At 43.8% G+C, this 72,089-nt stretch overlaps 1 protein-coding gene and 1 long non-coding RNA gene across 3 annotated transcripts; one reads left to right on the top strand and one right to left on the bottom strand.

Moving 5' to 3' along the window:
* Positions 1-25,303: 25,303 nt before the first annotated feature.
* Positions 25,304-51,724, top strand: SPRY4 (sprouty RTK signaling antagonist 4). The gene is made up of 2 exons (XM_060765192.2): positions 25,304-25,573; positions 46,854-51,724. The coding sequence occupies exon 2, from the start codon at positions 46,903-46,905 to the stop codon at positions 47,809-47,811; it is 909 nt and encodes a 302-aa protein (XP_060621175.2). The 5' UTR covers positions 25,304-25,573; positions 46,854-46,902; the 3' UTR covers positions 47,812-51,724.
* Positions 28,970-47,278, bottom strand: LOC132768854 (uncharacterized). Of its 2 annotated transcripts, none has more exons than XR_009630764.2 (4): positions 47,158-47,278; positions 40,662-40,773; positions 34,727-34,851; positions 28,970-29,055 (listed from the first exon to the last, which is right to left on the bottom strand). It is a non-coding gene; the product is annotated as an uncharacterized lncRNA (long non-coding RNA). The 2 variants fall into 2 exon arrangements; XR_010909183.1 differs by lacking the exon at positions 28,970-29,055 and adding an exon at positions 30,904-30,991.
* Positions 51,725-72,089: the final 20,365 nt, after the last annotated feature.

Here is a 72,089-nt window from a genome sequence, read left to right as displayed (position 1 = left end):
TGAGCTTGGAAGCTAAGCAGGGTCAGCTTGTATGGGAGACTGCTACATATACCATAGATTGTGTTCTAAGGGAAGGAACTGACAGAATCAACTCTGAGCAATCTCTGTCTAAGAAGGTCCAATTAAATCCATGGAGTAACTATAGGTCAATAGATTATTTGAAGGCACATACGGTATTTACAGACACATACTACTTTACACCAGTGATTCTCAACCTGGGGTCCCCAGATGTTTTTCACCTTCAACTCCCAGAAACTCTAACAACTGGTAAACTGGCTGGGATTTCTGGGAGTTGTAGGCCAAAAACATCTGGGGACCCCAGGTTGAGAACCACTGCTTTAGACAGCCTGCCTGTGTGGAGTGACAATTTGGACTGATTAGTTCAGCAGGTAAAACATGCATATCTGTGCCAGAGATGCTTCAAAAATATGTCCTTCATCACCTCAATGGGCAGTTTTGATGTCTTTGGATTAAAATTCCCAAACTGTCCTAGCCAGCATAGCCAAGGTCCAGTTTTTTGGGATATTCTAGTAACTGTAGTTCACAAATGACTTCTTAAAACTCTGCTTCTCCCAAGCAAATCTTTAGTGCTGCACTTTCTATACAAATCAGCACTAGCTTTCACAGTTTGTTGTCATAAGTGCCTGACCAGCCTCCCAAATGCCACTTTCAAAATTAACTTGGGCCAAACAGATAGTGTCTCTGTCTGTCTGTCTGTCTGTCTGTCTGTCTGTCTGTCAGATCATGGGTGAGTCACACACTCTCGGCCCCAGAAAACCCCATGATAGATTTGCTTCAGGGTTGCAGTAAGTCAGAAAAGGCTTGAAGACACAAAACAAGAAAAAGGATAAATAATTATATAACATAAAAATGAACAATCTGTCTGAGACAGAGGCAATGACAACTGTGGTTTGAGAAAGGCACTGGGATAGAACAATTCCCCCTCCCACTGTATTTTCCCCGCCTTCCTTTATTCAAGGATTCAAGCATTAGGAGAAGCTGGTAATACCTCAAAGTAACACTTCGTGACAGGAAGGACATAAATTACCAATTAACGCCCACTGCCTAAGGCCCTTTCTTTACCTAGTGATGACTGATAGAAACAGCTGTGCTCAAGTGATAAAATGCAGGTCTTCTTTTTCCAGTTGAGGCAAGACTGGGATCTCATCTACACCCTCTCATTCATCCCTGGTGAATGCCAACACCTGTACAGGCCACTCTCTCTTTCTTGTGCTATCCTTCAATAGCTTTGCTTATGCTTACTAGCACAGGGAAAATGAGCACCAGTGCCACAGGGAATAAGACATGGGGAGGAGAGAGGAATACAAACAGTTTGGGCCTTGTAGACTTCCTGCTTTATGAGCAGACAGACCACTCCAGAACAGAACAAAAGCCATCTTTTCAGTTTCATGCACACAGGACTGGCTTTTGCCAGGGATGAAGGACAAACATGTGAAGGAACATTTACAAACGTGTGGGCCAGCTCCACCCCACAGATACCAGCACATGATGATGTATGACCACAGGGCTCCCTCTTTAAGGCATGAAAACTTTGGCTCTCTCTACATGATCTAAATCAGTGGTTCTCAACCTGTGGGTCCCTAGATGTTTTAGCCTTCAACTCCCAGAAATCCTAACAGCTGGTAAACTGACTGGGGTTTCTGGGAGTTGTAAGCCAAAACACCTGGGGACCCACAGGTTGAGAACCACTGACCTAAATTTTCATGCATATAGGGTCCTTTAAGACTAATCATGAAATCATTACAGCCTGGGACACAGTCAGCATTGAGGAAAATGGTAACAGGTGTATCTTACACATAACTCCTATGGGCTCTACCCAGCATATCCAATGATGAGGGAGAGAGATAAAGGGTATAAATAAGTTAAATAAATAAATAAATATTATCACAAGGCAAGCTTCATTTGATTGGTGGAACAAGTTAGCTATTGCACATGAGATGTGAGGCACAGCTTGAGGCCAGAGAGGAAAGGTACATAGTAGAGCAGGCTCAGTCAGATAGTCTTTCTGGTTAAGGGAATGAAAAATATGCATTTTTGGTTACATAGGAGCTAGCTAGAGCTAGCATGGTGTAGTCATGATGTAGTGGGTTGAGTGCTAGACTGCCAATCCAAGAGTTTGTTGTTTATTCCTTCAGTCACTTCAACTCTTCGTGACCTCATGGACCAGCCCACACCAGAGCTCCCTGTCGGCTGTGGCCACCCCAGTTCCTTCAGAGTCAAGCCAGTCACTTCAAGGATATAATCCATCCATCTTGCCCTTAGTCATCCCCTCTTCCTTTTTCCTTCCATTCTCCATCATTATCTTCTCTAAGCTTTCCTGTCTTCTCATTATGTGGCCAAAATACTTCATCTTTGCCTCTAATATCCTTCCCTCCAGTGAGCGGTCAGGCTTTATTTCCTGGAGTATGGACTGGTTGGATCTTCTTGCAGTCCAAGGCACTCTCAGAATTTTCCTCTAGCACCACAGTTCAAAAGCATCTATCTTCCTTCACTCAGCCTTCCTTATGGTCCAGCTCTCACATCCATAGGTTACTAAGGGGAATACCATTGCTTTGACTTTGCAGATCTTCATTGCCAGTTCGATGTCTCTACTCTTCACTATTTTATCGAGATTGGTCATTGCTCTCCTCCCAAGAGAGCAATCCAAGAGACCAGGGTTGAAATCCTCATTCAATCATCTAACCTTAAGATAAGCCACACTCTCTTAGCCTTAGGGGAGAGAAACAACAACGATAGCAAAGCTCTGAATAAATCCCTATGAATTTCCAAGCAAACCCTATGGTAGTGTTGACATAAATCATAGTCATCTTGAAGGTATATAACAGCAAATAGGGTAACCATTTAACATACCATCAACAAAGCGGAACACTTCTACCAAACAAGACAGATTTGCACAGAATTTTCCTATGCTGCCACATTTGCATATTAAAACAAATTTAGACCTGATCATAAAAGAAATATATTTCTCCTCAGTAAGAAAGATGACCTTTGTGGCTGCTCAGTCCTCTCTTTAGCTGCAAACTGCTAATGGGAAACTTCCAGATCCTTGTTCTTCCTTCAAATGGCTTCTAAAGTGGATCCTTGCTCTAATATGATAAATCTTATGTCTCAAAATGGGTTGCCTAAAAACTTCTTGTTTTAGAAAGGAAACAAAAAGGAAGACATTTCCACCTAGAAAATCACTCTAGGAAAGTACTTCTAGTAAAGCACTCAGTGCTGGGAAATACCTGCATCCCATACTTGGAATTGTCTGCACTGATGCAAGTACAAGAATGAAACAACAAACTTATTAAATCCCTCTAAAAAAAACATTGAGTTGCACTTTAGAAAAATTATTAGAATCAAAACATTTTACAGTGTGTCCTCCTCCCCCAAAAAGACCAACAATGCCAGCTGTTTAACTTTACTGCTATATCCTATCTTGTTCTTGCCTTAAGGAGGCAATTTCCGATGCCATCCTCCTGTCTAATTTGTTTCAGCGGCACTTTATTTTCTTTGGCTCCTTATCAGCTGTGAGGTCACCTAGGAGGACCAAGGAGATGCCAGGGACTATTTGGCTGGCTCTCCCCTTTTCAGCAACTGCAAAAAAAAAAAAAAACAGCTTCACAGCCTGGTGCTAATTTGACCCTTTGTTCAAGCTTCTGGAATTACAATGTGACCTGGCCATGTCTACTCAGGAGCAAATCCCCTTGAAATCATTGAGCTTTGGTCCTAGCTCATGGTGGGCACACAGTTGTAGATTATTTATTTTGAGTTTATTTCCACAACACAATTTGTGGGGGGCAAATCTCAGCTTTATCTACAATCTCAATTTCTCTGCCAGTGAGATGGTGAAAGCCTGCTTGGTTTCAGTCCAAACTTTAAATGAGCTGTCAACAGTGCTGAATATGTATAGACAGATTTAGCGTATGCTTCCCCTTTGCATGCACATTACTCCCAGATGAAGTTTTCTTTTTTTTCTTTTGTTTCAATGCAAAGGAATTTTTTGGGCACAATCCCATCAACAGGGAAATGCTGGGACATGAAAGGACCAAAATGCCTCAGAACTTAAGGTTTGGGTTCAGAACTTGGAAATAGTCCTTTTTGCACTACAAGTTCCAGAATCCCTTGGACAACTAGGCCATGCTGGTTGGGAGGTGCTGGAATCCTATTCTTTAAGTAGCCCCATTGAATCACATGGCTTCTATCTTGATTAATCATTCAACATCTGATCCAATGGCTCTACCCTTGCTCATGCATCTACACTGTAGAATTAATTGGCCTGACTTTAACTTCAGTGGCTGAATGCTATGGAATCTTGGGAGTTGAAGTTTTAGCCTTCTCTGCCAGAGTGTGATGCCTCACCAAACTACAACTCCCAGGATTGCATAGCATGGAGCCATGCAGTTGAAACAGTGTCAAATTACATGAATTGTACAGCATAGATGTGCCATCAGCCAAAGGATTCCATCCGATGTTTTCACGCTCAGTCCAAGAGTACAGATAATAATAATAATAATAATAATAATAATAATAATAATAATATTCTACTCTATCTCCCTGAGGGGACTCAGAGTAGATGACAACATACACAGATAGGTAAACTTTCAATGCCTCTAATACAGTGGAATAACAATGACATACGAATACACAGAACAAGGGTAAAGGTTTCCCCTTTCATCTCCGGCTTTCTGGAGGCGGTGCACAACTAACCATGGGGAGGTGCTCTTATTCCATTTCCAAGCCGAGGAGCCTGTTGTCCGTAGACACCTCCTGGTTATGGTTGTCAGCATGGCTGCCTTTATTACCTTCCCATCTAAGCGCTACCTATTGATCTACTCACATTTTCATGTTTTTTAACTGCTTGGTTGGCAGGAGCTAGGGCTAACTACTGGAGTTCACCCCGCCCCACAGCTTCAAACTGCCAACCTTTAGATCAGCAGATTCAACAGTTCAACAGATTAACCGATTGCGCCACCGCATCCACTGTAGAATGAATGCTGTTTAACTGCCATGGCTCAATGCTATGGGATCCTGGTTGTATTTTTACAAGGGCTTTAGCCTTCTCTGCCAAAGAGTGCTGGTGCCTCACCAAAATACAAATCCCAGGCTTCCATAGCATTGAGGCATGACAGGTAAAGTGATGTCAAACTGCATTAATTCTACAGTGTCAATGCACCCTAAGAGTGGACCACCCCTCTTTGGCCTCAGATTGTATGCAAGGTAATTGCTGCTGCTCAGCTGTGGCTTTCCCAAAGATGAATCAGCATTGTGCACTCTATTTCCGGCGCTCTCATTTTGAGCAGCAGCTGCTCACAGGATCTTTGTAATCGGAGCATCCCCTGGGGCTTGGTGAGCAATTGCAGGAGGAGCCCAGCGAGAGTGCAGCCGCTGGCCTTGACAGCACACCAGAGAGCCTTTCTTTTCCCAAGCCGCACCGAGCAGAGATACAGTTCATCTTCTCTCATTTCCTGTCCAGCTCAGGGATTTCCTCTTGCTTGCTCTCCTTCTGGTTTTGTAACTTTGATGTCAGCATTGCCTACAATGATTCAACTATTTGTGACTATTTGCAGTGGCAGCGAGGAGGAGGAGGAGATGAAGCAACTGGGAATGCTTCCTGTTCTGTCAGTGGCACATTTCAGCCTGTGTAGGAAAGGGCACTTGGGTTGCTTTGAGGACAAAGTTGGCAATTGAGTGGCATCTTTTTCTCCCTTTCCCTCACCTCCCGACTAATTAACATCTTGTAGCCAGTTTTTGAGATGACACAAAGTCAAAAATCTCATTTGGTTGCCAAGTAAAGAGGAAACAAACTACCTCTTGGGTGCTTAAGCAAGCATGAAATACCCATGTTTGTGGAAATACATGGGTTTTGTGCCTTTTGGTCAGCCGAAAAAAGGTATCACTCTTGTGAATTTTGCTTTTCTTTTGGTGCCTGGCCAGCACAGCCACCCTGAACACATTTCCTTGGTCTCATGCAATTTCTAGAATATTGTAGAGTCTCGGCCTCTGAATCATTGTATATGGTTCTTTTGCAGAACCTAAGCAATTGATGGATGCCCAGATTGGTGTTTGGACCATCAAAGAGCCTGGCATCTTGTGTGCATCTGCGACTGTCAAATCTCATTACTGTAAGTTGAATAATTTATGCAAATGTGATTCCTATAAATGGACATGAGACCGCATGGGAAACCCACTTCCTGTCTCTAACCTCCAGATTGTAGATAACAGAATGGACTTGTGTTAAAATAAAAACAAGGTCAGGCAAAAGGGTGGGCTGAAACAGAGATGGGGAAGGAAGGAAGGAAAAAGCAGAAATCTAAAAGGAAGGGACATGTATTGCAGATGCCCCATTCCAGAATTATGACACTTTTAAATAGGAAAGGCAATTTTCAAGGTCTTAGTCACACCAACGAGGACTAAAAAATTGCCTCAAACACAAAGAAGCTGAATATTTAAGTAGTCAACTTTGGCAGGAAAACTGCCTACACCGCTATCCCTGAATCCATCACAATGAGAAAAAGCTACTGTCCAACATTTAGAAATAATCAGTCTGACTCACACAATCATCCAGACAGTTGCCTTCTAATATTTATATGTTGTTTCAGATTTATTGGTGCACATTGAAATAATTATGTGCAGAACCACAATATATTTTTGGCTCAGGGCACTGAAACAGAAAAGGAACCATACAGCCACAATCTTAAAACATACTAACATGGGTGTAAGAACCTTAAACTTAAAAAAGAAGACCCTGTGTATGTTGACTTAAGAGTAAGTCCTATGGTGTACAGTGGGATTTATTCCAAGGTAAGCAGTGATGTAAGAGAGAGGATGGGAAGAAAATCACACTGGGTGACACAATCGGAATGGTGTCACCAAAAGGGCTGCCTATATATTTTGTGCAGTGTTTCAGTAAAATATATTGTAATTTTTTTAAAATATCCCTATAATTAGAACCAGAAACCATTTTTTTCTTCATCAGACCAGTTTACATGCAATGTATCTTACACAGCTAAACTATCCTCATTTGCTTTTTGAATCTTCTAATGCGCATGTGCTCCAGATAGTGCTGTCCTTATAACCCAATTACAATGACTCTTCAAATCCCTTTGTTTCATTTGCATACACTACAAGTTCACCCTGGTATTTTTGTTGCTGGTGATTTTTTTTTAACATTTTCACATTTTCTGATATTTTTACATTGTCACATTTTCTGATATTTTAGCCAGAGGATTGTAAATAGGAGGAGGTCCATTAAGGTTACTGCACTGAATGACACCAAGCCTAATGAGGCCACTGTAGTTCACCTAGGAGTGTGTGAATCCCTTTGAACATAGTTGGACATCAGGATCCACAGATTCAACCACCAATGGCTTTTTTCATTTCCCTGAAAAAAGGTATTCCTAAAAAGAAACCATGATTTTACCACTTTTCTTTTTCTGTGTCAGGGGTGACTTGAGAAACTGCAAGTCACGTTTGGTGTGAGAGAATTGGCTACCAAGGACCTTCCCCAGGAGGATGTCTGGATGTTTTACCATCCTCTCATGTCCCCACAAGGGAAGCTGGAGCTGACAGACAGGAGCTCCCCTGCACTCCTCAGATTTGAACTGCACACCATTCTACTACACTAATGTACATAATGGGACTTGGTTATTCGTGGCAGATCCTGGAATCAAACTGCAGCAAGTACTTGCAGAGAATCAAAAGAGATACCAGAGCCATCCAGTCCAAATCCTTTCTGCCATGCAGAAAAAGTACAATCAAAACACTCCTGACAGCTGGCCACCCAGCCTCTGCTTAAAAGGATTCTCAGGAGACAGAGAATCTACCACAGGCCAAGGCAGCACATTCCACTGCCAAACAGCTCTTACCATCAAAAGTACAGCTGAAGTTTAAATAAAGCCCAGAAAGGCAATATTTAAAGGCTCTAAAAAGCACCAGATCTTCAGACTTTTGAAGCTAAGCAGTGCCAGCCCTGGATAGTACTTAGATGGGAGATTGCCAAGACATACCAGTCGCCTGTCAACTTAGGGCGACCTCCAGATTTTCAAAGGCTTTTCCTCAGACAAGGAAGCCACGGAGATGCTTTTGCCAGTTCCTTCCTCTGAAATACAGCTCACACATCTGGGATTGTGCAAACAGGGGGACAGCTGGAAGCCTCTCCCCCCCCCCCCGCCCCGCCCCGCAAGCTGTGAAGCAAGCTTGCAATTAAAGCCCAGCCACAGGAAGGGGTCCTGGGGGTGATTTTCTAGGAAGAAGGGGATGTTTGTAGCAATTTCCTGCAAGATCCCAGTGAGTGGATGGACTGGGGACAAGCAAACATTGTGGAGAATGCAGATCAGACATGGACAAACTTGGGCCCTCCAGGAGTTTTGGACTTCAACTCCCACCATTCCTAACAGCCTCATGTCACTTCCTTTCCCCCCTCAGCCGCTTAAGCAGAAAGGAAAGAAATGAAGGGGGCTGAGGCTATTAGGAACTGTGGGAGTCCAAAACATCTGGAGGGCCAAAGTTTGCCCATGCCTGCTGTAGGTGCTCCATAACATTGGGCCATGCAGTTAAAGCAGTGTCAAACTGCATTTACAGTACAGCGTAGATGCTCCCCCAGCCACAGGATTCCATATGATGTTTTCATGCTAAGCCTATGATAGTGTTTCTCAATCTGGAGGTTGGGACTCGGGGGCGGGGGGGGGGGTCATGAAGAGGGTTTCAAAGGGGACAACGAAGACCATCAGAAAACATATATATCTGATGGCCTTAGGAACCCCTCTGGCAGAGAAGATTGAAAATCTCTCAGCCTGTCCTTCTCTTCCTTTTTAGAAACAGACTGTGAATCCTCCCACCAAAAGCCACTCTGATTGGCTGGCCTCTCAGCTGGCCTCTCAGCCAAAGGGAGGGCTGCTTCTGAGATTCCAACCGGGGAGAGGACAGCAAGTGTGCTCTGCGCATGGCAGTGTGGGGTGTGCATGTGCGGGTGAGGGAGAGCTTGCAAGGAAGGAGGGAGGCTCACATCAGTGAGTCCCTTCAAGGCATGGAAGTTCTGTGTGGGAAGTGTGGCCCAATTCTATCATTGATGGGGTTCAGAATACTCTTTGATTGTAGGTGAACTATAAATCCCAGCAATGACAACTCCCAAATGTCAAGGTCTATTTTCCCCAAACTTCCACCACTATTCACATTTGGGCATATTGAGTATTTGTGCCAAGTTTGGTCCAGATCTGTCATTGTTTGAGTCCACAATGCTCTCCTGATGTAGGTGAACTACAACTCCAAAACTCAAGGTCAATGCCCATCAAACCCTTCCAGTATTCTCTGTTGGTCATGGGAGTTCTATGTGTCAAGTTTGGTTCAATTCCATCGTTGCTGGAGTTCAGAATGCTCTTTGATTGCAGGTGAACTATGAATCCAGCAACTACAATTCCCAAATGACAAAATCAACCCCCCTCCCAAAACCCCACCAGTATTCAAATTTGGGTGTATTTTGTGCCAAATTGGTCCAACGAATGAAAATACATCCTGCATATCAGATATTTACAATTCATAACAGTAGCAACATTACCGTTATGAAGTAGCAACGAACATCATGTTATGGTTGGGGGTCCCCACAACATGAGGAACTGTATTCAGGGGTCGCGGCATTAAGAAGGTACAGATACACAGTAGAATGAATGCAGTTTGACTCCACTTTAACTACCAGGGCTCAATGCTATAGAGTTCTGGAAAGTGCCCTTCCACAAGGTCTTGAGCCATCTCTGCCAAAGGGTGCCTGCAGAGTTCCAGGGCAGTTGAAAGTGGAATCAAACTGCATCAATTCCATAATGAAGATGCACCCTATGAGATACCAAGATGGGAGATCCCAAATCTCTCCTTGCATAAGTGTAGATGCACTTAATGAATCAGTTTATACGTTTTCCCCACCATCCAGAATAAGGCGTAAATGTTTGGTTAGGCTTTGGTTAGGAGATGCAACGAGGTGAAGAGGAGGACCCCCCTCCAGTCCACACAGCCACCAAATGCAAAGACAAACGGCATGGAGGGGGTGAGGCTTGGAAGTGGGTAGTGTTTTGGTAGGTCTTTGTTATCCTACCAAAGAGGGAGAGAGCTTGAGAGAGAGAGAGAGAGAGAGAGAGAGAGAGAGAGAGAATAAAAGCCGTGGAAGGAGGGAGGGAGGGAGGGAAGAAAGGAGCCCCCCCCCTCTCTCCCCCCCCTCCCCTCTGGGAAAAAGCGGGAGGAGGCGGAAGCGAGAGAGGCCGACGGTGGGGCTGTTTAGAGGAAATTTACAATCATTTCCTCTCTGCGGTTTGGTTACAAATCAACAACATCCTGTCCTTTTGTGAGGCTCAAAGGCGTCTGCCAGACGGAGGGGCGGGAGGCTCTTAAAGGAGCCGCGTCCCCAGCAGGAGCGCCTCCCACCAGCTGGCCGGGGCTCCGGCGGAGAGTGACCCCTCCCCTCCCCTCCGTCCATGCGTCTGGCAGGAAGCGGCGCAGATCCCTCCCGCTGCTGCCTCCAGATCCGGGCCAAAGAAGGGGAGGCTCCGAGGGGAAGGCTGCTCCTCCCGCTCCCCTTTCAGGCTTCAAGCCCCCTTGCCACGGAGTCTCCCCGGTGTAGCTACGGGGGAGGGGCGAAGAGAGGGCAGGATGCCAAAAGAAGAACCCGCCCCTCCCCAAAACGCCCACAGTTTCGCCCAGCAGAGAGACGGACCCTGGGCGTCTGCGCAGTGCAATGAATGCAGCCTGGTGATGCCTGTGGTGGAATCATTGGGTTTCTAGCTTAATGAGGCAGCAACACTCTTGGGCAGAAGGCTCAAGGCCCTGTAGACATTCAGATGATGGAAGCTGCTAAAAAGGCAGGAAGCAGCCAGGCTTTGAAGCTGCAAGGCCATTCAGTGCTAATTAATCGGGACCCCGAGGAGGGTCATGAGGGGGTTCCAGAGGGGACACCAAAGACCATCAAAAACATATATTTCTGATGGCCTTAGGAACCCCTTTGACAGAGAAGGTTGAAGATCTCTCCACCTGTCCTCTTCCTTTTTGGAAACAGACTATGAATCCTCCCACCAAGAGCCCTCCTCTACTGTGATTGGCTGGCCTGTCAGCTGGCCTGTCAGCCAAGGGGAGGGCTGTTTCTGAGACTCCAAGGGGGGAGGGGAGAGCAGGCGTGCTCTGCACATGGCAGCGTGGTGTGTATGTGCAGGCGAGGGCAAGGGAGAGCATGCAAGGCCAATTGCAACATTCATGCCTGCCTCGAGCAGACAAGAGTTCTGTCTCCCACCCTGGACATTCCATAGATATATCAACTTCCCTTGCCTAGTTTCCAACAGACCCCTCAACCTCTGAGGGTGCCTGCCATAGATGTGGGCAAAACGTCAGGAGAGAATGTTTCTGGAACATGGCTGTACAGCCCAGAAAACTCACAGCAACCAGCGATGCCTGCCATGAATGCCTTCGACAACACACGGCCCTGTAGAACTTAAGATCCCAGGATTCCATAGCATTGAGCCATGGCAATTCAAGTGATGTCAAACTGCATTCATTTTGCAGTGTAGATCAGGCATGAGCAGACTGCTAGGCGTTGGATTAATAGAATCCCAGGGTGTGTCTAAGCCAGGCATGGACAAACTGTGGCCCTCCAGGTATTTTGAACTTCAACTCCCACAATTCCTAACAGGCTCCTCAGGCCCCTTCCTTTTTCCCCTCAGCCACTTAAGTGGCATTTGTTAAGGTTGGCTCTGCATCTCGTGCCAGAGTGCAATCTGTTCAGCGTCTTCCAAGTCACCCAGTTTTCTGTTTACCCAGGAGGGAGTCTCTCATTTGGTATTAGCCATGGCTTGAGGTTCTGGCTTTTAGCCTGCCATTTTTGGACTTTTGCTTGCTGAGGTGTTCCTGCGAGTATCTCTGTGTAGATCTTAGAAAGCTATTTCTTGATTTAAGCGTTGGCGTGCTGGCTGATATCTGAACAGGAGATGGGCTGGAGACGTCACTGCCTTGGTCCTTTCATTATTGGCTGCTACTTCCCGGTGGATGTCAGGTGGTACAATATCTGACATTTACTCATCCATTTTGAGTAAAGACAAATCAAACTGAGTGATTTTCCAACCTTTACAATGCTATCCTCTGAGTGCTTTTGCCACCAAAACAGTGCCACCCACCCATGCACAAGAGGGCACCTTGCAGTAGTGACATCCACAATTTGCCAAACTAGAGAATACATAAATAAATGGAGGAAACCCTTCCAAGCTTGGGAAACTTACATTTGTAGATGAAAGCGCCCAGAATCCTTCACCCAACATGGCCAACAGGAAAGATGGTGGTCGTCATCCCCCAAAAAGTAACTTTTCCAAATTCTGGAACCTCACAAATGTGCAATGAGAATTTGATAAGTGACCACAGCATGTTAATTAATCAGTGCGTGAAGATGGAAAATCAGGGAGGAGAATAGAATTGAATGTTCCTGAAAGGCTAATGCTTGGCTTAAACTGTAACCAATAAGGGACTGCAACATTTTGTCTCAAGTCGCATTTGTGAATTCTGATTTCAAATGCAGCCGAATGTGTATTTTCAAGTTACTCCAAATCCAGTTAATCCCAAACCAAACACCTGCACGCCATGTATGCAGATTAAACAAACTAATCAGGCTGTCCTATGTAGCTAGCTAGCTATTTTTTCCAAGTTACCCAAAGCCAGGATGAATGGTATTTTACGCATGTGATTAACTTTTATCTTTAATCTCTTTACGTGCAAAGAAATTACCCCGGTGGTACGGTACTTATTTATCTGAATATCACAGCTCCGTCCTAATTATTCTTACTGTGAAATAAGATACTTGTTTCCCTTTTCTATGCATAGCTTTCATGGATTTTTAAAATATTGGAAGAAAACATCCAGCAAGGTTTACAACTCGGATGAAATAAAATAATTTAACCGAGTGTAATAGACCCAGGCAGCATTGTATCCAATTTCTATACCATAAAATGTTTTAACAGTTCTTTTAAAAGCCTCCATTGTGGTGTGTGTTTTTCTTAAATCTGTATACTCACTTGGCTAATTGCAGGCCATAGGCAAATACTTCCGATAAAATGCCTGGATTATAGGTTCTGACCTCAAGTGGATGGAAAGTTCTTTCCCTGAGTTGTTTTGTTGGTCCATCTTTTCCTGGATTTCCACATTTCCCATCCTATAGAATCCAGTGACATTGTGTAAGATCAAAAGGAGCAGAACACAACAAGTATGGAAACAAACAAAGGCCAAGTGAAACAGATACAGCAGCTTGAAATTGTTGGTCTCACACCATCCTAGAAGTCTATCCGTTTACCCGACAAAATTGGCAGTAAATTTAGGACTAATGGAGACCATTCTTGTCATAGTTCATAACTCATCCGCAGAATTTGTTACCACAAGAGTGGTGATGGCTGTGACCTTAGGCTGATTTGCAAAGAAAAGTAGAGAATCAGTAGAGGATAAATCTCCCTTTGCCTAGTATTCATGGATTAAATGGGACCTTGATGTTCAGCAATTCACTCCTCAAATAACTCATGATGTATTCACTTTATAATTCTTTTTTAAAACAAAATCCTTTGTCAAAAGCAGATGTAGACTTCTTACCACATCCTGTTTGGGTTTTGAGAATCTGATGCATTCTAGGAGGCCCTCAGAGAGCACAAGAGGCCAAAATTGGCCCTCATGGTTTTAACAGATGGAAGTGACAAGAACCCAAAACGAGGCCTTCTTTGTGGTTGCATCCAACAGTGACATTGTTTCATCAACCTTTGCCATCAGCCCTGTCTTAACAGTTGTATTGCACAGGCCTTTCCCAAACCCCTTAGCTCGGAAATGTCCATTATGCTCGGCTACTGGTTGTTGTATGATTAATTGTGTTTTTAACTATGTTTTTGATGTTGTGGATGTATTTTTTATCATTTTATATTTTAAGTCTGACTGGGCTTGGTTCCCATGTAAGCTGCCCTGAGCCTGTTCGGAGAGATGGTGGTGGGATACAAAAATAAAGTATTATTATTATTATTATTATTATTATTATTATTCATTGTTCTTCAGGTGGCTTCAGGGAGCCCCTGGTGGCGCAGTGGGTTAAAATGCTGAGCTGCTGAGCTTGTTGACCAAAAGGTCGCAGGTTCGAATCCGGGAAGCAGTGTGAGCTCCCGCTGTCAGCTCCAGCTTCTGCCAACCTAGCAGTTCGAAAACATGCAAATGTGAGTAATGGGAAGGTAATGGTGCTCCATGCAGTCATGCCGGCCACATGACCTTGGAGGTGTCAACGGACAACGGCGGCTCTTCGGCTTAGAAATTGAGATGAGCACCACACCCTAGATTCGGACATGACTGGACTTCATGTCAGGGGAAAACCTTTACCCTTTTACCTATTATTATTATTATTCATTGTTCTTCAGGTGGCTGGTAAAAGCCAATACTTTTTTCTCCTAAATAGGATTGATATGCCTGTTTTGTTGTATATATTTTTTTTGTTTTCTTGTTTTCTTGTTCATTTATACATTTTAGTTATAAACTGCTTTGAGCACTAGTTGAAAGGGGGCATGATCCAACCATGCAAGTGGGAAATAATTATCACAAAGATATAGTACCGTTTTCCTGCCTTTTGTTTTATTGTAACACCAGAGAAAGTGATAATTATCTCTCACAGGAATCTAAAGAGGTTGTTAGAAAGAGCTGACTTGTTCCAGGTGTCAGCAAACTGAGTAAAAGAACAACTTTGTGTCATGTAATTGCCCAAGAAATGTTCCTGTTTCTATATTGGCACTGCAGGGCAGAAAGTATTAGAAGAGTCTCTAGAAGTGCGACCTTCCCCACAAAATAATAATAATAATAATAATAATAATAATAATAACCCTGTCTAAATGCCCTAAAGGCACTAGATCCTGCCTGCTCTTGGAAGCTAAGCGGGGTCAGCTTCTGGGTGGGAGACTACCAACGAATACAAGGTGCCAAGGATTATATTTCGGGAGAAAGAGCTGACCAAACCACCTCTGTATGTTCCTTGCCTGAGAAATCTCTTGGCTGGGTTATGGGTTAATAAATAATTAAATAATGGGTTACTGTGAGTTTTCCATATCACTGTTTTCCAGAAGCATTCTCTCCTGACGTTTCACTCACATCTATGGCAGGCATCCTGAGAGGAGGTGAGGTTTGTTGGAAACTAGGCAAGTGAGGTTTATATATCTGTGGAATGTGCAGGATGGGAGAAAGAACTCTTGTCTGTTTGAGGCAATTGTGAATGTTGCAATTGATCACCTTGATTAGCGTTGAATAGCCAAAAAAAATTGGAGGCCACGTTAAGTCGACAGAAATCTGCTTTGTGTACCTGTCTGTGCACAGACACACACACACTCCCACACCGCAGATTGGAATGCCTACACTTGATTCATTCTAGCACTCTTTTCTTTCAGTCATCTCCTGCATGCCAAAATTTCTATAGTGTATATGAGTTACTTGCTAGATATGCTGGGTGAGCACATTTGGTACACCTTTTGTATCTGCTCTCCAAGCCAATGTTATGCAAACACAATCGCACAAAAGGCTTATGGGTAACGAATAAAACACACGGCCTTTCCCAAGATTCCAGCGAGCCTAAAACAGGCTGTTATAAAGCCGCTGTTGAAGAAACCATCACTTGACCCCACTAAATTGGACAACTTTCGGCCTGTTTCCAATCTTCCCTTCTTGGGCAAAGTCATGGAAAGCGTGGTGGCCTCACAACTCCAGGTATTCTTGAGAGACTCGGATTATCTGGATCCGGCACAGTCTGGTTTCAGACCGGGACATGGTACCGAGACGGTCTTGGTCGCCTTAGTGGATGATCTGCGCCGGGAGCTAGACAGGGGGAGTGTGTCCCTGTTGGTGCTCCTGGACCTCTCAGCGGCCTTCGATACCGTCGACCACGGTATTCTTCTGGGGCGCCTTGCAGAGATGGGTCTTGGGGGTACTGCTCTGCAGTGGCTCCAGTCATTTCTGGAGGGTCGTACTCAGAAGGTGTTACTGGGGGACTCCTGCTCAACGCCACAGCCGTTGACCTGTGGCGTTCCTCAGGGTTCCATCTTGTCCCCCTTGCTGTTTAACATCTACATGAAGCCGCTGGGTGAGATCATCCGGAGTTTCGGAGTGCGGTGTCACCTGTACGCAGATGACGTCCAACTCTGTCACTCCTTCCCACCTGCTACTAAGGAGGCCGTCGAAGTCCTGAACCGGTGCCTGGCCGCTGTAATGGTCTGGATGAGGGCGAACAAACTGAAACTAAATCCAGACAAGACAGAGGTACTCCTGGTCAGTCGCAAGGCCGAACAGGGTATAGGGTTACAGCCTGTGCTGGACGGGGTCGCACTCCCCTTGAAGGCGCAGGTTCGCAGCTTGGGTGTGACCCTGGACTCATCGCTGAGCCTGGATCCCCAGGTTTCAGCGGTGACCAGGGGAGCATTTGCACAGCTTAGGCTCGTGCGCCAGCTGCGCCCGTATCTTGGGAAGTCTGACTTGGCCACGGTGGTACATGCTTTGGTCACATCCCGTCTCGACTACTGCAACGCTCTCTACGTGGGGCTGCCCTTGAAGACGGCCCGGAAGCTGCAGCTAGTCCAACGCGCGGCAGCCATGTTGTTAACGGGAGCAGGACGCAGAGAGCATACAACGCCCCTGCTGTCCCAGCTCCACTGGCTGCCGATTTGCTACCGGGCCCAATTTAAGGTGCTGGTGTTATCCTACAAAGCCCTAAACGGTTCCGGCCCAAAATACCTTGCAGACCGCATCTCGGCCTACGAGCCCACGAGGGCCTTGAGATCATCCGGGGAGGCCCTTCTCTCGGTCCCGCCTGCCTCACAAGCACGTCTGGCGGGGACGAGGGAGCGGGCCTTCTCGGTGGTGGCCCCCCGGCTGTGGAACACCCTCCCTGCTGAAGTTAGACAGGCGCCCTCCTTGATGGCCTTTCGTAGGGGCCTGAAAACATGGCTCTTCGAACAGGCCTTCAATTGAGTGTATCTTGGAATGACACTGGAATGAACTAGGATTATGAATTTCGGCTATGACCCCAGGACTTGACGAAGCGGATTTTTAGTATAGGTATGTGTTATGTTGTAACTGTCTGGTTTGTATTGTCGTGATTTACTGTACACTGTCTTTCTTTGTTGTTGTTCACCGCCCCGAGTCGCCCTCGGGCTGAGAGGGGCGGTCAATAAATGCAATAAATAAATAAATAAATAAATAAATAAATAAATTTTCCCCCTCAACAAAAAACCTCCAAACCTTTCCAATTGTTTTGCTTGGAGGGAGGCCTATAATTATTTAGAACAGAGTCTTGAATAGAGCAGGTAATGTAATATGCTGTGGGAACTAGATAAGCTAACAATGGAGGATGGCCGTTCCGGTTACAAATCATCCTTGGAGGCTCTTCCTCCTCCAGAGTTGAAACTGATGGACTCTGACTCCGGCAGCCAAGCATCAGGTCCAGTTTCAGGAGCCCGGAGTATAATTGCTAAGTGCAAGGCAGACGGTGAGGAGCCACCATCTCTTCAGGGTCATTTTACCAGCAGGATTTCTATGATGAAGGCTATTTATTCAAGAGTGCGGATGCTGCTGCCACTGTCAAGAGAGCAGAGGCACGAAATGACTCAGATGTACAATTACTAGCCTGTTGGATGAACTGGTGCTGCTGTTACTTTCATTGTCCACAAGTTACTCATTTAGTAAGCACTGCAGTACACTCCCTCTTAAATTCAGCCACATACATCAGAGCAGCTGAAATGTGAAATCTTACCCCTGGGACTTCCATCTATACTCAAAGGTCTGAACCAACCTTTGGGTGTTCAGATGAACTCAGGAAAAAATCCTAACAAATGTCTACTGTCAACTAATCTTAACCTCATGTGTTCACCCCACCATATGCTTTCCTTAAAGAAAGGCTGCCCCCATCACTGAAAAATTGGAATAGAATAGCTAGCATGACAATAAAAGGATTCTCATGATCTAACAAGTATCAAGAAAGGTCTGTAGTTAATATTTTGTTGTCTACCCTAAGAGTATATTTATAATACACAGTCATAGCCTTCTGTTATCACTTTAAAGACCATGGGTCATCCCAGGGAACTTTGGGATTTTCAGTGTATGGAGATACTTGGAACTTTCTTCTAGGTTGCTCCAGTGCACTCCTCCCTGATCAAGAGCACTAAAACTTCCTAGCAGAGATTTCTAAGAATTGGGTTGCTATGAGTTTTCCAGGCTTCATGGCCATATTCCAGAAGCATTCTCTCCTGATGTTTCACCCACATCTATGTCAGACATCCTCAGAGGTTTTGAAGGTTGTTAGAAACCAGGCAAGTGAGGTTTATATATCTGTGGAATGTCCAGGGTGGGAGAAAGAACTCTTGTTTGCTGGAGGCAAGTATGAATGTTGCAATTGACTACCTTGATTAGCATTGAATTACCTTGCAACTTAAAAGCTTGCCTGCTCCCTCCCTGGAGGATTCTTTTGTTGTGAGGTGTTAGCTATATAAACCTCACTTGCTTGGTTTCCAACAGACCACACAACCTCTGAGAATGACTGCCATAGATGTGGGTGAAATGTTAGGAGTGAATGTTACTGGAACATGGCCATACAGCTCAGAAAACTCAGAGCAACCCAGTGATTCCAGCCATTAAAGCCTTCAACAACACATTTCTAAGAACCTTGCCAAAAACTAAAAGCTCCAAGATTCAATTGTATGGAGTGATCAATTGTCGCACCAACAACAAAAAACATAGAAGTATGGGGTGGTATCATTGCTTTGTTACTTACTTTGTTGAACAACAGAGATATTCAATAGACTGATCATGGGAAGTCTACCCTTGGGGCTAAGGCCCATCCCATTGATCAGGTCTCAAAATCAATGAGCATCAGAGAGATAAGTTATAGATTTAATGGAGAATGACAGTGCTCACATATTCTTGTTAAACCAGCCTTCCCACCCCATGACCTCCAGATATGTCTGCTGGGCATGACACTGAGTTCTGACAGGTTGTACCAAAGAAGTATTCATAGGCCATGGCCAAAGCAAAGGGGTGTTGAATGGAAAAGAAGACAATTTACAGAAAGGATGGGAGACCATGTGTGGGTAGGGAGGAGGAGTGGCAAGCTAATGGGCCAGGTGGTTGAAATCTAAGAGACGTGATTTAATATTAGCAGGATGATACAAGGGATGTGATTGAACATAAAACTGCCTATAGCAGAAGAGAGGGGAACTCCTTGCCTGTTCTATATGTGATCCAGTCTGGCTCAAATTCCAATTTTTGATTAAGAGATACAACTAAAGGAACATGTTTAGGAAGAGTGCATGTTTGCTTTTAGGCAAAGCCCAAGAAACCGACAGCAAAAGAAAATAAGGAAATTAAACACACAGCTCATTTTGGCTATGCAAAAAAGTGGGGAGAATTAGACATGAGTAATGCACAAGAGGATACAAGTACCAGGTGTTTCGTAAGGTAGGAGGAAAAGCTAGAGATTTCATCTATGTACGTGGAACAAATATTGTGTTGTTCAAACCTAAATCTGGGAAACGGAAACACTCTCGCCTCCTAGGAAACCATCAAGACTTTGTTTGCAAATTATTACTGAATCAAGAAACAGAAACCCTTAAATATGCTAGTAATTCTATTTTTAAAATTCTGTTAGCCATATCTGGGAGAAATGCAGACAATATAGCAACCTGTCCATCCCCATAATATTAGAAACGTATTTCATAGAATCATAAGAGTTGGAAGTGACCACATGCCATCTAGTCCAACCCCCTGCCATGCAGGAAATGCACAAAGTATCCCAAAGTATCCAAGTATTTCCAGGTTTCACGCTCCCATCCTGTGACCTATACAGTCTCCCAGCTCACACATCACCTCCACAGAGGACACCTATCCAGTGATGGCTAAAACAGATACAGAGGGGATAAAAAGATGGCATGGTCTCTGAGGGTTTTTTTTTTCCTTTCCAAATTGTGAAGCTCAGAATCAAACACAAAGCTTCTGTCATCACTGCAGCTGGAAATGCTCAGGAAAAAAATTCTGAAGTCTATGTATTTTTTAGCATCAAGGAATGTTTTGGGTTTTTTTTTCATGTCAGGAGCAACTTGAGAAACAGCAAGTTGTTTCTGGTGTGAGATAATTGGCCGTCTGCAAGGTTGTTGCCCAGGGGACACCCAGATATTTTACCATCCTGTGGAAGGCTTCTCTCATGTACCTGCATGAGAAAAGCTAGAGCTGACAGACAGGAGCTCATCCTACTCCCTTTCAGTCAGCGGTCCTGATAGCACAAGGGTTTAAACCATTGCGCCATAATTAACCAAGAGTTAATTATACTAAAGTCTGGGATAACAGCACATTTCTCCAGACCAGATGCTGGAAATGTGAGTTTAAAAAACTACAGCTCCCAGAATCCTCAACATGGCTAGGGAGCTATAATCCAAGAGAAGCAACTATTTCCTATGTTTGGCCTCAAGATGCCCTTTCTCTCCTCAACCCCTTAATTAAAATACACATAATTGCCTTTGACAGAGAGAGAACTGTGGCTCATTTGCTGTATGGCTGTAGCTCTCAGGAGCAGTAATATTCCCTGTCTTTAACTAAAGATGCTCAAGATGGATCCAGAGTGTGCTCTACCACTACCTTATGGCTCCCATGTCTGGACTCCAGGAAGTGGAAACTCTGTGTATTGACCCCTTCTTTTCCTCCTTTTATTCCTTTTTTGATTCCTTCAGATCAATCAAGAGAATTCTTGTCAGCTCTGTATTCCTGTTATCTCTCCTGTCACCATTATCTGCAAACAAATCTACCATATGAAAATCCACTGGCAAGGAGTGCCGCACTGGGGAGTGAAACTTTTTCTTGTTGTTGGGCATTTTTGCAATTTCCAATCTCTGGTGAAGCTATTAAAGGTTTATATTGGCAAGATTTGTTCAGCAGGCGGTTGTCTTTCCTTGCCACCAAGAGTGTGAGGCTTCCTTAAGTCACTCAATGCATTTTCATGGCAGGGCAGGTATTCAAACTCTCCAGAGTCATAGTCCAATGCTCAAACCATGATGGCTCTTGCATAAAAATTCAGAGGGTGTGGGAAGGGTGTTTCTCTCAAGTTCCCTGAGTCTTGCTCAAGGAGTCAAACAAAACTGTCAAGAAGGCTGCTATCTGCCCCAACAGGTCTGGTCAGAATGTACCAGATCTTGAGAAAGCTTTTGGAATGCTAGTCTTCAAAAAGTGGTATTTTCAAATCCTTGAATGCCGCACAAACCTAAAAATGAAAACACAATTGACTCAAGGCATTTAACTATCTGAGGTGAAGAACAAGAGAGCAATATTCCTATCCCCAAACCCACAATCCCATACAAAGGCATTGACTAGGCAGGCAGAAGAATCCAATCTCTACCTGAATGATAGGACAGCAACCTTCACTGTTGCCAGCAGTAAAATAGATGGTGTTGCAGGATAGGGCTGTGTGTGGTCCACACAGCTCTTTCTTCCAACCCCTCACCACCACTCCCCAACCTCCAACTAAGATTAGGACCGGCTCTACAGGAAAATGAGGTCTCTTTCAAACAAGCTTCCCAACAACTCCTCAAATGAGAGATTCTCATTCATCCCTCTTCTCCCAGGAACATGTGAAAACTATAGTACAAAGTTGTATTACAAAACACGCAACAATTTTTTGATGTATTTCTTCAAATTAAGACTCACACATAATCCTTTTTATATGTAATTCCTTTTACAATGTCAGGTGTAATGTATGCATCAGATTTAGTGTTTACTCAGCTTCTAGATGACAATTGGAGGAAGGGGTCTCATCATATGCAGGTTCCTTCCAGAATAAAGACATCTCTGCTTCATTTTCCAGTGTAAGGTGACTCTATTATCTACAAGGCGAAGTAGAGATATTTCCTAACTTTTTCACAACATTCATGCAGAGCTAAAGATTGGGAGTCATGAAACCCACCAGATGTGGCTAGACTACAGCTCCCAGCATTCCCCACCACTAGCTATACTGACTAGCACCGTTGAAACCCACAGTCAAACAGGTATGATTCCCATTCCTTCTTCAAATGTCTGATGAAATAACTTTTTCTCATATGAGACATTGCGGAAATGCAGTGGGTTACCACTGAGCTGCTGAACTTGCTGACTGAAAGATTGGCAGTTGGAATCCAGGGTGAGTTCCCACTGTTAGCCCCAGCTTCTGCCAACCTAGCAGTTTAAAAACATGCAAATGTGAGCAGATCAGTAGGTATTGCTTCAGCAGGAAGGTAACGGTGCTCCATGCAGTCATGCCGGCCACATGATCTTGTAGGTGTCTACATTATCTTGGAGGCGTCTAAGAACACCAGTGCTTCGGTTTAGAAATGGAGATAAGCACCATCCCACAGAGTCGGACACAACTAGACTTAATGTCAAGGGAAAACTTTTACCCTTTATATACAGTACATCTGGGAATACACACCCGGAAATGGAACAAGGAGGGAGATGAAAGGTTGTTTTTTGTTTTAACAGACTGATGGCCTTTCCACACAGCCATAAAACCCAGAATATCAAGGCAGATAATCCACAATATCTGTTTTCAACTGAATAATCTGAGTCCACACTGCCATATGTAATCCAATTTGGATTTTATATACCTGTGTGGAAGGGGCCTAAGATAACAGGACTCAGTAATCCAAGAGAAAATGTAGGCTGAGTACTATGCAGTAGGGAGAAGGAAATACTGTTGGACTTCAACTCCCATGATCCCTCATCATTGCTTACATAGTAGGATTGATGGAAGTTTCTGTTTCGTGTCTGCAGGGCTGCATGTTCCCAACTGAACAGGCTTTGCGGTTAATAATATAGAGGATAATGAAATTAATACATAAAAGTAGCACCACAATTATACAGAAAGCGAACGAAAGTTGTTATGGGGCCCTTGGTATCTACCAGGGTTGGGTTCCAGGACCCACAACCCTGGATAGCAAAATCCATGGATGACAGATAACAAAGTTTTCTTTTTGGGTTGCTGTGAGTTTTCTGGGCTGTATGGCCATGTTCCAGAAGCATACTCTCCTGATGTTTCACTTGCATCTATGGCAGGCATCCTAAGAGGTTGAGGGGTCTGCTGGAAACTAGGCAAGTGAGGTTTTTATATCTGTGGAATGTCGAGAGTGGAAGAAAGAACTCTTGTCTGCTTGAGGCAAGTGTGAATGTTGCAACTGGCCACCTTGATTAGCATTGAATGGCCTTGCAGCTTCAAAGCCTGGCTGGTTGCTGCCTGGAGGAATCCTTTGTTAGGAGGTGTTAATTTTGCTTTTCGGATTTTTAAAAATATTTTCAAGCTGTGAATGGTTGCATTCTTGGATACAGAGGGATGTCTGCATTTGTGCTCACGTTAGTTTCAATGTACAGGAACTCCCCAAATCACAAACCAAATAGATTCTGTAGGTTTGTTCTTAAGTTGAATTTGTATGTGGGTCAGAACAGGTACACTTTTTTAGTGTAACTCCAGCCATACACACACACACACACACACATACTGTATATTAACTTTGGATAGCACAGGGAAGGGTTAACACTCCTGTGATGTTGTTTTGTTGTCTGTGCCCCTGTTCACCTCACTTTCTGTCTTTGTGATGATTGGAATGGCTTCTTGTGGAAACAAAGACTGGCGAGAAAGCTTCAGTGGAGACACCTTTTCCCTATGATAACTCTTTCAGGAGTGGATTTCCCTTCCAAGATGTAGATTATCTCACTTCCTGTTGTTTCACCCCTGTTCTTAAGTATGAGTTATTTGTAAGTCAGGTATGTGTAACTTGGGGACTGCCTTACTGCCAAGCTAAGAGACACGAGACCTCCAAGATCCTAACAACAACAACGACAATAATCGTAGGCCATCCACTGCCCTGCTTGGGTCCTGCAAACTCAGGGCCATGGCTTCCTTGGTTGAGTCTATACCTCTATAACAGTGTTCCTCAACCTGGGGGTCGGGGCCCTAGGGGGGTTGTGAGGGGGTGTCAAAGGGGTCGCCAAAGACCATCAGAAAACACAGTATTTTCTGTTGGTCATGGGGATGCTGTGTGGGAACTTTGGCCCAATTCTAACATTGCTGGGGTTCAGATCGCTCTTTGATTGTGGGTGAACTGTATGTCCCAGCAACTACAACTCCCAAATGTCAAGGTCTATTTTCCCCAAGTCCACCAGTGTTCACAATTCGGGCATATTGAATATTCATGCCAAGCTTCGTTCAGATCTATCACTGTGCTCTCTGGATGTAGGTGAACTACAAATCCAAAACTCAAGGTCAATGCCCACCAAATCCTTCCAGTATTTTCTGAATTCTGTGTGCCAAGTCTGGTTCAATTCCATCATTGGTGGAGTTCAGAATGCTCTTTGATTGTAGGCGAACTATAAATCACAGCAACTTCAACTCCTAAATGACAAAATCAACCCCCCTCCCCCCACTCCACCAGTATTCGGATTTGGGAATATTGGGTATTTGTGCCAAATTTGGTCCAGTGAACGAAAATACATCCTGCATAACAGATATTTGCATTATGACTCATAACAGTAGCAACATCACAGTCATGAAGTAGCAACGAAAATAATGCTATGGTTGGGGGTCACTATAACATGAGGAACTGTATGAAGGGGTCAGGGCATTAGGAAGGTTGAGAAGATCTCTAATGTGATCTTCTTCTTCGCCTCCTCCTCCTCCTGTCTTCCACTTTCCTAAGCATCCCTGTGTGTGACAGCTCCCACTAGGTTTTCCTCCGTGAGGAACTGCACCCGGAATCAATAAAGTGGCCTTGGAGAAGGAACGTAGACAAAACAGCCTTTTTCTATAGGGAGGGGGGAAGACACAAGGATTGTCTCTCTCTGACACACACCAAAATATCTGCAAAAGAAACCCGCAGCGAGGGAGCTCCGACGTGGTCCGGGGACACGTGTACACGCATCCACACGCACGCTCCCTGCTCCTTGACGCGTGTCCCCCTCTCAGCCGACCCCCTGCTGCCTTCCCCGGCTTCCGATTTCCCTTCCTTTCCCCCTTCAGCGCGCCTCCGCTGCTCCCTCTTCCCTGCAGCCTTCGCTTTACATTCAGCCTTGAGCTTTCTCTGTGTGTGTGTGATGCGTGCGCAGCTGCTGCTGCATTTCATTCATAAAAAAAGCCACCCGACTCCCCCTCCCTCCCGCCTCACCCTCCTTAACTCGCACCCTTCCGGCCCCCCATTCATAATTGCGAGTGGCGCATGCGCTCCGGGGCGGCCGTGCCCACCCATTCATAGAACTCGGGGAGCCGGGCATGCGCAGAAGGAGAGCCTTGCCCTCCCATTCATAAAAATAGCCATTTTTTCCCAGGCAGCGGCTGTTGCGAGAGCGACGCGGCGGCTGACAGCGGCAGGTCAATTCCCTGAGAGGAAGCAGAGGAAGAGGAGGAGGAGGAGGAGGAGGGAAAGCAGGAGCGCTTGGAGGGGGAGCCCGTTGCCTCTTCTCCCACTGCTTCTGCTCCACAGCTGGCGCTCTGATTCGGATTTAGGATTAACTCGCCCTAAGAGCGATGGTCTTGGCTGGATCCCTCAAAGTAAGTCCGGGGCGCCAATTCAGGGGAAACGGGGAGGCGATTCGGGTTGACCTTCTGGGCAGTGGAAGGTCCGTGGGATTGGGCTCTTTCCATTCGCGTGACTGCGATCTCTCCCTTCCCCTGGCAGAGTGGGTGCGCCTTGGAAAGCCCACTTGGCGCCCTCGGGGTCCAGCTGGGCGGGAAGTGAAGGCCTCCCCCCGCTCCAGGGCGAAGGCACCTGATAGAAAAGCCCCCTTTGCCCTTCCTCCTTTGCCCCCAGAGCCCTGCTTGCCCTTTGCCAGGCTGCCTTGGACTTCCCTCTGCGCCCAGACCTTTGCCCGCTTCGCTTCGCCCTCTTTCCACCTCATCACACTAGAGAACGAACCCACTTTCAATCCGGTTTCTGCCTCCTGCAGAATGACGGGTTTTGTAGTTTAGAGAGGCTGCCCAAGGCTTCTCCCTAAACTACAAACCCCCAAATTCTAGAGGAGACATAAACCGGGTTTAAAGCGGATTCATTCCCTTGTGATGTAGTCCTGGCTGCTTCTCCGCCTCTTGGCCTCTCCCCTTCCTTCTTCGCCATCTCTGTCGCTTTCTCTCCTCTGATGGCGCAGTTGGGCCTGGAGGGAGAGAGGGGCCAGGGAGACCCTTCTGCGCAGGAGAGAGGGCCAAGGGGACTCCACGTCCCACTGGGAACAATGGGCAGCCTGTGACTTGACTGTCACAAGGGTCCCTCCTGTCAAAAGGAAGATGGAGCTCCTGCCTTATGGGAAGATTATAAACTTGGAGCCTTTGTAGGCTCCTAACAGCCTCAGGCCCCTTCGTTTAAGCGGCTGAGGGGGAAAAGGAAAGGGCCTGAGGCTGTTAGGAATGGTGGGAGTCAAAGTCCAAAACACCTGGAGGGAAGGCCCAAGTTTACCCAGGCCTGCTTTATAGGGACACTAAAGCAGTTCTTTCTCAACCTTCCTAATGCCACAACCCCTCCTCCTGTTGTGCTTGACCCCCAACCATAAAATTATTTTTGTTGCTACTTCAAAACTGTAATTTTGCTCCTGTTATGAATCGTCATGTAAATATCTGATATGCAGGATGTACATTCATTCACTTGACCAAATCTGGCACAGATACCCCAAATTTGAATACTGGTGGGGGTTTGGAGGGATTGATTTTGCCATTTGGGAGTTGTACTTGCTGGGATTTATAGTTCTCCTACAATCAAAGAGCACTCTAAACTCCACCAATGATAGAATTGAACCAATCTCGGCACACAGGACTCCCATGACCAACAGAAAATACTGGAAGGGTTTGGTGGACATTGACCTTGAGTTTGGGAGTTGCACTGTGGGCTCAGACAGTGATGGATCTGGACCAAATTTGGCACGAATACTCAATATGGCCAAATGTGAACACTGGTGGAGTTTGGGGAAAATAGATCTTGACATTTGGGAGTTGTAGTTGCTGGGATTTCTAGTTCACCTACAATCAAAGAGCCTTCTGAACCCCACCAATAATTGGGACAAACTTCCCATACAAAACTACAATGACCAACAGAAAAATACTGTGTTTTCTGGTGGTCTTTGGTAACCCCTCCAACACCCCCCTCATGACCCCATCTTGGTATTTGGGAGTTGTAGTTGCTGGGATTTCTAGTTCACTTACAGTCAAAGAGCCTTCTGAACCCCACCAACAATTGGGCCAAACTTGCCATACAAACCCCAATGATCAACAGAAAATACTGACCTCCGGGTTGAGAAACTAAAGTCTTTCTGCTTACAGCCTCCTCTGATAATATGGGATTTAAAAGGCCCCAGGAAAGGAAGTGGCTTGCAGAGATAGCTGGATTGGGTTGAGAAATGCTCCCTTCCTCCTCCTTGGGCCTCTGGCGCTGCTTTTCCCTTCCTCTCCCCCCCCCCCCCCCCATCACTAACCAGTATGTTTAATATTTAACCTGGCTTCCTCTGTGCGGCCCTCTTTTTGAAAGGGGCCTTGTGAACATGTGTGCACTGAATGGCAATGATCGGGATCCCTTCCGCCGATCTCCTTGTCCCTTGAATATAGAAACTAATAATGGAAAGGATTATGGAGTGTGTATGTATGAAGGGTTGGAATCCTTTGGGGGTTAGTAAAAGTGCTGCCTATATAGAAATCGAGGCTTTGGTGTGCCACATGGACTGGCAGGCCACGTGAAGGCACTTTGAAGGTGATGGCCTTTAATATAGGCATGAATGACAGAAAGGGGTATGAGGTATGTATGTGTGACGGATTGGCATCCTTTTGAAGTTGCCCCCTCTGTTTAGTAAGAGTGTGGCCTAAATAGAAATCTATGCTTCAATGTGCCACACAGACCGACAGGCCTAAGGTGATACTGCCACGTTAAGGCACTTTTAAGGTGACTTTGAAGGTGAGAGCCTTCTTTTGCAAGGAGGAGACATGTATTCAGCTCTTTTTCAGTATACTTCGGAGCCAGTGTTTGATCAGGCAAAGTGGTCTTATCTTTAGAAGCCTGCGATTGGCTTCGTAAAATGGCAGCCGTAAGCCTTTTCGAGCCTCTTGCAATATTGGATTTTTCCAAGCCTGGAACAAATGGAGCATAAAATTCAGGCAAGGGATTTGCCAAACTTCTTCTTCCTCTGCCTTTTGACAAGTGGGGCCGGGACCATTGTGACAAATAGTCAAAGGGAGGTTTGAAGGCTGGCCCTTCATCCTTACTCAGAAGTAAGACCTGCAGAAATCTGTGTGCCTAGGAAGCATGCTTCGGATTAATGTATTGTCGAAGGCTTTCATGGCTGGGATCACTGGGTTGTTGTGAGTTTTCCAGGCTGTATAGCCATGTTCCAGAAGCATTCTCTCCTGACATTTTGCCTGCATCTAAGGCAGGCATCCTCAGAGGTTGTGATGTCTGTTGGAAACTAGGAAAATGAGGTTTATATATCTGTGGAATGATGTCCAAGGTGGGGGAAAGAACTCTTGTCTGTTAGAGCTAGGTGTGAATGTTTCAGCTGGCCACCTTGAGAATGCCTGCCATAGATGCAGGCAAAACATCAGGAGAAAATGCTTCTGGAAGATATCCATACAGCTCGGAAAACTCACAACGACCCAGTGCTTCAGACTGTCTGTGCGGAAAAATCGCCTGGCACTAGGCAGCTCAACCATTAATAGTCTGCATTGACGGAAACTTGGATCCGTTTGTCATTTAGAATACAGGCATTGTTTGGAATATATTGAGAGACAATCAATTCCCAAGAAGAAGCTGAATGCTTTCCAAGGGTTTTTTTTAATCCATCATGTGAATGAAAGCACAGAACCGTTGGCTGCAATTTTCCAAAAAGCATGTGGGTCAAGCCACCCTAACTTGAGACTTGCCCAATCACCCGTGTTCATGTGGTTATCTTGCCTTATATAAATGCAGGGCATCTTTCTTCCTCCTAAGCCATCTAGCTCAACTGTTCGGTTTCTCCCAAAAGGCGAGGCCGCTGCCTCAAGGCCACTCCATTTTCTTGAATCTGTCAGGAAAAGGAAAAACACAGAGTAGCTGACAGACGAAATCTGAAACCACTTTGCTTGACTCTAGGATGCTGTTCAGAGCTAATCGGATGGACCGTGGGGATGGAATGTAATCTTTCACCACACACCTGCCGATCTGTCTCAACCCTCCTGGTTAATCTCTTAACACCATTGGGTGCTAGGAAAGGTGGATGCTGGCACTTCTCTGCACACACACACACCATCTCACTTATTCCTGAGTGTTGACAAGGGAGTTGATTCTTGTTAACAATTGGTCCTTGCTTGAGGTCGATCAGCTTTGGTCAGTTCTAAATAATCTCCTTTCTCCAAGTGGAATGTGAATAAAGGGTTCCTTCAAGGTTTTCCTGCGGCGATTCTGATAATCTGCCATTAGTCAACCTTTAGTTTTTAAGCTACTGTTTACACAGTTAAGCCCTGCTCAGGTGAGAGGGAATGTGGTTTTTTTTCCCTTCTGGCATGTCGCAGTAAAAAAGAGTGATTCTGGATCTGAACTGGGTACCTTTAGTTCTCCATGTTGGAACCACCATGGTTTGAGCGTTGGAGTTGGACTCTTGCAAACAGGGTCCAAGTTTCCTCTTGGTCACCCACTGAATGACCTTGGACAAATCATAATCTCTCAGCTTCAGAGGGACACAAAGGCAAACCCTGTCTAAAGAAATCTAGCCAAGAAAATCCTGTGATATGGTTGCCTTAGGGTTGCCATAAGTTGGAAACAACTTGAACGCATACAACAAGCCCCTCCATGTATTGCTTAACATGTTCCCATCATCATCATCACCTTTGTTCATGCTGGCTATAGCAGATGGGATTTGGAGTATAACTACATCTGGAAGGACACGTGTTCCATCCTTGTTTAAAATCTGTGAAGGAGAACTGTTTGAGAACAGGCCAAACATGTGTTTAGAAGCTAAAAGTAGGTAAAGGTAAATGTTTCCTCAATGTTAACTCTATTTGTGTCCGACTCTGGGGGATAGTGCTCATCTCCATTTCTAAGCCGAAGAGCCAGCGTTGTCCGTAGACACCTCCAAGGTCATGTGGCCAACAGGACTGCATGGAGTGCCCATACCTTCTCACTGAAGTGGTACCTATTGATCTACTCACATTTGCATATTTTTAAATTGCTAGGTTGGCAGAAGCTGGGGCTAACAGCAGAAGCTCACCCCTGCTCCCCAGATTTGAACCACCAAGCTTTCAGTCAGCAAGTTCAACAGCTCAGCAGTTTAACCCACTGTACCACTGAGGCCTCCATAGAAGCTAGAAATGAATAGCAAAATCTAGAAAAATTAGAATCAAGATGTACCATTTGCTTGTTCTTGCAGGGTCCTTCTTTGAAAGCTCATCATTCGAGTGGCACTGACAGCAGATTAAGTCTTTGTGGCAATAAAAATGGCCACACAAAGTGTGAGGCAGTGTGTATGTGTGTTTGCTTGTTCTGCTAGATAGTTGATTGGAAATCCTGCTGTTCTCCATGCTGAGCAGTCCTTCTGCTTAACTGCCCTGCTTGGATATAAATGAGAGGCTGCAGCCATGACCTTGTCAAACACTACGGCTAACTGGAGTGATGGTTGTGTGTTTGCTTAGAAATGAACCTGCTGCAGCGTCTCCTTAGTACCGTATGACAATTGCTTGACCCTTTGCTAACATTTGACAGGTAAGTTGCATCTGGTATCCATGACTGCACTAGAAATGTGCCTCTTGAGCTGGTTCAAAACAACAAGAGCATCTCTTCGGATTCTTTCCCCGTTTCCTTGCTTGTTTCCAGAAGCCCTTTGTGCGAGAGGAATAAATGCTTTCTTATTCCTTCTCAGTCCATGCCAGGAGTCTCTGGGACATTCAACAAGAGCAGTTCAAGTTTCACAGCAATTGCACGTTTACTGTGTTCAAGAAGGTTTCTGTTTTTTCTTCGTCAGGTTTCTATTTTAAGAGAGGAGAGAATGTAACCCAAATTATTATTGTTGTTATTATTATTATTTATACCCCACTTCATCTGTTCCAGAGGAGACCCAAAGTCCCCATACTTTCCTATTGTACACATTTTATGGCTCAAAGATGGGATATTGCTTGTTAGCAACGAGTAATTTATATTTCGTGCCTAGCCCCACTTATAACAATGGTGGAACCACATGGTGATTATAACTTAAGGAGGGATAACATCACCCTTTTTGTAGTGAAGCCATAACGTGTAGTTATTTGTATAGTTACAGGGATGTGGTTTCATTACACAGCAGAAGAATATCCCATTGTTTGAGGGAAACCTTATGCTCTGTTGTGGGTATTGAGAATATGAGCTGGCCAAGAGGGCAGTGGATTTTGTTCCACAGCCAGCTTTAACAATCAGATGGGGGATTTTAAAGAAAGCAAAGTAAATGCTGATCTTTGTGAACTTGAAAAATCAATTATTTTTGAAAAGTTTAGCATGCTAGTACACTAGTATTGACCTTGAAGTCATAAGTGCAAAAAATTACTTGAAAGAAGTAATGTCAACCCTTTACAGTGGAATGCCATAACATTATTGACTGGAGGAAAGTACAATATAATTCGACATGATGCCACATGAATGTATATTGTTTTTAAACTGTCCACTTTAAGATGTTGTATATTTATTGGTTTTGTTTTATTGGTCTGGATATATGTATTTGGAGGGGCCCAGTGGTGGAGTGGGTTAAACTGCTGAGCTGCTGAACTTGCTGACCAAAAGGCTGGAGGTTCAAATCTGGGGAGCGGGTTGAGCTCCTGCTGTTAGCCCCAGCTTCTGCCAGCCTAGCAGTTCGAAAACATGCAAGTGTGAGTAGATCAATAGGTACCGCTTCTGTGGGAAGCAGACCCATAGCCAGGATTTTGATTTGGGGGAGGGGCTGAGTTTGATTCGGGGGGGACTCAGGATCTACCCTAGCAAACCTTTTGTATCATTAGCCCAATACCCCCATGCATATGGGATATATTGAGCATGGTGATCAGATCATGATATGAATAAAAATAACAGTTTAAATAATGTACCAGTAAGGCTTCCTTGCGGACCACCCTGAAAATTTCGGGGGGCTGAAGCCCCTCAAGCCCCCCCCCCCCCCGGGTATGGGCCTGGTGGGAAGGTAACAGCACTCCATGCTGTCATGCTGGCCACATGACCTTGGAGGTGTCTGCGGACAATGCCAGCTCTTCAGCTTAGAAATGGAGATGAGCACCAACCCCTTGACTTAATGTCAAGGGGAAACCTTTGCCTACTTATATGGATTCAGATTGTTGTTTGTATGACATTAATATGTTATAAGCCACTTTGGATGAGAGAGAAAAGCAGATATTATTATCATTATTATTAATTGCCCCATCCTACATTGGGGTGGGGTAGGCACAATTAATCAAAATCCATTTATCTAAAACAACAACGACGATAGTGCATCTACATTGTAGAATAAATGCAGCTTGACACCCCTATAACTGCCATAGTTCAGTACTATGGAATCTGCGAGTTGTAGAGTTACAAGGTCTTTAGCCTTCTCCGCCAAAGAGTGGTGTTGTGTCCCAAACTTCAAATCCCAAGGTTCCGTACGATTTAGTCATGGCAGTTAAAGAATGCTGGTGGCACACCAAACTAAAACTCTCATGTTGCCACAGCACTAAACCACATGACAGTTAAAGCAATTCAAATTGTATCGGTTCTATAGTGAAGATACCCCGTAAGAGATTCCAGAATAATAAGAGAGACCAAGAACCCTCCTGAATAAGTGTCAAGAGTGTACATACATTGCCATTTATGTGGCTTTCTCTTTATATTACAAAGTACGGTATATCACAAAAGGAAATGAGTTGGTGATTAGCTTAATGATTGCACCAGTTAGCTTTAGCAATGGAAGATCCCATGCGTTTGGGAAGAGGAAGAAGGTGTGGGAGGTCTAGGAGGACAGGCTGGAGGCCATTCTTCCCCAGATTTTAATGTTATCTGATCTGATCTTAAAGCAAACTGGTTAAGCACAGCTTCCCTTTTCAACTGATATGAACAGACCTTGAGAAATCTTTGGCTGGGTAGTACTCCTTAGTTTCTTGAACAGGCTTTTTTCATGGGATTCACTTTAAGGTAAAGGTAAAGGTTTCCTCTGATGTTAAGTCTAGTTGTGTACAACTCTGGGAGGTGGTGCTCATCTCCATTTCTAAACTGTTGTCTGTAGACACCTCCAAGGTCATGTGGCCAACATGACTGCATGGAGTGCCCTTACTTTCTCGCAGAAGCGGTACCTATTGATCTGTCACATTTGCATGTTTTCGAACTGCTATGTTGGCAGAAGCTGGGGCTAACAGTGGGAGCTCATCCCGCTCCCCAGATTTGAATCGCTAGCCTTTTGATCAGCAAGTTCAGCAGCTCAGTGGTTTAATCTGCTGTACCACCAGGGGGCCCATAGGGATTCACTTTACCACGATAAAAACAAAACCCCTTTTACCTGATAAAGAGGCTGGGGGTCCTTCCTCATATCCCTATATCTCAGAATATCAAGGCAGAAAATCCCACAATATCTGCTTTGAACTGGATTATCCAAGTCCAAACTCAGATAATGTGGAATTTTCTGCCTTGATATTCTGGAATATAGGGCTGTTGGAAGAGGCCTTAAACATGGGTGAGTTTTGGACAATCAAAGCTATATTTCAAGACTCAGGGTGCTAAGAGGGCATTGAGGAATGCACCAGGGTGGGGATAGTTTGGTTTGCTAAAGTATTAATAAATGTAAATAAATGTAAATTGTATTATGTGTAAGGATTTCAGCCTGGCATGGCTACAGGTTGCTTGGGGGTCTTTGGGTGGCACCTTGTCAGGGATGTGGCCATGGATGCCACGTGCCTTGACTTTAGTCAGACCAGAGAGGCACAATATCTAGAGGTACATCCAAACTGTAAACTTAATGCAGTCTGACACCACTTTAACTGCCATGGCTCAATGTTGTGGAATCAAGACAGCTGTAGATTTATAAGATCTTCAGCCTTCTCTGTCAAAAAGTGCTGGTACCTGGCCAACTATAATTCCATAACATTGAGCTAAGACAGTTGAAGTGGTGTCAAATTGTATTAATTCTACAGCGTAGAGCCAACTGAAGTCTTGTCAGAGGCTAGGCAGTGGTTCTCAACCTGTGGGTCCCCAGATGTTTTGGCCTTCAACTCCCAGAAATCCTGACAGCTGGTAAACTGGCCTGGATTTCTGGGAGCTGTAGGCCAAAACATCAGGGAACCCACAGGTTGAGAACCACTGGACTAGGGTATCAAACCAAGCAGTGCTGAGGTTTTATTTCAAACTTCATGTATTTCTAGGTAAGTTGAATCTGTCACAAACGGTTGCAGCATAGAGTGTTCTTCTTTAAATATACAGCCACTCAGCCAGCCTCTCTTCCGGGCGCCCTATTCTCTTCTCCTTTCCTTTGATTTTCTGCCTGCCCTGAGCAATTAGTGGGCATTTTATGCCCAGTGAGCATGCTCAGCCCTTAGTGGGCTGTTTTGGGGTTAGTTTATCTCCAGTCCTTTGGAGGGGGGTAGTGGAGGTGTTTACTGCTTTTCTGGAAATCTTGGTGTTTTCCCAAGTCTGCTAATCACAGAGGGGAAACCCCCTGCTATGTAGGAATGTACAACCAAAGCACTCCCAACAGATGGCCAGCCAATCTCTTTAAAAACCTCCAAAGATGGAGACTCCATCACTCTCTGAAGTAGTGTATTTCACAACCACCAGGAAGTTGTTCCCAATGTTATCTGGAATCTCTTTTCATGTGGGTTGAATCCATGGCTCCATGCTTTCCTCTCTGGAACAGCAAGAAAAAAGCTGGCACTGTCTTCAATATAACATCCTTTCACATATTTAAGCATTACTCTCATGTCACCTTATTTTCTTCTTGTTGTTTAGGCTAAACACCCAATTCTCTAAGCTGCTCCTCATAGGGCATGGTTGCCAGATCTTGTAACCATTTTGATCTGCGCTTCTCTGGACATAATTCCTTCTTGAATTATGGCTCCCAAAACTGGACACAATATTCTAATCCAAGCAGAATAGAGTGGGACTGTAACTTGTTTGTAGGGGTGATTTGAATGCAATATTCCTGCTTCTTGGCAGGGGGTTGGACTGGATGGCCCATGAGGTCTCTTCCAACTCTGATTCTAGGATTCTATGATTCTATGACTATACTATTGATGCAGTCTAGAATTGCATTGGCTTTTTAGCTGCCACATCACATTGTTGTGGTCTATTAAAACCCCTAGATCCTTTGACATGAGCTATTACCTGTTCGTAAAAGTAGAGGTTTCCTCTTGACATTAATTCTAATCATATCCCACTCTGGGGGTTTGTGCTCATCTCCATTTCTAAGCCGAAGAGCTGGCGTTTTCCATAGACACCTCAAAAGTCATGTGACCAGCATGACTGCATGGAGTGCAGTTACCTTCCCGCCAGAGTGGTACCTATTAATCTACTCACATTTGCATGTTTTTGAATTGCTAGGTTGGCAGAAGCTGGGGCTAACATTCGAACCGCTGACCTTTTGCTCAGCAAGTTCAGCTGCTCAGCAGTTTAACTCGCTGCATCACCGGGGACTCCTCTCCTAAACTAGTATTTGAATACAAACACATTTCCTCTGCTATGAAAGGGGTACTCATTTATTTGGCAATTGTCTTCATATGTCACACTCGAGTCATTTTCATTCTATTTGCAGAAAATTTTGTATTCTGACAAGTGTTTTGTTGTTGTTTGGTACAAAGGACTCTCCCATGTGCTGTTACAGTGGGGCTGGTGGTTCTGTGAATCACTGAATCCATTCTCTTCTCATCTGATTTTTTAAAAATGCTATCCAAAGGGTTGAATCCTATCCCCAAAATATGTTCAGCATCTTGAGCAGCTCCATTAAGTTCAGTCTAAAACCCCGAGCATTCACAATCAGCCCCACTGACTTCAGATCCATTTCTAATCAAATATGGGGGATTCTGTGCCATCTCTGGCTAACTATTTAGGTTTTCAGTTATTCTGACAATGGATTGAGCTACTCAAACTAGTTTCTTTTAGGTGCAACTGAAAAACTCCCTATTTCAGAGTGCAAAGTGTTCCCAATGGAGGTTTATCACAACTCTGAACCTGAGGCTAAAAAACTAGGCAATCAACCTGTGGACATGTGCTGCTATTTTTACAGCGTGCGATATGGTGTAATGGTTTGAATATTGGACTAAGACTCTGGAGGACAAGGGTTCAAATTCTCATCTGGCCAAGGAAATCTACTGAGGCCCCTTCCAAACTGCCAAAAGATCCAGATTATCAAAGGAAATACTCCACATTATCTCCTTTGACTCCAGCAAAGGATCACCGCCTTGTCGGGGCGCTGGAGCTTGAGCACCTCAATGATGTCATGAGCGAAACCGTGAAGGGCCACCCAAGACGGGACGGTTGTGGCAGAGAGGTCAGACCAAGAGTGATCCCTGGGGAAGGCAACGGCAAACCACTCCAGTATCCTTGCCAAGAAAACTAAATGGACCAGTACAACCAGAGATATGTCGGTATGCCATTGGAAGATGGGACTCCCAGGTCGGAAGATGGCCAAAATGCTACTGGGGAGGAGCAGAGGATAAGTTCAACTAGCCCCAGATGTGATGACGCAGCTAGCTCAAAGCCGAAAGGAAGGCTAGCGGCCGACGGTACTGGAGGCGAACGACTAATCCGATGCTCTAAAGATCAACACACCATAGGAACCTGGAATGTAAGATCTATGAGCCAGGGCAAATTGGATGTTGTTATTGGTGAGATGTCAAGACTAAAGATAGACATTCTGGGGGTCAGCGAACTGAAATGGACTGGAATGGGCCACTTCACATCAGATGACCACCAGATCTACTACTGCGGACAAGAGGAACATCGAAGAAATGGAGTAGCCTTCATAATTAATAAGAAATTCGCTAAAGCGGTGCTTGGATACAACCCAAAAAATGACAGAATGATCTCAATTCGAGTGCAAGGAAAGCCTTTCAACATCACAGTGATCCAAATATACGCCCCAACCACAGCTGCTGAAGAAGCAGAAGTAGATCAGTTCTATGAGGATCTGCAGGACCTACTGGATAATACACCAAAAAGAGACATTATTTTCATTACAGGAGACTGGAATGCCAAGGTGGGAAGTCAAATGACAACAGGGATCACAGGCAAGCATGGTCTGGGAGAACAAAATGAAGCGGGACGCAGGCTGATAGAATTCTGCCAGGAAAACTCGCTGTGTATAACGAATACTCTCTTCCAACAACCTAAAAGATGGCTTTATACATGGACCTCACCAGATGGTCAACACCGAAATCAGATTGACTACATCCTTTGCAGCCAAAGGTGGCGGACATCCATCCAGTCGGTGAAAACAAGACCTGGGGCTGACTGTAGCTCAGATCACGAACTTCTTATTGCCCAATTTAGAATAAAACTAAAGAGATCAGGGAAAATACACAGACCGGTTAGATATGATCTCACTAACATTCCTAGCGAATATACAGTGGAAGTGAAGAACAGATTTGAAGGACTAGATTTAGTAAACAGAGTCCCAGAAGAACTATGGACAGAAGTCCGCGACATTGTTCAGGAGGCGGCAACAAAGTACGTTCCAAAGAAAAAGAAAACCAAGAAGGCAAAATGGTTGTCTGCTGAGACACTGGAAGTAGCCCAAGAAAGGAGGAAAGCAAAAGGAAACAGTGAAAAGGGGAGATATGCCCAGTTAAATGCGCAATTCCAGAGGTTAGCCAGAAGAGATAAGGAACTATTTTTAAATAAGCAATGCATGGAAGTGGAAGAAGACAACAGAATAGGAAGGACAAGAGACCTCTTCCAGAAAATTAGAAACATTGGAGGTAAATTTCAGGCAAAAATTGGTATGATAAGAAACAAAGATGGCAGGGACCTAACAGAAGCTGAAGAGATCAAGAGAAGGTGGCGAGACTATACAGAAGATCTGTATAGGAAGGATAACAATATCGAGGATAGCTTTGTCGGTGTGGTGAATGAATTAGAACCAGACATCCTGAGGAGTGAGGTTGAATGGGCCTTAAGAAGCATTGCTAACAACAAGGCAGCAGGAGATGACGGGATCCCAGCTGAACTGTTTAAAGTCTTAAAAGATGATGCTGTCAAGGCGATGCATGCCATATGCCAGCAAATATGGAAAACACAAGAATGGCCATCAGACTGGAAAAAATCAACTTATATCCCCATACCAAAGAAGGGAAATGCGAAAGACTGCTCAAACTTCCGTACAGTGGCCCTTATTTCTCATGCCAGTAAGGTAATGCTCAAGATCCTGCAAGGAAGACTCCAGCAATACATGGAGCGAGAGTTGCCAGATGTTCAAGCTGGGTTTAGAAAAGGCAGAGGAACGAGAGACCAGATTGCCAATATCCGCTGGATAATGGAGAAAGGCAGGGAGTTTCAGAAAAACATCTACTTCTGCTTCATTGACTATTCTAAAGCCTTTGACTGTGTGGATCATAATAAATTGTGGCAAGTTCTTGGTGGGATGGGCATACCAAGCCACCTTGTCTCTCTCCTGAGGAATCTGTACAAGGACCAAGTAGCAACAGTCAGAACTGACCACGGAACAACAGACTGGTTCCAGATTGGGAAAGGCGTACGGCAAGGCTGCATACTCTCACCCAACCTTTTCAACTTGTATGCAGAACACATCATGCGATGTGCGGGGCTTGATGAATGCAAAGCTGGGGTGAAAATTGCTGGAAGAAACATCAACAACCTCAGATATGCAGATGACACCACTCTGATGGCCGAAAGCGAGGAGGAGTTGAGGAGCCTTCTAATCAAGGTGAAAGAAGAAAGCGCAAAAGTCGGGTTGCAGCTAAACATCAAAAAAACCAAGATTATGGCAACAAGAATGATTGACAACTGGAAAATAGAGGGAGAAACCGTGGAGGCCGTGACAGACTTTGTATTTCTAGGTGCAAAGATTACTGCAGATGCAGACTGCAGCCAGGAAATCAGAAGACGCTTACTTCTTGGGAGGAGAGCAATGTCCAGTCTCGATAAAATAGTGAAGAGTAGAGACATCAGACTGGCAACAAAGATCCGCCTAGTCAAAGCCATGGTATTCCCTGTAGTCACCTACGGATGTGAGAGCTGGACCTTAGGGAAGGCTGAACGAAGGAAGATCGATGCTTTTGAGCTGTGGTGTTGGAGGAAAGTGCTGAGAGTGCCTTGGACTGCGAGAAGATCCAACCAGTCCATCCTCCAGGAAATAAAGCCCGACTGCTCACTGGAGGGAAAGATACTAGAGACAAAGTTGAAGTACTTTGGCCACATCATGAGGAGACAGGAAAGCCTAGAGAAGACAATTATGCTGGGGAAAGTGGAAGGCAAAAGGAAGAGGGGCCGACCAAGGGCAAGATGGATGGATGGCATCCTTGAAGTGACTGGACTGACCTTGAGGGAGCTGGGGGTGGTAACGGCCGACAGGGAGCTCTGGCGTAGGCTGGTCCATGAGGTCACGAAGAGTCGGAGACGACTGAACGAATGAACAACAACAACAATCTCCTTTGAACTGGATTATATGAGACTACACTGCCATATAATCCAGTTCAAAGTAAATAACCTGGATTTTCTCTGGCAGTGTAGAAGGGGCCTGAGTGACCTTCAGCAAGTCAAACTTAGAGGAAGGTAATGGCGAACCTCCTCCTTCCTTGGCAAGAAATCCTTCCAAGAAATCTGCATGATAGGGTCACCATAAGTTGGAAATGACTTGAAAGCACACAGCAAGATGTTCTTAAGAGTGTTTGACTTTCTTCGCAATCTCTGAGTTTTAACACTTGGCAGCTCTGAACAAGACCCAATGTTCCCTAGAGAAAGGGAACTGCCAATATAGGCTTCCTTATTGCATGGATCACAATTTATATTCCCTACAGCTTTTAACAGGGAATAATAGGAGTCTTGGGTACAGAAGAATCACTATTAGTTTAAAGTAGTACATTGCTCACTGGATACAATTGTTTTTGTACCCCCCCCACTTTTTTTTTCTTTTCTTTTCTTTTCTTTTTTTTTTTTGCTTCACTGGGAGCAAGTATGAAACTTTGCATAAGATAACCTTCGGATTGAACCAATACTCCAGGGTAGTAGTGTGTACCTCAGGCGTGGGCATAAGTGACTGAGAGGAAAAAGGAAGGGGCCTGAGGCTGTTAAGAATTGTGGGAGTTGAAGTCCAAAACACCCGGAGGGCCAAAGTTTGCCACAACCTGGTGGAAAGCTGCATTTTTGTGTGTCTCCCTTTTCTATTTTTCTCTGAGAGAAGCAGAGAAAAATAGAGCTGTTTTCTTCACTCGCTGAGATGAAGCATCATCCTATGTGCCAGGGTTTGGTTGTCATCGTTCATACAGTCTGTTGTTATGTGCCTCCAAGTCATTTCTGACTTACGATGACCCTAAGTTGAATCTATCATGAGGTTTTCTGGGGCTGAGATTGATTGACTTGCACAAGATCAGCCAGTGAGTTTCAATGTCTGAGCAGGACATTGAGCTCTGATTTCCAGAGACATAGTCCAATGCTCAAACCACTTCACCTTGATCTTTCTAAATAATTGTTTCCATTGGTTACCATTGTTTCTTTCTTTCCTTGGAAGTCCCTCGCAGTACAGTACAGTGGTCTCTATCTTTTCTTACAGGAAACAGTTGGCTTTTAATAATTCTTTTTTTTTCCATCCGAGGTACTACATGGTTAAAAGGGACAAAGGAAAGACACATTATTTGAAAAAATAATAATATGAAAATTGAATTAAAAGCATATCGTATCTTAAAGTGTGGCACACACTCATTGAGAATAAATTCCCTGGCCAACAACTTGGTGCCAAAAATTTCATGAATCACAAAGATAATTTTCATTTTAGGTTAATTGAAGGATGGACCAACAATACATCTGAACACTGGGTTGCTGTGAGTTTTCCGGGCTGTATGGCTATGTTCCAGAAGCATTCTCTCCTGACATTTTGCCCACATCTATGGCAGGCACCCTCAGAGGTTGTGAGGTCTGTTGGAAACTGGGCCTAATTTTTAACAGATTTCACAATCTCTGAGGATGCCTGCCATAGATGTGGGCCAAATGTCAGGAGGGAATGCTTCTATAGAACATGGCCATACAGCCTGGAAGACTCATTGCAACCCACTGATTCTGGTGATGAAAGCCTTTGACAACACATCTGAACACTGTTCTAAATTATTGAGAGATGGATTAATATAAACACAAAAATTCAGTATATAATACTAATAAATATCTTAGGGCCTTTCCACAAAGCCCTATAACTCAAAATATCAAGGCAGAAAATCCCACCATATCTGCTTTGAACTGGGATATCTGAATCCACACTCAGATAATGTGGGATTTTCTGCCTTGATATTCTGGGATATAGGGCTGTGTGGAAGGGCCCCAAGATTTCTCCAGCATGTGAAGGAATTTGAGAACAAATGAAAACTGTAAGAGCCAGTGTCACAAGCCCCCAAAAGTAGGGAATTCATATTTGAATAGCACTGGTATATGTCTTCTTATCTGTGGGGAAGCTATTCCAAAGCATGAGCAAAAATACAGAGAACATTCCTCTTGTTATTGATTAGGAAACCCAGGGGCCAATATGAACAGTATGGGTAAGCCAGAACTGCTGGAAATTCTGGCTTAAAGTGTAGATGAGGATGCCAGTTTGGCACATGAAGCTCAATTTATTTCTGCTTCATTACTCCTGCCAAAATGAGTAGCTTTAAGAAAACTAACAGGAATATCCACCCATGGTTTGGATCAGTTTGGATCTTTAGTTTGTTGCTCTCTTAACAAACCAAAATCAACAGTCAGGATGGTAGAGGGTCCATGCTTTGTTAACTGACAGAAGAAACTGACTGAGAGCAATTTAGGAGCTTCCTTGTTCCAGCTAAAACAGTGGCTCTCAACCCGTGGGTCCCCAGGTGTTTTGGCCTGCAACTCCCAGAAATGCAGCCAGTTTACCAGCTGTTAGGATTTCTGAGAGTTGAAGGCCAAAACATCTGGGCACCCACGGGTTGGAACCATTGAGCTGAAGGATACTTCTCACCATTTCCCTACCTATTACCACAGTGTCCATTGATCAGCCCCATGATCCCTCAGAAACAGGATCATGAAATGCAAACATGAGTTATGAAAATGGGAGTATATTTGCAATCTGACCAAAACATGCAGTTGGAAAAGTAATGATGTAGAGCTTGGAAAACGGAAGAAAATCAGTCACACAAGGCTTGTTGTTTATTAAATAACACAGACTTTAGTGCCCAGTTTCAAAACTAACTGCCTAAACCATATTAAAACAACAGCTTTGTTTTGACTAGAAACTCCCTTTCTCCTTCCTGTTAGAGCAGATAACACTTTGTCAACACGTTGTATATACCCTTGATGTATTTAAGCTTCCCTTTAGATGTAATTTGCTTCCTATGTTTCCTTTACTTTGGGCATAACAATGAAAGGGCATAAAATATATGCTTTCTATTCAAACTCACTGTGCAAAATAATCTTGATATATAGGTTTTACTTACTTATTAATATTGTTCCCAAAGACCAGTCATAGAACAAGGATAGACAAAGCGCAGCTTGTGGCTCGCACATGACTGCTAGATCCCACTTTTGTAATCCTTGAACCTCTCCAAGCTCCTCTCCATTTAAAAGTGTGAATTGGGAACACCTCCCGCCCCAATTGCATATGAGAATGAATGCAAATTATTGACCACATAGTTGCTTGCCCTTGGTATAGAAGCATCAATTGATGGACAAATACGCCATTACATGACTTGTCTTTTGAATAATGATTTAATTATTTCCTCTTTTTGTGTATGTTGCACCCCACTCAGTTTTAATCTTTCAGTATTTGATTTTTATGTTGGTAAAAGTAAAAGGTTTCCCCTGACATTAAGTCTAGTTGCGTCTGACTCTGGGAGGTGGTGCTCATCCCCATTTCTAAGCCAAAGAGCCGGCATTGTCCATAGAAACCTCCAAGGTAATGTGGCCAGCATGACTGTATGGAGCGCCGTTACCTTTCATTTGAAGCAATATCTATTCATTTACTCACATTTGCATGTTTTTGAACTGCTAGGTTGGCCAAAGCTGGGGCTAACAGTGGGAGCTCACCCCGCTCCCTGGATTCAAACTGCTGACCTTTTGGTCATCAAATTCAGCAGCTCAGTGGTTGAACCTGCTGCGTCTATTTTTGTCTCCTGCAGCATCACAGAATCCTAACCTTATCTGGGTCATGCAATTTATTTATTTATTTATTTATTTAGTACACTTGTATACCGCTAATATCTCAGCCTAAGTCGGCGACTCATTGCGGTTTACAGCATTTAAAAACAACAATATTCCAATTAAAATATAAAAACACATACATATACAATACACAGTATTGGGCCACCAATACAGACCAATGCATCTCTTAAGTCAAAAGTCATGCAAGGTGACATCAAACCTGCAAACAGGGCTAAGTCAACATCCCTTGGCTTCCCAGTTTGACAAACAAATGTTTGGCTAAACCCACAGTTTTGTCCTATGTAGACTAGGTCCCACTGAAATCAATAAGATAATTTGGTTGTGACTAAGCAGTCCCATTCATTTTTATTGGGCTTGCGCTAGGTAGGGCTCATGTTGGATTTGGTCTCCAGATATAATTCCTGCAAGAATTTCAGCTGAGTAAATGCAACAATACTGAAAAAAGGTGTTGTTTCAGCCACCTGGATAGTTGTATTCCCTCTTACAAGTAGAAGTGTTGCTCTCTCTTGCATGGTCTTTATGTCTTCTTTGTTTCAATTATTGGCTAATAGACCTATCTTCAAGTGACCCAGTATTCTCGTATGTGGGCTAGTAGTACCTGCCCATGGTTATGTACCTGAAGGGAAGACCACGGGAAATGACCCTCTCTCTCCCTACCTGGGCTGTTTGGAGGGATGGAAATTACATAGAACAACAATATTCCCTTTCCTTGCTACATGTATAATTGAGCTGCAATCACCTATCATTTGTGAGCTTTTCAGTGAAAGCTGCATTATGAATGGGGAGCCCTTACTTGTTTTCAAACTAGATAGTTGTCTATTATTACATTAGGAGATGATCAATGCCCGAATAGTTCTGAGGGTGCATCTACACCGTAGAATTAATGCAGTTTAGCACCACTTTAACTACCATTGCTCGGTGGTATGGAATTATGAAAGCTGAAGTGTTTACAAGGTAGTTTGCCTCCTCCTTCAGAAGTGCTGGTGCTTCACCAAACTATAACTCCCATGATTCCATAGCATTGTTGCAAACCTTTTATTGAGCTTTCCATGTAGGGTCTGAGTTCTCTTAAGATGAGAAACATTTAAATACTTATTCTCCTATTTGCATCCCAAAGTGGTGGAGTCCAGGAAGAACTGTGGTGTCTGGGGTTTCTACATATGTGAATCACATATGATTTTAGGGGTGTTTTTTCACTCAAGCGTTCAGGGTGGTCTTCCTAGCCAAAGCTCTATCTGCAGTTTAACCAAAAGTTTGACGTTCAAAAGATTTATGCTGCAGTTAAAAGCATATGCTCATCCCTTTTAAAGACTGGTTTAATTATTTCACTGACACTGAAATAAAGGTTAAATAGACTGCCTTCTTATTGCTTTTACCTTTCTCTGTCAACTTCTACACCATTAGCAATCAAGGTGGAAGCCCAGCTTCATTGCTAAAATAATTTGCATCTTTAAAAACTGAATTCCTTTTGGTTATTATTCAAACACATAATAAGCCCTCTATACAATATTCCAGAGGTGAATATTTCCAACATAACAAATACCTCCAAATTCTTGTTTATTAACAATGAAGTTTTGGATTATTGTATAATGGTTGGCATTTTAGTCTAGCAAACCTGGAGGTGGCATCAGGTTGAAGAAGGATTTTTCTAATGGACTGAAATCAAGTGTGATGATGCTTTTAGAAGCGGAGCTTTTAAGGAATTTATCTCCTGCTAATCTTTACTCGGAAGAGTGAGATGACCCAATGCCAACGTATCATGTATATTCCAAGGAGCACCCGGTTAGGTTACAACCTTGTGCCGGCAGGACCGAATAGGTTACACAAAGAAGGGAACCCAGAGTTGTTATGGTATTTCTGGACTATAATTCCTATTATCCTCAACCACCAAGTATGGACTGAAGAAAGGACTGGAGATCTAGCAGTTCCATGCCAAACAGCCTAGCGCGATAAGGCCAATTTACAGCAAGCCTGTGTTTTTCTCACTCCTTGTATCTTTCCAATCCTGCACCTGCAATGATGAGATTAACTACAATTAAGACCCATTTCTACACTGCCATATAATCCAGATTATCAGGTCAGATAATTCACATTATCTGATGGATTATACGAGTCAATACTGCAATATGATCCAATTCAAAGCAGATATTTTATATGGCAGTATAGGAGGAGCCTCAGTCTTACATCTGAATATTCAAGTATTATTAATCAATTTCTAAGTCCTTTTTCAACCTGACATAGTTAAGGATTCCAATGTGATATTAGTTCTATAGCCAGGGATTCATGGTCTTAATAGTTATGGACTGATGTTCAACCTTCCTAACCTCAAAAATTAGAACGAGTGCTTAACGTAGTATGTGTTTAAGGCATTGAATCATTGCCATATGGAAGCCACCTTGAATCCCCCTAGAGGTAGAGAAAGGCAAGGTATAGATAGGGTAAATAAATAAATAAATAATCCTACTTCCATTTCAGGTTCATAAAATATCTCAGAACAAGCTCAAGACTGGATATTATGCATAGCTGGGTTTTACATAGACTTATATAGATAACATGGTTTTAGTGTCACTTTTAGTTGGGATTTCTGCAAAAGGTTAATATGGTTACCCCACTAAAATTTTGCACAGTTCACAAGTCGAGCAATTTGCCATCCCACTGCAATATTTGTGTATGGCTGTCTCTTTTTGATTTGCTATATTCCTTTTATTTGAAGAGGCCAGAGAGGGGACCAAATTTTTTAAAAAGCCAATTCAGCACCTTGATAGGGTTCTTTGAGAGAAAGGCTTCTCTGGGACACGCACAAGAGGTCAGGGTCAGGTTGTAAATGCTGAAGTTTAATTATAGGAAATCAGTATCAGGAAAAACTAGAATGAGTTATGTATTTATCATAGCAAATATCTGAAGATGCTTTGAACTTTGGCACCCACCCTTTTGATTGTCATTTGAAGGAAAGAAACTGCCATGGAGAGTTAATGTACTTCATCAGAAGCTAATAATATTCAGCCTGGTCACACCTCTTAAAAGCACTTTTCTGGGGAATGGCAAGGGTTAGTCACGGCTTTGTCACCTTACCTTTCCTTGCATATTCTTGCCATGTGCCCATGCTTGGCCAGGGAAGACTGAAGCACAAAGCCTGTTCTTCTATCCCTTCTTCTCCCACACCCTGACCTCTCATGTCAGAGTTGAAATATAGCGTAGTTTTTATTATTATTATTATTTCACATAAAGGTTCAAAGCTTTCCAAATTATAGTTTGGAGATTCTGAGATTAGTAGTTAAAGTAGTAATACGTGTCTTACATGAGAATCATTCATTTCTAGAAGTGTAGAGTCAAATAATCTCTGACACAAAGGTTGCTTAGACTTAGCAGGTATTGTTAAAATTGTCATCATAATACAGGTACATAAAGGGTGGAAACTATAACTGGCTCCTTGACTGGAAACAGCTCAACTAATGACAGTTTGCTGGAACTAATATCTGGACACTTTTTCTCTCTCCTCTTCCACCTCTCTTTCAGGACCCTTAAAAGCCACCTTTCCTGGAAGTGAAGAGGACAGCTTTGAGCCATGGAGCCTCGGATGCCGCACAATCTCACCATGGTTCCCAATGCCACCATAGCGCAACCACTCCTGGACAGCCGGATCCCCTACAGTAGGCTCCAGCATCCCTTGACCATCCTACCAATCGACCAAATGAAGACCACACACATTGAGAATGACTACATTGACAATCCTGCCCTGGCCCAGCTGGCTGCTCAGAAACACCCCCTGGGCCACCATGAAGCCCCCCACCCACCACGGTGTGAGCCAGATGTCACTCACCCATGGATCTCTTTCAGTGGGCGACCCAGCTCCATCAGCAGCAGCAGCAGTACATCTTCAGATCAGAGACTTCTGGATCACATGGTGCCAGCTCCAGTGGTAGAGCAGTCCTCATCTTCATCTTCCTCCCCAAGGCCTATCAGGATACAGCCCAAGGCCATGAACTTAAAGCCCATTGATCTGAAGGGGCTGCCTGCTTCTCCAGAACTAGACAAGCACTTCCTGCTGTGTGAAGCCTGTGGGAAGTGCAAGTGCAAGGAGTGTGCCCTGCCCAGGACTCTGCCCTCCTGCTGGGTCTGCAACCAGGCCTGCCTGTGCTCAGCCCAGAACCTGGTCAATTACTCCACTTGCATGTGCCTGGTCAAGGGCGTCTTCTACCACTGCACCAATGAGGACGATGAGGGCTCCTGTGCCGACCACCCTTGCTCCTGTTCCCACTCGAACTGCTGTGCCCGCTGGTCCTTCATGGGTGCCCTCTCCCTACTCTTCCCATGTTTGCTCTGTTATCTACCAGCCACTGGCTGCGTGAAGCTGTCCCAGCGCTGCTATGACCAAGCAAGCCGGCCCGGGTGCCGGTGTAAAAACACAAACAGTGTGATTTGTAAAGCCTCCCCTGACCGGAAAGTTGGCAGCAGGCCTGAGAAGCCATTTTGATCTCTGGGGAGACTGAGTAGCAGGCGGGAACATGTAGAAATGCATGACAGGAAGCAAGAGTTTCATAACCTGTGTTGCAAGTAGAATGTGTTTGCTTCCCACAAACAAAGAAAACAAAATGTATTCCCAGGAACTGAAGCACTTTGGAATATTCAGGGTTGTGGAAGAGGTGTGATCTGTACTTGTTGAACAGAAAACTTAAAGGTGTGTTTAAATATTTTACAGAGCAAAGGCAGATATTTACTCATAGGGCAACTGGTAGGCTGCATCTATTCTGGTCCTTAGTGTTCGGGGATGGCTAAGTCTACGTACTGCAAAGATCATTAACCATAGGCTTACATCTAACTGGAACAAGGATATACATATAGCCCAGGAGTCCCATTTTAAATTTAATTTTTACTGATAGGCTGCTGGCAGGAATGGGTTGAGCTTCTCAACATGCATTTGCCTATCATTTTATTCCCCATTAAGGGTGTGTCTGCATTGTAGGATTAATGCAGTTTGATACCACTCTGACTGCCCTAGATCTGTGCTGTGGAATCCTGGAAGTTGTAGTTTTACAAGGTTTTTAGCCTTGTCTGCTAAAGGGTGCTTATGCCTCACCAAGCTATGAATCATAGGATTCCATAGCATTGAGCTTTTTTTAAAAAAAATGTCAGGAGTGACTTGAGAAACTGAAAGTCACTTCTGGTGTGAGAGAATTGGCCGTCTGCAAGGATGTCGCCCAGGGGATGTCCAGATGTTTGATGTTTTACCATCCTTGTGGGAGGCTTCTCTCATGTTCCCGCATGGGGAGCTGGAGCTGACAGAGGGAGCTCAACCTGCTCTCCCTTGATTTGAACCACTGACCTGTCAGTCAGCACTTTTGCTGGCACAAGGGTTTAACCCATTGCACCACCATCATTGAGCTATGACACTTAAAGTGGTAACAAACTGCATTCTCTAGTGTAGATGCACCATAAGTAAGCTATGCATGAATGCTCACACACATGCAAATAATAAATGTCTTTCTGTATGTTCAAGATTTTTAGATATTTTCTGGAACTGCCTTGGTCCATATAAATCCATATAAATCCATAGCAGATCCTACTTGGTGCAACCACAAGCTACAGGATAAAAAAAATTAGGTGCACCAACCCCTTGTTTGTAAAAACTTATTTAGAAACTCCTTTTTTCCCCTTCTCTACTTTTTTTCTTTTCTCTATCTTTTAATAATACACAAAAATGTATCCTAAAAAGGCATGCTCTGTTTCTTGTCTAGCCTCATCTGCCTTTATGAAAGACACTGAGGCTGTGTGTGGATGAGAAAGGAAGGGAGGGAGGGAGAGATGAACCTTGTTTTGCCCATGCCTCCAAACGTATGACCAGGCAGTCAGCTGGACATAGCCTATTGACTTCAATGCGGCTAGCACAATATAAAGCATTGATTCTCAAGTGCCAAGGCAAGCCTGAAAGATAAAGTTTGCTCAGCTAATTTTCCACCTGTGGGAACATTTTGAGGCAACATAACTCCTCTTAACAATGCATTTGGTTCTGAGCACGCTTTTTTGTATCAATGGATTCTGTTTGCTTGATCAAAGAGCCAGTTCAGGATATTACATAATCTAATACCTCACTAAGACATGAAAGCGGGGAGGAGGCAGCAAAAAGCCTCAATGGCACCCATCTCACAAATATAAATTAGCTTCCCTTGAAATAATTGAAAGTAGATAAACTAAAGTTACACATGCCTTTAAGCTGGGGTTTTTTTAATCCCTACTTTGCCCATCCTCCACCTTGACTTGGAGGGTCAATGCAAACGAACATGGTATATTTGTATATACATTGGTTTGTTTTTTAAGTTGGCATCAGTGCAACCCTGGGCTCTCATGAAAGGCAGATTTGTTTAGGGAAGAATGACATTTGCTCAGTATTTAAACTCAGATTTACCATTGCTGCTCAACTTTTGGTTCTTCTGTATAACAGCATAGCTTTGTAAATACAGAGGAATTTCTCAAACATCTCTTTTTGTGCTAAATACTTTGTGGCAAAGGGGAAGGAGAACTCATGGTGTGTAGTTGGTACAGATTACCCAGTTACCTGCCTATACTGTGCATCCTCCGTTTTGTACTTTTTGGATGTTTTGGGCCACAGCTCCTATCATCCTCAGCCAGCCTGACTATCCTACCTGTGGATGATGGGTTTGCAGTGCAACAGGAGTGCACTGACCCCACAAAGGCCAATCTATATGCTCCTATCTGTGCAAATTATTTCATGGGGGGGGGGGGCTGTCATGTTTCATTTGTCAGCTCAAGTGCTCATAATTGAGACCAGTGCTGCATTCTCTTTTTAGATGGGTGGGAATCCTGTAGTCCTCTAGATGTTATCAACTACAACTCCCAGTATTCCTTGCCATTAACTGGGCTGCTTAAGGTTGATGGCAGCTGGAGTTCAACAACTTCTAGACCAAGTATGGGCAAACCTAGGCCCGGAGGCCAAAGAGAGAGGAGGGCTCAATTCTCGGGCCCTCCTCTCTCTCAGCATCCTATCTTTCTTTCTCACTTTCCTTCCCCCTTCCCTCCCTCTTTCTCCTTCCCTTCCACCCTTTCATCCTTCTCCTTTCCTTCATTCCTTCCCTTCCACCCATTCACAACTCCCTCACTTTTGACTTTCCTGCCTTCTCTCTTTCCTTCCTCCTTTCCTCCCTCCCTTCCATCCTTTTCTTTCACCTTTTCATCCTTCCCTTTCACCCTTTCGTCCTTCCTTCCTCCCTCCCTCCCTCCCTCTCTTTCTTCCTTTCTTCCTTCCCTCTTTCTCCTTCCTTCCTTCTTGTCTTTCTTTCCTTCTCTCTTTCCTTTATACTTCCCTCTTTCTCCTTCCATTCTTCCCTTCCTCCCTTTTGACCTTCCTTCCTTCTCTCTTTCCTTCCTCCTTCCCTTCCTTCCTTCCATCACCAGGCCGCCAGTCCTCTTAGCAGGGGGAGTGGAAACGTGCGGCCCCCAAGTTAGAAAGTTTGTCCATGCCTGTTCTAGACTCAAAAGGATATATGGTTCCCACCCCTATCTTAAAACGGATTCAGACTACCCTCTTGATAACCAGAAGGTGCTATGCAAAAAACAAAGAATCACTCCAAAATATGCCAAATGGGCTGGGCATTTTGTACTATGCCAAATGTGTTATGTCAGTGTGATCTGATATAATGAAATAGTCATGGCTGAGGGCTGCCCTCTTTCATTCTGCAAGGAGTAGGTAAAACCCACAATATGTTCTCATGCAAATAGATTAAAACTGATAGAAGGGAACCCTGCCCCTCTTCCCCTCTCTGGCGGGCACAGGGTGTAGAGTTGTTCACTTTTACCTTTATTATTTTTACTTGTGTATATATTTATTGATTTTTCATCTTTTTTATATTTATAATACTTGGCAGTTATATATATAGTATGTCACAGCAAAAAGGGATGCTACACCTGTGCTGTTGAGGACAGATTCATATAGCTTGGCCTTTGCTGGGAACGCCTTCCCCTTGCAATGAATGGGAGAGGGGGTACAAGCATTCCAGTCCCATTCCCATTCAATTCAGGGGAGAGGACCTCACAGGTTCCTACCTGAATTATACAGAATATCTTATAAAGACATTCTTGCACACATCTGCAGGAGTGGAAGAAGGAGAAATACTGTCAAATGTTTCAATCTGTTTCCAAATGATGGCAAAGCATCTTTTTAACTAGTCTGATCTAGAGTTGGGGAACTTCCCTTTTTGAGCTATTTGCCTCCAGAATCTCTCAGTCGCTATGGCCATTCCTCCTCAGCACTGGGCATGCTGGCTGGACTTATTAGGGGATATAGACTGAAAAGTAACTTTTCTAAGTTCTGTGTTGCTGAGCATGCAAAAAATTTGCTCTACTATCTACTACCCAAACCAATATTACCATTTTTTTAAAAAAATCATTCCTGTCAATGTGAAACAATGCCAGTTTAAGCAATTGCAAATTCTGAACGACCTGGCTTCCCACGCTTAATAAACAGCTGGGTCAAACTCTTTGAACATACATATCCACCCAAAGTATCTCTATATTTGTTTAACAGTGTTACTTTAACAATACCCCCCCCCCCCCATTTACTATATAGAATTGTATGTAAATGTAAAGGCTTCCCCTTGACATTAAGTCTAACCCTTGATGCTGGGGGGGGGGGGGGGTGTGCTCATCTCCATTTCTAAACCGAAGAGCCAGCATTGCCCATAGACATCTACTTGGTCATGTGGCCGGTATGACTGCATGGAGTGCCATTACTTTCCCACTGAAGTGGTACCTATCGATCTACTCACATTTTCATTTCTTTGAATTGCTAGATTGGCAGAAGTCAACAGAGTTGTAAACCACTTCAATATCTATTACGACATTTTGGAACAAAAAAAAAATACCCAATCCTAATCAGTTGATGACAGTATCGTATAAGTAGATTTGAGGTGCTAGAAAGAGGAAGTGAGAGTTTTACTTTGCAAGTAGAGCAGAGTAACACTCCTTGTGTCTCCCAAACTTTACAGTCTTTACCCAGGGTGTCTCTCCAGCTCTTTCCTTAAGCAAACAAATTTAAGAAGCTTGTCACTAAGCATTTAAAGATTTCCCAATTAGACCACCCTAAGCTGACAGTGTTCCTTTCAAATGCAAATAATTCTTCCTCCACCATCAGCACTGTCAACCCTGTATCAGGACAGGGTTGTTCTACCTTTTCTTCTGTCCCAGACACTTCTCTCCTTCTCAGTTGTGGATTTCCCTTTTGATATTGCCACCATTCCAAGGTATCACAGGGATAGAATTGGATTTTGAACAAATTTTACGTTGCAGATCCCAGAATTTTGGGAGTTGTGATCCAGTAAAGGAACTTGTCCACATTTGGGACCAAATAATATGAGAGCAATTGTCCCAACAAGCCAGGATGGATCCTGACTGGAAGGAAGGTCAATAGGAAGGCTCAAAAAGTAGATTAATTTTCCAAAGTGAATTCTGGGAGCTGCAACCTAAAAGTGCCAGTTCCAGCACACTGCACAATTTGGTTTGTTCTGATGCCTGTTTTCAGGTGTAGCACCTTTCTCTTCTACCACATAACCAAAAATGTAGATTGATTAAATAGTGTGCACCAAGCCAAAACAAAAACACTCATCCTTCCCAGAGATGCCCTGTAGCATTCCAAATTGATCAGTACGTGAATGAGGAATGGGAACAGAGGATGCCACAAATCTTCGTTTTTCTGCTATTCTGAAACTTTCATTGCTTGGGCAATGAGAGTTTGTTGGCTCCAATAAATGTCTGTCTTGCAGCACTGTGCATGTTTAGGGTGTGGGGTTTATTATTATTATTTCTGAACTTTTCAGAGAGTGGTCAAGATTCCCCTATCTTATTTTTTTTTCTTTTTGCTACTTTCCTCAACTGAAAATAAATTGCCACAGAAGTTTTCCTTTGTATAGAATATTTATTTTGAAGCTCTATTTTAATAGTATTTATTTTAGAAGTCTACTATTGTAAGAGTTCTTCTGTTTGTGAAGAAAACCAAGTTAAACTGAATGTACTGATCTAGAAATTATATATAAAATATATATTGTTAAATATACAATGATATTGTGGCTTCTTTCTTGAAATGATCCTTTTGCAGTGCTGGGGAATAGCACGAGGGAGGACAAATGATGATGCACCACTTGAGATGATTGAGCCTTGGGAACATTTACCCTTCATGAATGTGCTTCCATTTGTATTCTAGCAGGCATGAGCATCATGTGGCAGTTGTTACGAATCCATCCAATGCAGCCAGCTTCATACCAAGCAAAAAAACACAATTACTTGCACCCTGTCCCAGCACCACCAAGGGTTTGTCTATACATACCCTATACTCATTGTAAATGACCTTCTGGTTGTCCCAATGAACAGTGGCTTCTGTTGCATATCCTGTTTTTGTCCCTCTTTAAACCAACTTTGCCTTGCTTTGGACAAGGTGATGGATACTTTGCTGGATCTCTGGAGTATTCTGAGGATTCACGGCAAGCTGGGCAGCAGGATTGGATCTGATTTAGCCCAATCTGCTATTCAGACTCACACGGCCACCCTTTGCCTTTCCCTACTCTGATCAGCACAGGGAAAGGGGATGGATTCTGCCCATGTCACCAACATCTGCCTGTACCTGTGCATTTTTTTTGGTGACCGAAATGTACGAGGATATCCAGAAAGTAAGGTTACAAGATTTTTTAAAATAGAAAGAATGAATATATTTTAATAAAACTTACATGGGTTATAGCCTAGGTATTACATTATTTTTTCCCACATAATCACAATTTGGTTCAATACATTTTGTCATCCATGCAATGAGTTTTTTGATTCCTGTGTCATAGAAGTCTCCCGCTGCCTTTTTCAGCCAGTTTGTCACTTCAATTTTCACCTTGTAGTCAGAAAACTGTTTTCCACTCAGGTTCCTTCAATTTAGTGAACAGATGACAGTCACTGGGTGCGAGATCAGGGCTGTGAGAGGGGTGACTTAAAACATCCCAACCAAATGTAGTCAACAACACACATTGTCATGAAGGAGACAGAAGGAAAACGGAATAAGGATGTTCATCTCTAGCCTTCACAATGCCAGTCGAGGAGCTACTGATGACTGGCACTGCTCGTTGGCTTCTGCTGGCTTCCAACTACACAGCAGTGATACCAACTTCCCCCGAGAAAATTCCCTGCAAGTGACTTGTAACCTTACTTTCTGGATAAACCTCATAGAAGTTGCCATTTATCTCTTGAATTTTATTTTAGTGATTCCTTCCAATTTTTCAAATATATCTAAGTCCTTTGCATGTATTCCACATTTAATCGGTTCACTAATCAATATATTGTAGGGAACCTTATCATAAGCTTTCCAGAAATCCATAAAAATGACATCCACAGCATTCACACCATTTTCTAAAATTGTGAGCTGGCTCCTGTGTAGTCCTGCATCTTTCACTAGCAGAATTGAGGAGAATGCCATCAGTGCCTAAAACCCCTTAAGCTCTTTGCCCAAGGCTTCAATATTAGACGTTCTTGGCAGTGTCATTGGTGTCCACATGAATAAGGAAAAGGGAGCGCTGATCTATTTTTCTGGATGGGTTTTGGCAAGTTGTTAGTGACATCCTGGATACAGCTGCCGGGAAGACAACATACTTCCTGATTTCTCTTGTCAAGATGGCATAGAGGTGCCTCTATGCCCTTGAGCAATGAGTCCCCAACCAGCAGCACCTTTCTTCTTGTGGTTTGCAGTTACCTGACTCCTTTAGCATGTGTTGTTCCTTGTTGCTGGTTTCCTGTTTGAGTATCTTCACTGCTGCTTTCCTCATGAAGATGCAAAAAGAAATTGCTTGATTGGAGACATTCTGAATCCCTTCTGTATTGTGTGCCCTTGACTTTACTCCAGGCTGTTTTTTTTGCTGTTACAGCACTCTTCATATTCTTTTGCTGTTTTTCCCCTGTTGATTGTTTAGGATCAATTCCCCCTGTGTTATGTCCAGCAATTCCCTTGTTCTGATGCATTGAAGGGACTCTTCATGTAGCTATCCTGCACTGACCTTATCTTCCAAGAGAGATACCAGTCTTGGTGTGGCTTTCTGTTAAGAACACAAACATTGCACATGCATTGTAGAAGACAACTGTGGATCATCTCGTCTCAGTTTTTGCAATTATTTATATCCCCTTCTACCCTTAAATATTGATATGTGATATATGGAACATAATTGTGTACACCTCAAAAGATGTGTGCCACTGCCTCAGGAGCTTTCAGCCTGTTGCTTTCACAGAGTCTTCAGCAATAATAACAGGAAGAGGAGGAGGAAGAAGAAGAAGGAGCCCTTGGTGGCACAATAGGTTAAACTCTTCTTTTTTTTCATGTCAGGAGCAACTTAAGAAACTGCAAGTTGCTTCTGGTGTAGGAGAATTGGCCATTTGCAAGGATGTTGCCCAGAGAACGCCCAGATGTTTGCTGTTTTTACCATCCTTGTGGGAGGCTTCTCTCATGCCATTACATGGGGAGCTGGAGCTAAATTCTCCACATGGGGAGCTGGATTCAAACTGCTGACCTATCAGTCAGCAGTCCTGCCAGCACAATGGTTTAACCCATTGTGCCACAGGGTATTAAACCCTTGTGCCAGCAGGACTGCTGATCGAAAGGTCAACAGTTCAAATCTGGGGAGTGGGGTGAGCTCTCATCAGTCATCTCCAGTTTCTTATGTGGGGATATGAGAGAAGGCTCCCACAGGATGGTAAAACATTTGGGCATCCCCTGGATAATGTCCCTGCAGACAGCCAATTCTCTCACACCAGAAGTGACTTGCAGTTTCTCAAGCCGCTCCTGACACTAATAATAATAATAATAATAATAATAATAATAATAATAACAACAACAACAACAACAACAATAAACACATTGGCTTCCACTTAAACACAATCAGTGCTGACATATTTACCATCTGTCAGCTGCAAAAGGCCACCCTACTCAAATCTGCATGCATTATTCACCGATACATCACACAATCCTAGACACCTGGGAAGTGTCTGACATGTGATCCAATAGAACAGCCAGCATAGTGATCTTGTTTGCTGCGTATTAATCTTGTTGTGTTCCAAATAATAATAATAATAATAATAATAATAATAATAATAATAATAATACCATCATCACCATTATCATCATACACTACAGAGAATAGGGAGGTATCAACCTAGTTTGAAAGCATAGCAGTTAGAGTTTAAAATTAAAGCATGAGAGATCCTGGTTCACATCTCCATTCATCCCAGAAGCCCATTTGGTAGCCGTCTGCTTAACCTTGCTCACATTTTTGTTGGATTTTTTTTTTTTACATTAGCTTAGGAAGCAAGAAGGCAGAAGATCTGTTATGGCTCTCCCAGCCAAATAAGCATAATTGAAGGACAGGTGAGAGAACAGTTGGACAAATATACACAAATGTGGTAGACCTACCTTTTGGGGCCTTTGATCCCCATTCATCAGGGTCTTCATTTGCACTGCTAGCATTCAGCCCCCAACAAACGGATGCTATGAAAATCTGTTAATTGTCATCTCTGTGAATGAGAGACCTCCAAGTCATCCTGTCATCAACAGCCCTGGTCAAGTCTTGCAAACTCTTGATTGAATCTATCCATTCAGAATGTGGTCTTCCTCTTTTCCTACTGCCCTCCATTTTACCAACCATTATCGTCTTTTCTAATGAGACATCTCTTCTCATGATATGGCCAAAGTACAAAAGGACTCAGCTTAGTCATCTTGGCTTCTAGGGAGAGTTCAGGCCTGATTTAATCTTGGACTATCTTTTTAGCAGCCCTCTGTATCCGCCGTTCTCCCCCAGCACCACATCTCAAATTATTTCATTTTCATCCCATCAGCTTTCTTCCCTGCCCAACTTTCACAGATAGGAAATATGACATTGAGCATTTTAAGGTAGTATTCACTGATATATCTTTACATCTGAAGATTTTCTTTAGTTCTTTTATAGCTGCAGACCTCAAAAGAAGAGAGTTCGGCCACTCCCATTGCAGCCCCCTCGACTTCGCACTGGCTGTTTTTAATAAAGGGAACATAAACATTTAAACAGTCATAAAAGTATGTGAGTATATGAATGTATTCATTAAAATAAAACTTTACAGCAAAATCTGAAGCACTGGTATAATGAAGAAAGCACATGTGGCATTTGGAGCAGCAGGGAAAGGATAAGATGGTGCCCTGCCCCATTCCTAACCTTGACTGGAAATGTGGCATTCTGCCTACAGAAGCTGAGCAGCAGTCTTTCAGATGACTCTTCCTTGAACGCTGATGATGGACGAGCAGCATCTGTGAGCAAGCCAGCTTAGGAGCACAGGATGTCTCGCTGCTACTCAGCCAAGGCTGGATTAAATTGTTTGGGGCCCTGGAACAGTTGCCAAAATAGTCCCCTTCTGCACATGCATGAGTTATTCTAGAAGTCTTGACACAGAAATTAAACAGTGTGAGAGGCAACAACACAGAGACAAATAATTCACATATGAAACCATTTTCTGCCCACCAACTTGGGCAAGATGAACAACTCTGTGTGTTTTACTACGGTCCCATCTACACTGATCATTTAATGCCAATCAAACTATATTATATGGTGAGTGTAGACTCCTATAATGAAGTTTAACTGCAACGAGTTTCATGTTACAAGTCCACACTAACCATATAATGCAGTGTGGAACACATCTCACCATGCTTAAACAGTGGATGTGGTTCTTAATGAGACATGTCGCATTATCACAGGGTGTCTGCACCCTACACCACTGGAGAAATTACACTGTTTAGCCGGCATTGCTCCACCTGACATCTGCCGGGAAGTAGCAACCAATAGTGAAAGGACCAAAGCAGTGACATCTCCAGCCCATCCTCTGTTCGGATATCAGCCAGCATGCCAATCACTTAAATCAAGAAATAGTTTTCTAAGCTCTACAGAGACACTCGCTGGAACACCTCAGCAAGTGAGAATCCGAAAGTGGCAGGCTAAAAACCAGCTCCTCAATCAGTGGATGATACCAAATGAGAGACTTGGGTGACTTGGAAGGAACTGAACAGACTGCGCTCTGGCACCACGAGATGCAGAGCCAACCTTAAGAAATGTGGCTACAAAGTGGAATCCACGACATACGAGTGTGGAGAAGAGCAAACCATAGACCACCTATTACAATGCAGCCTGAGCCCTGCCACATGCACAATGGAGGACCTTCTTATAGCAACACTGGAGGCACTCCAAGTGGCCAGCTACTGGTCAAAGGACATTTAATAAAATGCCAAGTTTGCAAACTTTGTAGTTTTTTTGTTTTGTTTTTCAGATACAATACAATTGTTTGGTTCTCTCCTGATACGATAAATAAATAAATCTGCATTAAATGGTCAAGTCTAGTGACCTCATCATAAAGCCCTGGAAAAGCATCCCACTTCACTGGGCTTCTGAAGAGGAAAAAGAGAGCAGCGAGGTGAATCTATCACCCCACATGCAGCTCCCTCTCTGTGATGCTTTGCCCATCACATGGGGAAAGCATCACCATTGTGGGAAGGCCCCAGGCTAAGACAACACAGGAAGTCTCTCATGTTGCCAGGGAAAGCATCTGGCGCTATTTTACCCCGATTGGGAGGGGGGGTGGCCTACACAGGAAGTCACACAATGCCGGCCTCCATCCCCCAGATGGGGTAAAAGTCTTAGGACACTAAAATTATCCCATCTGATGAGGTAGTTAATAGGGTTTTTGTTGAGTTGTAGGTTTTTTCGGGCTATATGGCCATGTTCTAGAGGCATTTCTCCTGACGTTTCGCCTGCATCTATGGCAAGCAAAATATCAGAAGAAATGCCTCTAGAACATGGTCCTATAGCCCGAAAAAAACTACAACAACCCAGTGATCCCGGCCATGAAAGCCTTTGACAATACAGGGTCTTTGTTATTTACGTAACACCAAAAAAGTTGATGAGAACACAAAAAATTGTAAAATCAAGACATGAACAAGGGAGGAAGAGAAATCAAGCTGTATACTTATGTCCTTGGATCTTCAGCCAATGAGGGTCCTGGAGAAATTGCACAAATCAACCATTTCTTAATCCTGCCTTTCCCACAGGCTCAAGCAATGTTTCCTTGGCCCAATGGCAGGGCCGGCCCTGGCTCAGTCTCATACTTCTGAAGCTGGGGACTGGGCTTGTTCAGTAGGGAGTTTTTCTCCCTCTGAGCCTTCCTTTCATGTCTCCCTCTGGAAATGGCAGGCCTTGGGCCTTCTCATCCAAACCATCCTGAATGGACTTGAAATGTGCAGTCATGACAAAAATGGGATTAAAGTAAGCCAACAGGGGCCAAAGGCCGCCATGCTTCCTCCTCCCCGCTCCCCAGCCCCACCTTTTTGTCCCCTGCAGCAGTTGAAAAGTTTATTCTTCCCCAGCTTTAATAAAACAATATCTACGTGGCCCGAGGCAGGTGCAATTTTTATAATTTATGGGTTTCGGAGACAGGAAGAGAGCTCCGGAGTTTTATTGTGCTTTGCTGGCTCCGTGGCATTCCAACTGTCTACTTATCATTCTTTCAGGCTCTGCTGTCCTCTAGCAGGCAAGCCGGCTTGGAACCCACCTGTGCCTCCTGCCCTCGAGCGACGAGAAATAATGATGAATACATCTGTATGTGTTAAGCAGGAGACGAATGAAAGGTTCCCCTCATTTCCCCCTTGTCATTAGCAGAAACTTCCTGTATTGACATCTATATTTGTATTCCACAACTACAGCCTTGTGTGTGTGTGTGGGGGGGGGGGGGTGGAGCCTTCCCAGGATTCTTCCATCCCAAATTAAACAATGTCTTGTCTGAGGCTTTCATGGCCAGAATCACTGCATTGTTGTGCATTTTCCAGGTTGTAGGGCCATGTTCCAGAAGCATTCTCTCCTGGCGTTTTGCCTGCATCTATGGCAGGCATCCTCAGAGGTTGTGAAGTCTGTTGGAAACTAGGAAAATTGGGTTTGAACAATTTCCCTCCCACCCCCTTCACATCTGAGTATATACAAATTTATTCCAGCAACACAATGCCTCTCCATTGGCAATATGAAGGTTGAGATTCCAGTAATAGAATTTAAAGGGGCATAGCTTAGTTCCACCACACAACTTAGACCCCTTCCACACAGCTGTATAAAATCCATATTGAACTGAATTATATGGCAGTGTGAACTCACATAACTCAGTTCGAAGCAGATATTGTGGATTATCTGCCTTGATAATTCCGGGTTATATGGCTGTGTGGAAGGGCCCTTAGAGAGTTTATCCGCTTTGAGGAAGACTCTGTGCATATATGTCCCTATGAAATCCAAGGAATCTTTTGGTGACTCCTTGGATTTCATAAGGCTTCTTTGGGTGAGGAATATTCAGATTCCCATTGCTATTGTCTTTCTTTGAAATCAAGTTATACCTCCTGGTATTCCTTAACCATCTCCTTATTCAAGTACAGACCAAGTCTGACCCTGCTTAGGAGAGTAGGCTCTAATTGGAGCCCTGATGGCGCAGTGGGTTAAACCACTGAGCTGCTGAACTTGCTGTCCAAAAGGCTGGAGGTTCGAATCCAGGGAGCAGGGTGAGCTCCTGCTGTTAGCCCCAGCTTCTGCCAACTTAGCAGTTCTTTTTATACCCTGTCTCCATCTCCCCAAAGGAACTCAGGCTTACAAAGGGCGGGCTGAGGCTTGCCATTTTATCTATTTATCATCTATCTGTTTTTTCCAGCATCCTGCAGCCTCTCCTCCAAACCTGTCACCCTCTAGGTGGGGTAGACTATAACTCCAATTACGCCAGCAAACACTGCAAGACTGGGGAAGGCTGGCACAGGGGATGCATCTTTTTCAATGGGGCCAGCATTACTGATGACTTTCACTGGACTTGCATTCTGCCGTTCCCAGAAACGGGTCAGTCCTGGGCAAAAGTGGAATACAGGAAGCTTTCAATTAGCTGGGATCAAGTTTCATAGCCCAGTTAACATTTTCTACCAGTTCAACTTCCTGACTCAGCATTTCCTCTGTAAATAATTTATAGCCCTAAAGAGCAAATGCCAGAATCATGGCAGGGAGTGGAAAATTGGGGAAGGGGTGAATGTTGTAGAGTCAGTCCTGAGAACTGAGGAAGAGAGCCATTGCCCCTGCTGAGCAGTGAAGATGGCCTCCCTTCAGACATTGCAAAGACCAATCTCGTCACATAAGTGGAGAGCCGAACCTTCCAGGAGCATCACCCAAATGGCTTGTATAGTGATCAATGGCCCTCTGTGTTTTGCCTTAACTTCCTAAGGATAATAACCTCTTGCATGACATAAGGAATCATTAAGGCTCCCCCTTCCCTGCCCCACCTCACAGGGACCATAAAACTTTATAGATTTCAGCCAAAGCTTCTAAAGTCACAGCTAGCATTGCAGGGGGAAAGCAAAGCACCCAATGCTGCATAAAAAGCAAATGCTTCCCATCTTGTAAAACAAGTAGATACTTTGGGTTGTGTTTTGTGTGTGTGTACAAGAGGGAGATGTCTTTAAGGTCAAGGGAGACAGGATGCTATGAAAAGGGAATTGCAGTTCAAAAGTTGAATTTCCAGGGTCCAAATGAGACTGCTCTAAATGAGGAGGAGAAGCAGGATGCCAAAATGTTGGTCTCCATTGAGAGGGTCACCCTCTATTATTTCCATATGCTTCAGCAGACTGAAGGAGATCAGCTGCCCTGAGGGTTTGAATATAAAGTTGGCAACCGCTTTGGAATAAAAAAGGGAGAAGAAGATATGCTGATGAGCATACTCTTGGTTCCTAATACTTTCCTGATGAACAAATCCAGATGTACATCTTTAGGGAAGTCTGGGGCTTGTTATTTTTTAGCTATTTATCAATTTTAGCTGTTTATCATCTGTCTTTCTATCTTATTTGCTGTTGTTGTTCATTCGTTCAGTCGTTTCCGACTCTTCATGACCTCCTGGATCAGCCCATGCCAGAGCTCCCTGTCGGCTGTCACCACCCCCAGCTCCTTCAGAGTCAAGCCAGTTACTTCAAGTATACCATCCATCCATCTTGCCCTTGGTCAGCCCCTCTTCCTTTTTCCTTCCATTTTCCCCACATCTTTGTCTTCTCTAAGCTTTCCTGTCTTCTCATTATGTTGCCAAAATACTTCATCTTGGCCTCTACTATCCTTCCCTCTAATGAGCAGTCGGGCTTTATTTCCTGAAGTATGGACTGGTTGGATCTTTTTGCGGCCCAAGGCACTCTCAGAACTTTCCTCCAGCACCACAGTTCAAAAGCATCTATCTTAATTCGCAGGGCTGTAGCCAGAAAAAAATTTCGGGGACGGTTGAAAATTTCGGGGGGGGGGGGAGGGATTTTGAAAATTTGGGGGGGGGTTGAAAATTTGGGGGGGGGGAGTTGAAACCTGCCTCTTAGCTCACGCTGAAGCCAAGAGCACAGTAGGGGGCAGAGCAGCCTTCAACAGCTTGCAGCTCTGCCCCTGGTGACCACCTCCACCAAGTCTGGCCTCCTTAATGAGAGCATTCAATACCTTCCCCCCCCCCCCCCCCAAACTTGGTTGGTTCGCTACATCAGCTATGGCTGCAAGCAATGACAGTGTGAATAAATTATCAATATTTTCTTGAGATAGTGCTTGCAGTTCTGGAGGGACTCTTAATTTTTTGCGTCTCATAGACTTAGCAGGGGGATTTGGTTAACCAGTTAAAATTCATGAGTAAACCGGGTTTATTTTTTTAACCTGAAAATTTTCTGGGGGGGGGTTGAACCCCTAACCCATCCCCCCTCGCTACAGGCCTGTTCCTTCATTCAGCCTTCCCTATGGTCCAGCTCTCACATCCATAGGTGACTATGGGGAATACCATTGCTTTAACTATGTGGATCTTCATTGCCAGTGTGATGTCTCTACTCTTCACTATTTTATCGAGATTGGTCATTGCTCTCCTCCCAAGAAGTAAGCGTCTCCTGATTTCCTGGCTGCAGTCTGCGTCTGCAGCAATATTTGCACCTAGAAATACGAAGTCTGTCACTTCCTCCACATTTTCTCCCTCTATTTCCCAGTTATCAATCATTCTTGTTGCCATAATCTTTTTGATGTTTAGCTGCAACCTAGCTTTTGCACTTTCTTCTTTCACCTTGGTTAGTCCCATCTTGGGTGGCCCTTCACATTTCGCTCATGACATCATTGAGGTGCTCAAGCTCCAGTGCCATGACAAGATGGCGATCCTTTGCTGGAGGGCTTTCTATCTATGTGTGCAGAATCTGCACCCTATCCTATCTTTGGAATTATCTTGATCTGGGAACTGAATACTACAATGCCATTATGCTGGTGCAAAGTCCATCATGCTAATCAAAATGAAATTCTACCATTGATGCAAGGGAGGGATCCACTACATATATACCAGTATATTTCGTTTCATTTGTTATGGCATCTCCCTGTAAAAACAGTTACAAACATCAAGCAGTAAGCATCCCACTGGATCTAGGTCAATAGAAGAAAGATGGCGCAAATGACTCACAGTGCTTTAAAATAAAGTTGCTTAAATATGTTGATTTCATGCCCAAGTCCCACAAAATAAACACTGCAAAATTGCAGCTTACTATGTTGTCACACACATCATTAAAAAACCTGTATAATTGGGAAGATGGGAAGGCGATTGGAAATGCTAGCTTGCAAAGGTATGATCACAGCCTTACAGTCATGGGGATTGCTCTTCCTTAGTCAAAGCTCTTTGCTTTCATAACAGAAGAGGGAACTAGCTTTCTTTGAACCCCTGTTCTGAGGGAAAGGCAGGATTTAATTAAAGAGAACAGCAAAAACAACAAGAAAAACACAAATGCATGTTTTTAGGCTGCATGTTTTAATGGTAAGATATTGTTATGGTCTGGCATTGTCAGAGACAGCATGGATTCAATGCTGAACTAGGACTCCATGAAAATAGGATTCAACTGTGTTGTCAAAGGCTTTCATGGCCAGAATCACTGGGTTGCTGTGAGTTTTCCAGGCTGTATGGCCATGTTCCAGAGGCATTATCTCCTGACGTTTCACCCACATATATGGCAGGAATGTCCAGGGTGGGAGAAAGAACTCTTGTCTACTTGAGGCAAGCATGGATGTTGCAATTGCCCACCTTGATTAGCATTTAATGGCCTTGCAGCTTCAAAACCTGGTTGGTTGCTGCCTGAGGGGATCCTTTGTTGGGAGGTGTTCAATACAGAAGAAGAAACCATAAAAATGAACAAAATCTGGCTATCAGTATTTAAAAAACTCTAAAATCAGGACAGTAAATAAAGAGCAACACTCAAAAAACAAGGGAATTCCAGACAGACAATAATCAATCAGGGCTAGCTAACATCTTCCAACAAACGATCACCCAGGCAACAACCAGCCAGGCTGTGAAGCTGTAAGGCCACTAAATGCTAATCAAGGTGGCTAATTGCAACATTCACACTTGCCTCTAGCAGACAAGAGTTCCTTCTCCTACCCTGGACACTCCACAGATATAAAAACCCCACTTGCCTAATTTCTTCACAACCTCTGATGATACCTGCCATAGATGTGGGTGACATGTCAGGAGAGAATGCTTCTAAGAAATGGCCATATTGCCCAGAAAACTCAAAGCAACCTAGGATTCAAATCCCTGCTTAGTTATACAAATCACTGTGTTTACAAGAGCTTTAGCCTTCTCTACCAAAGTGTGCTATTGCCTCACCAAACTACAAATCCCAAGTTTCTATAACACGGAGTCAGAACAGTTAGAGTATAGTCAAACCGAGTGAATTTTACAGTGTAAATGCACCCTGAGTGACTTTAGATAAGTCATACACAGAGGGAAGCAATGGACCCCCCCCCCCCCCCCCCAGGAATCTTGTCAAGAAAACCCTATGGGAGTTAGAGTAAATTTAAAGGCATTAAAGAACAAAAAAAATTATAAAATTTGCACTTAATTTTTAAATTGCTTGATTGCTTCTTTATTTGTTTCTTTCTGTTATTTCTATGCTGCCTTTCAGGATCAAGTTCACTGAACGTGGCTCACGTTGATGATAAAAAAAAATGCAACATTCAATCAAATTTGAATGGGACCAGGAATAATCGGATCCGGGTTTCTGTCAGCTTACTTCTGGATCCTCTCCTCTCTGTTAGAACAGGATGTGTACAGGGTTGGTAAAGGTATGTAAGCTTTCCTCAGAGCTGTGGTGTAAGTCTTATACAAAGCCTGGGCCACCTCGGTTTCAGAAGAAACTTTGGCTGGGAGTTGTAAACTGCCAACGGAGGACGGAAGCAGAGAAACACAAACAATGGCAGAAACATGACAACTGCGCATTCCATGGGAAGTGCAACTTTTAACTCTTCGAACCTGTCTGGCGGAGAGGAAACGAGTAATAAATAGCAACCTAATTGCTATCATGAGGAAATGAGCCATTTGGTTGTGTGTGTGTTTTTAATGACTTTGTCTTTAGAACACAGCATTTCTTTATGATGCAAACTCTCTTGTTTCTAGGTAGTGACATTTTAGGAAACAGTTGTGCTTAGGGATATGGGAAGGCTATGCTCCTGTGACACATCAGGAACCTAGAGGAGAGGATGCCTAAGGTCCTTGTAAACCAGAGGCCACACAACCTGCCCATTTAGCTTCTAAAAGGTGCTTTTTGAAATCCATTGCTCAGAACTTCCAACCAGTATGGCTCTTTGAATACTTTCAAATATAAGAGCTGAGTATTTACATTTCATGCAGACAACACATACAATCACATAATCGTCCATCTGGAAGGGGTCTCATGGTCCATTGAGTCCAATTCCCTGCTCAGTGGAGTATCTTCTGCTAAAGCATTCCCAGCAAGTAACTTCCAGCCTCTTTCTAAAGACATTTTAAGAAAGAGATCCCATATTAACTTAAAAAAACTACTTTCCTGTAACTTAAAGCTCTTAGAGCTTTTTTTTTGGTAGCAGGGAACAAGCCAGAATCCCCCTTTTTGTGGCAATCCTTGAAGTATTTAAACAGTGTGATTATGTCACAACTCAATTTTCACCAAGATACACATGCTCCATTCCTTCAACTTTTGGGTTGCTGTGAGTTTCCAGGCTGTATAGCCATCTTCCAGAAGCATTCTCTCCTGACGTTTTTCCCACATCTCAAGTTTCTCGGGTTTTGTTCTCCATACTAACCACAGCTTCCAATAACAGATGGGATAGGGTACCTTTAAGGGCCCTTTAAGAAGTGATTTGACAGAACTGAGTGCAAGGTACCTGGGTTCCATTTTTCTTTTCTTTTTTTTAATAAATTTTTATTTACATACAATAACAACTTACAGAATAGACAAAACACAAAACAGTGAACATTTTACAAACACATAACCCCACCACCAAGGCCTGAACATGTATAATTTCCTTTACCATGTAATCATAAAGCAACCCTTAATCAAATGTCATCTCCAAAATTCCTGACCAACCAAATTCTGTTGTTTTCCATTTTTGCTCTCTAAGACATATTTAATAAAGACTGACCAGTATGTCTCAAAATCTGACCTGTTAATTTCCCCCCTGAATACCCTCATTTCCATTGTTAGTTTGTCATTTAAAACTACATTCCAAACTTCCCTGTACCATGTGTCCAGTGTTAGATTAGTTATTATTTTCCAGTTCTTGGCTATTATAATTCTTCCCACTGTGAGCAAAATAGTCACCAATTCTTTCTTACTTGTTTCTACATTCAGCTTCGTGGTATCCATTAATAGTGCTACCCTAGCATCCGGCGTAATATTTGATCCTATAATGTTGTTTATTTCGGTAAATATATCCTTCCAAAAATTCTTCACTTGGGGGCATTCCCACCATAAATGAAAATATGTCCCTTTGTGTTTGCCACATCTCCAGCAGAGGTTACTTTGCTTACTATCCATCTGATGTTGTTTGACTGGCGTGGTATACCATCTCCATATCACTTTGTATACATTTTCTTTTAATCTTATTGATAGGTTCTTAGCCACTCTCCACTTCAGGACCCTTTTCCAATCAAAATCTATCAGAGGCCCTAGGTCTCTCTCCCATACGTTTTCTAACATCTTCAGCCCTATTTCTTCGCCAATTAATCCATTATATATTTTCCCGATTAATCCTTTCCCCATTATTTCTTGATTTTTAAGCTTACTTAACCATTCCTCATATTTATTCAGTGCTCTACATCTGGGATTTTTACTTAACCAGTCCTTTCTCCAATTATACAGCTGTTGTCTCTCAAACCAATTCAGGGCACCTTGTTCTTCTCACTTATTAAACTTGCCCTTCGAGTTTTGTGTCCACTCCTTCCAGGAGAGAGCAGTTTCCCCCTCCACTGGGTTCCATTTTTCAACTGATTTCATTATCTGACAGCACTTAGGTCCCTAATTATCACATTTATATATTTGTTTGTTTGTTTGTTTGTTTGTTTGTTTAAAACATTTATATTCAGCCATTCTTACCTCGAAGGGGACTCAGGGCGGAGCACAGCATATACACAGCAAACATTCAATGCCGGGACACAAATTCACATACACATACATAAATATTAAAAAACATTTATCAAAATATTAAAATACACTATTTAAAACCGTCCTAGTCATCCGCGCCGTCTAATTGGCCTGGTCATCTTTCCTATTGCCGCTTTATTGCCCTGTCCCGAAAGCTTGATCCCACAGCCAAGTTTTTACCATCCTTCTAAAAGACAGGAGGGAGGGGGCTGACCTGATCTCACCAGGAAGGGAGTTCCATAGCCAGGGAGCAATCAACGAGAAGGCCCTGTCTCTCGTCCCCACCAATCATGCCTGTGACAATGGCAGGACAGAAAGCAGGGCCTCCCCAGAGGATCTTAATCACATAGGTAGGGGCTGTCTGTGTATATCCACACACAGTCCCAAGGGTGTCATGCACCATTTGCAACTAATGCAACAAGGGAGATAACAGGTAGGCCTTTCCCTGGTATTGTTTTATTCTATCTCAAAGGGAAAGTGTCCATGGAAACTCTTGGACATAACACTTTGGAAATCAAAGGATTAGGAAAGCAAAAGGAAATCGAAAACTGCATTGTGTAATATTACCTAGAATCATAGAATCAAAGAGTTGGAAGAGACCTCATGGGCCATCCAGTCCAACTCCCTGCCAAGAAGCAGGAATATTGCATTCAAATCACCCTTGACAGATGGCCATCCAGCCTCTGTTTAAAAGCTTCCAAAGAAGGAGCCTCCACCACATTCCGGGGCAGAGAGTTCCACTGCTGAACAGCTCTCACAGTCAGGAAGTTCTTCCTCATGTTCAGATGGAATCTCCTCTCTTGTAGTTTGAAGCCATTGTTCCGCGCCCTAGTCTCCAGGGAAGCAGAAAACAAGCTTGCTCCCTCCTCCCTGTGGCTTCCTCTCACATATTTATACATGGCTATCATATCTCCTCTCAGCCTTCTCTTCTTCAGGCTAAACATGCCGAGCTCCTTAAGCCTCTCCTCATAGGGTTTGTTCTCCAGACCCTTGATCATTTTAGTCGCCCTCCTCTGGACACATTCCAGCTTGTCAATATCTCTCTTGAATTGTGGCGCCCAGAATTGGACACAATATTCCCAGTGGTGGAGGCTCCTTCTCTGGAAGGTTTGGAAGCTGGATGGCCATCTGTCAGGGGTGATATTCCTGCTTCTTGGCAGAGGGTTGGACTGGATGGCCCATGAGGTCTCTTCCAACTCTTTAATTCTATGATTCTATGTATCTGGTAAGAGGGTTTTAAAAGAAATAAAGGAAGAGCAACCGAACGCGTAGTTAAAGTGCTTCTGAGGACATTTTGCTGGGAATTATTTCCTTATTCAGGGAAGGCACACTGGAACAGCCATATTTTCAGGTTCCTCCTAAAGACTGCCAATGTGGGGGCTTGCCTGATATCCTTAGGAAGGGAGTTCCAGAGTCGGGGGGGGCCACCAGAGAGAAGGCCCTCTCCCTAATCCCCACCAATCATGCCTGCGAATGGGGCGGGAGTGAGAGCAGGGCCTCTCCAGATGATCGAAGAGATCGCGTGGGTTCGTACACAGAAATGCGGTCACGCAGGTAGCGGGCCAAAACACCTGGAGGGCCAAAGATTGCCCATGTCTGTTCTATTTATTTATTTATTTTATTTACTGTACTTGTATACCGCCGTTTCTCAGCCTAGCTGGCGACTCAACGCAGTTTACAACAAGATACACAATTCACAATATACAATTTAAAACCATAAAAAAACATAATACACAATACACAATATTGACACATAAATCGCTATTCAATGCGTCTCTTAACTAAAATCGTGGTCCAATTTCGTCATCCATATTACCAATCTATAATCGTCCCATTCATTGCACCGAGTTAACCAAATGCCTGCTCGAACATCCAGGTTTTTAATCTTCTTCGGAATACCATCAGCGAGGGGGCTGATCTTACCTCCATGGGAAGGGCGTTCTAGCTGCAGGTTTCAAAAGTATGTTACTGCTTGAATGAGCAAAGTACTGAGTTTTGTAGTAGTTTTGAGATATGGGATTTTATTACTTTATGCTTGCTTCCTGGCCTTGGGGTGCTCCTGGCCATCATTTCAATAGGTTGCAAGCATTCCCTGCATGGTTTGACATTTAAAAACATTCCTGATACGCAGAAATGGGCATCTGTCTGACAGCTAGCATGATGTAGTGGTTTGAGCATTGGACTATGACTCTGGAAACTAAGATCTGAATACCCGCTTCGCCACGTAATCCTACTGAGTGATCTTTTAGCCTCAGAATGAATCCATTCTTGCCAAGAAACCCCATATTAGATGGCCATAAGTCAGAAATGACTTGGAGGCATATAACAACAAAATCTTGCCTGTTCCACCTGTCTCCTGCTATTTGTAATTGGGATGGATCCACGATCTGCCTACTGTATCTGGAAGGGCACTACTCACAAAAGCAGATTGGGCAGGTCCCCCTCCACACACAAACATGCCCTCATGCACATTTGCACCATAACTCTGCTCACCAGGGTTGTCGGCCCTTCTTCATACTAAGTCCACATTATCTGCTTTGAAAGAGATTATATGAGTCTACACTGCCATCTAAAATCCACATTATCTGCTTTGAACTGTGTTATATGGCAGTGTAGACTCATATAATCTTTTTCAAAGCAGATAATGTGGATTATCTGCTTTGATAATCTGAATTATATGGCGGCATAGAAGGGGCCTAACTCTTCTTTGAGGGATAGAACAGCATGTGGCACAGTTCCAGGGTGCATCTACATTGTAGAATTAATGCAGTTTGACTCCAGTTTAACTGCCATGCCTCAGTACAATCTGCTGGACTTAATCCTGTGCCCCATTGCCACCCCTTTTTCTTTGTGTGTCTTTTTAGATTCCAATCTGGAGTGTAGAGGATTGTCAATATAACAATTTGCAAGATACTTCAGTATCGTTTTTTGGTTTAAGGCTGGGATATAGGTGCTCTAAGCATGGCTAAATCTTGATCCAACCCATCATTTATTATTTCTTTCTCCTCTCTCACTCATTCTCATGTTTCTCTCGGTGTGTATGAGTGTGCAATAAAAGCTTTTCTTTAAAGACCCAGTAACATGCTTTGAAGAAACTGCCTGGTGAAATGAGGGATTGAGATGCAACATGTTTGCATCATGCTTCCAGCCACGGACTGAGCTCTGAGCAGAGCCGGGTAATTTAGATGCTGTCATGCATATGATGGAAAAGTGACCCACATGCAGTGCTGTGATCAGGATGTGGTGGAGTCAGAAACCTCTGTCCTTTCCATTGAGAGCCTCCTCCTTTTTATTATTCTTGTTTGAGAGGGAACAGCCCGAAGGCAGTCAACAACATTGCTCATGTGTGGGAACCACACACAACGCTGTCCTAACCAAAAGGCCTGGTCTAAAGTACACAAACATGCAGAAAAGGAGGAAAACCATGGAATTAAGCATAATAAACAACAAAGAGGGACACGTACATAGAATCTGTTAGTGTTTATGAGTCATCAAGATCTTCCTGTCCTGTCTTATAAACTGTGGGAATCCACATTGGTACATCCTCTCCGTCAACCACTGACGTGCTATTTTCTGCAGATGCCAAGTAATAGGAATATGCAGGGGAGGACTTTGGTGGAAGAGGGGGAAGGAAACCATATTTTAATTCTTTTTTCCTTTCCTTTTTTTCTTTCCTAAAATGGGAAACCAAATCAGGAGGCACAAACACTGCAAAGCACAGAAATAGCACCAGCTTCCCAAGCCAGATGGATAAGATCACTGTGTTCTGTCCCAGCAAAGTTTTCCGACAGCAAAGGATTTAACAATGGGAAAGATGTGAAATCTGACGAAACACTGGAAAGCTTTGGACATGTAGTCTCACTCAGAGTTTAACGTTTCACCATTGTTTATTCTGGATAAAATGTGATGTCATTTGAGTACAGCACATAAGACAAATACTGCCGTCTAGATTGGGAAGAGCATTGAGAAACACACAGGACTGGATCTCGAGAGTCCCAATTAGTGGAGCATTGAATCACTGTTCAACAATTAATTTAATGGATCAGCTCAAAGTCAGGGCTAAACAGTGCTTTTGGAAAAGCATTTCCTCCAGTGTCTCACAGATAAAAACAAGGACACTTGGAGCCAAGCAACATCAGGATTGTGGTCAACATAGCAAACGATTAGTAAAACAAGCCCAAGTCTACTGGAAAGAAGAATGTTTTTTTCTCCTTCCTGTCCTCTCTTCCTGTTGAGGTAATTGAGTGCAAATGATA

This window comes from Anolis sagrei, chromosome 2, assembly GCF_037176765.1.
Source record: "Anolis sagrei isolate rAnoSag1 chromosome 2, rAnoSag1.mat, whole genome shotgun sequence".
Taxonomy (NCBI): Eukaryota; Metazoa; Chordata; class Lepidosauria; order Squamata; family Dactyloidae; genus Anolis; species Anolis sagrei.
The sequence above is the reverse complement of the archived record's forward strand: the minus strand, read 5'-3'. Positions and strand labels throughout refer to the sequence as shown.

What these genes read in the sequence shown, in the direction of transcription:
- SPRY4 (XM_060765192.2), top strand. Translation starts at nt 46,903, where the DNA reads ATGGAGCCTCGGATGCCGCACAATCTCACCATGGTTCCCAATGCCACC.